Raw genomic sequence first — 72,089 nt, forward strand, 5'->3', positions numbered from 1 at the left:
GCAGTGTGGCTGGATTCAGGATTGTGCAACGCTGTAGGGTCACATTTTCTGGGAGAAGAAGAGAACATTGGAGTCTCATATGCCGCTGTGAAGAGAGATGCTTTTGTTGGCTTTGATCAAGGATGGCTTTGAGATAATGTGAAGCCAATATCGTAACTGAATGTCCTAGAAGAATGTCAGACGTTTTATCCAGCAATTCCTTTGGGGGCCAGCACAGCTTTAAGACATACAGGGGCCACTTGTGAGACAGAGTCCAGTTTACAAGAGTAATATCCAATGGGACGGTGTTTCCCTCCATGGTGTTGGGTTAACACTCCGGATGTAAGGCCGTGGTATTCTGACACGAAGAGGAAAAACGGTCGTTGATAGTCGGGGATGCCAAGGGCTGGCGCGGAGACAATCAGTTCTTTGATTCTTTGTACTGCATCCACGGCTTCCACAGGTAGATGTGGATTCCAGACTACATCCTTCAAGGCATCATACAGTGGTTGCATAAGGGCAGAAGCATTGGGAATCCACTGTCTACAGTAGGTGACCATACCCAGGAACGCTTGGAGTTGTTTCACTCCCCTTGGGAGGGGAATATCTCGAATAGCAAACTTCCGGTCTTCAGTAAGGTGTTTCACCCCCTGAGAAATGCAGTGTCCTAGGAAAACAACTTTGGTGGCACACCACTGGAGCTTCTGCAGAGAAACCTTACAATTAATTTTCGCAAGAAACTGGAGCAGGCGTAGGCATAAATTATGACTTGTCTGTTTGTCCGGACAACAAAGGAGTAGGACATCCACGTATTGGAGGAGTGTGGCTTCAGGGTGAGTTTGTATCCAAGGATCCAGGCACATGGAGGGGGCCTGAGAAAAGTGATTGTGTGAGTTCTGTGCTCCCTGTGGCATAACTGTCTAAGTATACTGAGCTCCCCTGTAGGTGAACGCAAAAAGATACTGACAATCAGGATGTAGAGGGACACTGAAGCATTGGCCAAATCAATAACCGTGAAGTATGTAGATTCGGGCGGAATGTTACTCAGCAGAGTATGCGGGTTGGGGACCACTGGAGTTTCTAGTACCGTGGCAGCGTTAACTGCTCTCAGATCGTGGACCATGCGAAATTTATCGGGCTCTCCTTTCGGGGTTTTCTTCTTCACAGGGAAGAGGGGGGTATTGGCTGGAGATATGCAGTGGATAAGGGCGCCAATCCATAGTAGTCCCTGAATCTGGGCGCCAAAGGAAGCTTCTTGTGTAGCCTTCAAATGATATTGGGGGAGCCGCGGTATGTGCACACTTTCTTTGAGGAACACTTCAACAGGTGGAACGGGTAATTTCCCTATATCTTCCGGGCCTGTGGACCACAAAGAATCGGGGATCTGATTGTAGAAATATTCCGGAATGGGGGTGGGAGGGGGTTGGTGTAGAGGCAAGGGGATAGCCCTGATCTGACAGGTCTCTTCCTGGGACAGAGGAGTGTCCAAATCAAGGTACATTCCAGAGTCTTCGTAGCGGATAATTGCGTGAAGTTTTTGTAACAAGTCCGCTCCCAACAGGTTGAGAGGACAGGTATTGGAAACCACAAATCTGGAGAGAATCTTTTGTTGGGCCCCAACAGGTATGGGGTAGGTGAGCCTAGAAGAGGATGGCTTGCCGTCTACACCAACGCAGGAGATATAATCTTCAGCTATGAAACCGTCAGCAGGTAGATCCTTAGTTCTTATGACTGACCTGGCTGCACCCGTGCCCACTAGAAAAGGCAAAGAGTGGCCTCCCACCAGGATCCTATCAGAAGAAATAGGTCCAGACTGTGCAGTAACAGAGGCCATGTTGGGCACGGGCTTGCCGGTTCCCAATGATCGGTAGGGGCGTTCCGGAGAGCGATTACGGTAATCGCCTTGAGGTCGTGGATCGGGTCGATTGTCCAAACGAGTCTTGCAGTTTCGCTTGAAGTGTCCTAGTTCCCCACATGTATAACAGACGAGGACTTCACTGGCCTGTCCGGGACCCTGGGTGTCAGGATATTCCCTTGTAAATCTTGCTTGTATGAATCTGGGCCCGTAAGATCGTTGAGGAGGACGGTAAGCCTGTTGCGGGTAGAGAGGGGGGCGTCGCTCTGCTGGTCCGGCATACATAATTGAATTGATATCCTGGCACACGGCTACCTTTATAGACTCCTGTGGGGTGGGGGCTGGTTGTTTTTCAATAGCTTTAGCTATGAGGAGGACCTTCCTGGGATCCATGTCAACATATTCCGGCCTTCCCTCCACCAACTTCTTCTTGATATGCTCCTTGAGACCATTAACAAAGGAGGTCACTAATAACACCTGTTGCATTTTGACTTTAACATCAAACCCCTGGTCTTGGAAAAGGGATTGTATCCGGGCATAGAATTTATCCACTGATTCCGTGGTGTCTTGGGTGCAGTCTGAAATACTCGTGGAAGATTCCGTTAACCTATCCCTGGCCCACCCTTGCATTTGGCGGCAAAACACATCTCCTGATTCATAAGTTACCTGATTTGGTACTTGTGTATCATCTAAGGCAGACTGGATTATGGGCCAGAAACTGTCCCCCGCCTTGATGCTAGTGATGAGTTGCAAATCCTTCCATGCCGCTGAGTATGTCTGTCGAATTTGTCTGAGTCTCCTGTAGAACAGCATAGGATTCTTGTCCGGGTCCGGGAGTTGGCTCACAATCTGGTTCACTTGCGTCGGATTAAAGGCCACATGTTTGTTGGGTGCGTCACCCTGGGACGTGGTCGTGGTCGTAGATGGGTCAGGGACTGGAGGAGAGCCAGGGATGGTGGAGGAAGCGGCTGTGGTAATCCCAATCTCCAGAGGTAAGGCTGTAGGAGGGGGTGGGTAGACCTGTGGGCGGGGTAGGCCAGGTAGCAGTTCATCCGGGTCTTGAGGGAACGTCTCCTTAAGTAAAGGTGAGGGGATAACTTGCTTGGACATGTTCTGCACTGCCTGCTTCAGTGCTTGGACAGTAACATCATCATTGCTAATTAGTCTGATTTCCTCCAGAGACGGCACTACTGGGTGATGCCGTATGACCTGAACAATTGCCTGTGCGCATGCTTGAGGTGGGAAACCGAAAATGCCTGCACTAATAGCTGGGAGTGCTATGGTTGTGAGGCGTTTATGATTGGCGAAATCCAGAATCCTGTGGAAAGTTGTCTGAAGCTGCTGAACACAGTGCTCGTGATTCTTGGCCTCATACACAGGGCCTACTGCATGTACTATCAGGGTGCAGGGGATATTTCCTGGGCCTGTGGTTGCCAGATCTGTCACTCTAAGTGGGCCCTGTTCCTGAACTATGAGATCGCTGTCACGTTGGATTCCGACACCTCCGGCGTGTACTATTGCTCCGGCCACCGCTCGCATATGGCGGAGCTTACTATTAGCTGGGTTGACAATTGCATCCACTCGCTGGGTGACAATATCGCCCATTCCTGCTATCAACAAATTGTCAGTAGGCCACACCAGTCTTTTCGCTAACCGTTGCCAGTACTGCGGGTGTCCCGCATCAGAGAAAGTATCCCTCTCCTCTACTCGTGGGGACTCCGGTATGTTAAATGTGACACGGCCCGGGATCTGACTGACCGGGAGGGGGAGCGTACGTTCCTCTTTCACAGCATGTAACTCATGCTGGGATTCAGTGTCTTCATCCGGTTCAAGCTGACTCCTTCTCTTTTCCATTTCGCGTTGAAAGGCCGGGCTATTAAGAAAGTCATCTATGGACGGGAAGCGCCCAGTCTTGGCTGGGACAATAGGGAAAAGGGGCACAAAATCTTTTGGGACATAATGGGCACCTTCTGGTGTAAGAACTGCATATAGTGGTAATGGTGGCTCTATGGTAGTTTCCTGTGGAGTAGTAAGATGGCCGCCGGGGGTGGTGACATCCTGTGATGTAATGATGTCAGTTCCGGGTGTACTGGGCGTGTCCGTGGGTGCGGAAGGGGTTGGGCTTGGGGATGGGCTTGGGAAGGCTGATTTGGTTGAGCCGGACGTGACCTCATCAGGGGGTGAGGGGCGGCCTCTCCCACAGGAAACACATTGTTCAATTGTAAGGGGGTTTTGCTGGCCACAATAAGGACACACCCAACATGAGGGACTGCCGCCATTATAAGGCAGCGGCTGGTCCTGTGGTGTATAATACATATAACATAATATAATACCTTTCTTATTCCTAACTTGCTCTTCTGCAAATCCTTCTTTGCTGACAGCTATGGCTGTTCGCTGCCATGCTAAAGCACTTTCCATCAACTTACTATCTTCCAACTTCCCTTTGTTCTCCCGAATACCTTTCGCCCAGTCTCCGGATTGCAGCCGCCCTCCCCTATGCATTCCGCACACTTCCATCAATTTCTTCATTTTACGCACATACTGTTTCCCTTCCCTTCGCTTCACCAAATCATACGAATAGGATTGTCCGGGTACGGGTGATCCTGATGATTTAAATATGGACCGTAAACCATCCATTCTAACCTTCGATATCCTTCACGTAATTTATATAACAATTTTCGGTCTACAACTCTCTAGGTCTCGCTGGAATATTACAAACTCTCAGTCTGCAATTTATTAAATCTCGCTGGAATATAACAATCTCTCAGTCTGCAATTTATTAAATCTCGCTGGAATATTACAATTTCTATCTAGTAACAATTTTCGGACTGCAACTCTCTTGGTCTGGCCGATATATTACCCACAACTTTTCACACATCTTATCGTGCCCCTGTATAAAATAGGTTATATTTTCTATCTAGTCCCTAGTTACCCAGAGAATGGTTAGTCGGGCGTGACTAATTTCTTACGGGTACGTGACCACACAGCGGGGATGTCGCTCCTGTCGCCTGAGAGCTAATCCAGGCAACCGACCAGGGTTCTATAGACCACCACAAGACCGTCCACTAACACAGATAAGACGAAGATTTATAAAATCAACTGACTTACCGTGTTATTGTGGAGGTGATCAGGCTCCTTCGGTGGGCAGTCCTGGGTTGTCTGTTTCACCCTGTGATTGTCGGCTGTCCGGATTTCGAGATCCCCTTGAGTGCAGCCCAACACTGGGTGGCAAATTGTCAGGGTAGCTTCCTTCTTCCTGTTATTTCACACCGAATAACCACCTCCGTAAATTGGAATCTGAGTGCATGCGTGGAGAAAATATACCAGGAGACAAGTTGGTACAGATCCTCCCTCAGTGAAATAGGATGTAAGAACTGAACTTTTTATTAAACAAAGAAACACAAAAGTTTTCCTCCCTATAGATGTGGGACGTGCTTAAGCCCCATTGGCTCTATTCAGCTGTAAGTTCTTCTGTACACTCCTCTTGCATTCCAGGGGCGGTGTCTTCCATAGGCGTGTCCCTCATGCAGGCTCCTTTGTGTTCCATAGATCCAATCTCTTTGTGAAATATACTGATATATATATATGTAAGGATAATATTTTTGCAAACAATATACATGGTAATGATTCCTGACACAAGGACCCTGTACGATGTCACACGGAATGGCTAGGGGTTCATCCTAATGGAATCCATGAGGAAAAACATTTGCAAAATCAGCTGATATAGTATAGGCGCCATATTCAAGATCTTTGAAATATAGATCTCAAATATGGCCATGTGCGTTAAGGCCTTGGGTTTACTCTTAGGTGAGTAGGCCCTAGTGGATAGACTACCTGGATCCTGGAGTGACTAGATATGTGTGGTAGTAGACCTTGGTGGGGTCTGTAGACTGACCGGTAGAAGTGCCTAAAAGGTGTAGAATGTAAGACAGTGGATGTTTGTGTCCTGTGACAATTGCTCTAAAAGGGTGGTGGTGAGGCTACTAAGTGTAGGTCTGTACGAAAAGGGACAGGAGGTGCAGAGAGGCGCTCAGAGAGCACAGACAGGAAGAGATAGGTGCTTGACAAAAAGTGTGGAAAGCTAGGAGAAAGAAGAGAGCTGTGTGGAGTAAGACTATCAGCATATTGCGGAACTATAAATGCGTATTAAACCGGTGAAAGTACCAGCTAACAACTAATAACCGACCTAAAATATAAATAAATATGCAGAAACAGTGTTTGAAGGGACACTGGGGTCGGCCAAAGCTTTTATGAACCAATTTAAAATCGTTAATAAACTTTATTTACTGTTTTGACTTTTTGACTGTTTTGACTTATTAACCAATTTATAATCGTTATAAACTCCTGCACTATAATAGTTTATTATAAATAATGTCAGATTAATTTACAGGTACACTTAAGCTACTTTACCACTTGAGGTGTTGTAACCATAAAGCTTGCCGTGCCTCTTAAAGAGAAAGTAACTGTCTACGTATGTGCACCTATAATATCAGTTGTGTATTCAGTAAATATATTGTTTAACGTTGATTTTGTCTATGATTGTATTTGTTTTAAAGGGGGCACACTTGAGTAAGCCCCACATTACACACTGCTTCTTCATTCTGAGGATTGTGGGGGTATTGGATATTAGATCCTTATTATTTAATCATTGAGATACATTTATCTGGGTATCTTTTGGGTAAGCTTTCAAAATCAATGGCTGCAATAAGATTGCTTTAACTTTGAGGTGTGATTGTAATTGGGATTAAAAGGGTAGGTAGTGGATGAAAGGTAGAAAACTGGTGCTGGTGTACTGTACTTTATGTATAGACCATTTGTCTAGATCAATTGTAGCTATAAAGACAAATTTGGCAATAGTGGGGAAAGTATCTCAAAATTGAGACCAAATGAAAACAAATAGATAACTCCAAGGGCCTGTTCAAATCACAATTCGTTTCCGCTGAGGGGTTCCATCGGAGGTTTCCGCTGAGAGGTTCCGTGGGAAGGTAAGTCAATGGTGAGGGAAATGGAAGCTGTGGTTTCCATTTGACTTTCCGCTGAGGGGTTAACCCGACGGAAACCTCCGACGGAACCCCTCAGTGGAAACGAATGGTGATGTGAACAGGCCCTTGAAGTTATCTTTTTGTTTTTATTTGGTCTCCAAACATCTGCCCATTGATTGCAATGGGAAAAACTTGCTTTCTGTTCCAATGGGACGTTTTTTTTACGCGGACGTTTTGAAGAGAGCAGGACACTTCTTGGGACGTTTTTGGAGCCATTTTTCATTGACTCTATTGAAAACAGCTCCAAAAACGTCCGTGGAGAAAAACGCAGCGAAAATCGTGAGTGGCTTAAAAAAACGTCTTAAAATCAGGAGCTGTTTTCCCTTGAAAACAGCTCCGTATTTTCAGAAGTTTTTAGTCTAGCGTGTGAACATACCCTAAGAGTATGATCACACGAGGCAGATACACTGTGGATCTTCTATCCGGAGATGCGGGCTGAAAATCTGGAACGTATTTCAATAGCAGCAAGGTGGAGTAAATTTAACAAATCTCATCCAGATGCTGCAGAAAACAATCTATGCTTAATTTGACCTGCGGTGCAGATTTTAACTACGCAGCATGTAAATTTAAGCTACAGAATTGACGCAGATTTGTTGAGAATTTTCCCCAAGTCCAAATCTTGTTGTGTATTTGCTGCCATGTCAAAGAGGCTTATTACTCTTTTCACAAGCAGGCCTCAGGGAAGCAGTTCAAGGACTACCTAACTTCATTTGTTAGAGACTGGTTCGGAATGCACTAGATCAGAGAAGGTGCACGAATAGGGTCCCAACCCAATCGTATTTACAAGAAAGTATTCGGCACACTGAGTCGTGAGTTTCAATGTCTTAGAATTTATTATATTAGATGCCAAGGGTTTGGTGCGTGCAACGTTTCGGTCAAAGGACCTTCGTCAGGCACTACAAGTGTACAAAACATTACACGTAAGTATATTTGCATCATATACATATATAAACCATAAAATTAACATAATACATGACATAAGTAGGAAGATGATAGGAGAAAATAAAATTGATAAGAAAAAATAAAATTAAAAATGAAATGTGCTATAAAGTAACACACAAAAAGTTCATCAATAATAATGTTACAACAAGAACTGGATCGGTAAACGGATGCCATCCCAATTCCAGGCACAACAGCAGGATACAGTCAGATATATGGTATATAGTGGAATGTATCCCAGCGGTCTAGATGATACACAGTACAATTTAGTAAATGACGATACCCAACGATCTTACTATTCCATATTAACCCAATCCCTGATCTAGGAAGAATGTATGTTGTTAGATGGTTTTGGGAACCTTAGTCCAAGAGAAATATCTATACTTCAGCATTTAAGGAAATAAGGTACAGCAAGGTAGGCATCCTATATTTGTTATTCTGTAGTTATAATTACTTATATAATGTATCTACGTTATATGGTCAGGTGGGCAAATACCACAAGGTGACATAATTAGCATATAAGGTCTGTGGAGGTCAGGCGACCCATGTACTTGTTTACTGCAAGCTGCTAATGTGTTACCAGCTTACCATGTCTCCCCTTCAAGCTGACAACTCATGGAATCCAAGTTAGGCATATTGCTTACTAACGTCTCACAAGTGCAGGGAAGGACTATAGTGAGTGCAGTGCTGATAGAGGCTTACCTCGTTCCCCAAGGTTCCTGGTATATCCAGATGTACGGCGCTTTCTTCAGAATCTCGGGTTTCCGCTTTTTTGGCGCTAGTTTGAAAGTGCCACTCGTGGTTTAAATATCCCTGATAGGGCGGGCGGTGGGCGTTCCTCAGCGCGCGTCTAGCTATCGACGTCACGCTGAGGGCGTTCTACTAGTCAGGGGACGCTCATGGTATCCCGTGTGAAGTCCCTGCCTTGCCGGCACCTGATTGGCCGGCGCCGTCTCCTGTCACGCCTACAATCTCGGGCGTGTGACTGCTATGGGGAATCCCTTTTGTAGGTTCCTGGTTGGTCTCACGACGAGATTCAACTTATGCCGTGCCGGGGGCGTGTCCTGCTGAAGGGAAACATCAGCAGCGCTGATGCAGTAAGTTTTTTAAGCCTATGTTGCTAGGAGGATAAAATAGAAATAAAAATAGTGGTAGCCTGGATTACAATAGATCTAGGCACAAATGGTGTCATCCACTATATGACAGGTTCGGGTAGATATTATGAAATGTTGTCTGGGTGCCTAGTAGTATCACATTTTTTTGGGGCATCAAATGACATGCAACTATTAGGCTGGGTTCACACGTGGCGGAATTTCACTTGAATTCCGCTGCGGACACTCCGCAGCGTTAATCCGCAGCGGAGCCGTTTCTCCATTGACTTCCACTTAAATTTAGAAGTGTTCGTTTAGACGATGCGTAAAATTCCGCTGCGGAGCATAGGCTGCGGAGCGGAATTTGGTGTCCGCAGCATGCTCTGTCTGTTGCGGAGCAGTGGCGGACTGGTTGCGGACTCATGGCGGAATTTCTCCATTGACTTCAATGGAGATTCTAAATTCCGCAATGAAGTCTGCAGCTGTCATGCACATGTTATGTGTACTGCGGATGCGTCTTGCTTTTTTAACATGACATTTCTTCATTCTGGCTGGACCTATGTATTTCTAGGTCTACAGCCAGACTGAGGAAGTCAATGGGGCTCCCGGAATTACAGGAGCGTTGCTAGGAGACGTCAGTAAATAGTCACTGTCCAGGGTGCTGAAAGAGTTAAGCGATCGGCAGTAACTGTTTCTGCACCCTGGATAGTGACTACCGATCCCAATATTCAGCAACCTGTAAAAAAATAGAAGTTCATACTTACCGAGAACTCCCTGCTTCTGTCTCCAGTCCAGCTTCCCAGGATGACGTTTCAGTCTAAGTGACAGCTGCAGCCAATCACAGGCTGCAGCGGTCACATGGACTGCCACGTCATCCAGGGAGGTAGGGCTGGATGCCGAAAGAGGGACGCGTCACCAAGACAACGGCCGGTAAGTATGAAATTCGTTTACTTTCACTAGGGAAAGTGCTGTCCCTTCTCTCTATCCTGCACTGATAGAGAGAAGGGAAGCACTTTTCCCGAAGTCCGCAGCAGCTAGTCCGCATCAATTTACTGCACATTTTGGGCAGATCCGCAGCCGTAATCCGCAACCCGGATAAAGGTGCGGCATTGATGCGGACAGTTGCGGAGGAAATCCGCCACGTGGGGGCATGCCCTTATCGTTAGATTTGTGTAAACGGTGACAAGTAGTTCTATGTAATCATAAAGCGAAAGGGAGAGGGAAAGACAGTTATAACGAAACATAGGAAGCTCTCCTCTGTGTACGGGGGCACGTCAGCGTGAGAGTACGCATGTTTATTACCATAGCCTAGTATCTTTATTTTTATGTTACTACATCACCTTCTGTGCAAGACGACCAGTATTCTAAAGGATACCATGTTCAGCATATATCGGATGATGGTAGGTTATATGCCTTATGCTAGGTCAGCGTGTCTGAAAAAAGAGGCATTAGTCATATTTTGCATCAGTAATGGTTACTATTATTGCGTATTTACAAAAAACTGCTCACTTCGTATTCCCTATTCAGGCCTCTGGGTTCCAATGTTTGCAATCTGTGGATCCAATATGCCTCCCTGCGTTTAAGTGTCTTAATCCTATCCCCTCCTCACCTTGGGACTGGTATGTGCTCTATCACCTGGAATCGCAACTGTGAAATGTTGTGTGTTCTGGATAGAAAATGTGCTGCGATTGGTAGTAGGGTTTTGTTGCATCGAATATTGCTCTTATGCTGTCCTATTCTATCCCGTATGCGCTGCGTTGTTTCTCCAACATACGCTAGCCCACATGGGCACTTTATCACATATATGACATAGTTGGTATTGCACGTGAAATATTCTTTTATTGGTATGCACTCACCAGTTTGGGGATGTTGTAGTGTATCACCCTTTATTATGTGGGAGCATTGTAGACAAGATCGACACGGGAAGGTCCCTCTTTTTGGGGTATTAAGGAAAGTTTGTCTTGGTGGTCTCTTTGCTGATCCTACATCTGCTCTTATTAACCTATCTCTGAGGTTACGGGGTCTTTTAGAGCATGGGAGAAATGGAGTCTGGAATTCTGTGACTTTTGGGTATGCTTCTTTGAGAAGTGACCAATGCTTTCTGATAATATGGTGTATCTTATATGCACAGGGGTGGTAAGTATGCACGAAAGGTATACATTTGGGTTTGGCCCTGGTTCTGCTGGTAGCTGTCGTCAGTTGTGCTTCTCTTAATGTTTGGTGTGGATAGCCTCTGTCCCTAAATTTTTGAGTCATGTCGGTCATGCGCTTACTCCTATTGTTGGTATCGTCTACTATCCTAGTTATACGTGTGTACTGGGACCTTGGAGGGGATCTCTTAGTCGCTATTGGGTGACAGCTGTTGTAGTGTAAGAGGCCATTCCTGTCTGTTTCTTTCGTAAACAAATCAGTACTGAGGTGGCCACTGTCATCCTTGATGACCATGGTGTCCAGGAAACTAATCCTGGATTTGTCAAAATTCAGTGTAAACTGCAGCTCCGGCCAAATGTTATTGAGGTACTCCATGAATTTTAATAGTGACTCCTGCCATAGGCAGAATATGTCATCTATATATCTGGTCCATAGATATCTGGTCCATAGATGACATACTGTCATTTGTTAGGCCGGGTTCCCCCGGGTCATATACTCTGCGTAAAAACTACATCTGACCTGGAACCCGCAGCACCTTCCGTCACGCACTGTGGTGCGGCTTTTCTAACAGGATTTCCGCTGCTGAAAGAAGCGCTGTAAAAAAACAAAAAAGCAGTTCATACCGAAAGTCTATTGAGCCCATACACCGCTACATTGATTTCCGGAAAAAGCCGATGAGAAACTAAGCGGCTGAGCGCTTACTTGAGCACTTCTGCCGCTTCATTTTTAGTGATTGGTGGTGGTCTGAGTGCTCGGACCCCCACCAATCAGGACTTCTGACAAGTCACTGCGACATGTCAGAAGTTTGTTGAACGTTTAGTTACCCTTTAAGCCAAAAACAGAATTAGGTTCAGGAGAGCAGACCTATAAGGCCTTTAATTTATGTATTTCTTCAATTTAAGTTCGATTCCTGGTTTTGGCTTATAAATTACATGCAAAATCTGCAGCAAATCTGCACTGTGTGAACTAGGCCTTAGGGTTGTCCACACGTAACGGAATTGCTGCGTATTTTCCGTCTGGAATTGTGGATAAGAAAATGTGCAGCAGAATACAATTGCAGCAAAGTGGGTGAGGGTAACAAATCTTATCCACATGCTGCGTAAAATTTATGAGCAGAAATTCATCTGCGGTGCATATTTTACGTATGTTTACGAAAGTGGACTGAATTGCTGAATTGATGAGCATGCTCCATCTGTGTGTTACAGTCAACACTTCAGGGTAACGAGCGGGATGCCGCTCGAGTGCAATCAAGCTCGTTTAACCTGTTAAATGCCATGGTCAATAGCGACCTCTGCATTTAAATGACTAGAAACAAGGGGGTGGCCCCCTGTAATGTTGCAATGTGATCGCGGGGTGCCGTTGTTTGGCATGGCAGCCTGGGGGCCTGATGAAGGCCACCTGGTTTGCCATCTTTATATTCCTATGAAGCCCTGCCTCAGGAAAGGCTTCAAAGGAGAGTGTCAGTATCACGATATACTGCAATAAATTAGTATTGCAGTATATCATGCAAGCGATTGAACAATCGCTGGTTCAAGTCCCCTAGGAGAAAAAACCCTTAAAAAAAAAACCTTTTCCCATTTTCCCTCAAGCACAATGTAAAGAAATTAAAAATTAGCACAACTGGTATTGATGCGTCCGTAAAAGTCTGAACTATTACAATATATCATTATTTAGTCCGCACGGTGAACGCCGTAAAAAAGAAAAAATGTAAAACGCCAGAATCACAGTTTTTTGCTCACTTAATCTCCCACAAAAAAATTTAATAAAAAGTGATCAAAAAGTCTCATGCACCCCAATGGTACCAATAGAAACTATAGCCAGCCCCGCAATAAATAAGCCCTCATACCGCTCAATTGATGGAAAAATAAAAAGTTATGCATCTCAGAATGTGGCGACAAAACACAAATTTTATTTTTAACAATCAGGTTTTTCCTTGTAAAAGTAGTAAAATATAAAAAAACTATATAAATTTCATTAACATTCAATTTTTACAGCACGGTGGAAGCCATAAAAACAAAACCCCCCAAAACATTGAGGAATCACAGTTTTTTCCCTATTCCACTCCACAAATATTATTTTCCCAGTTTCCCACTACATTATATGGTACAATAAATAGTGCCATGAAAATCTACAACTCGTCCCGCAAAAAACAAGCCCTCATACGGCAATATTGATGGAAAAATAAAAAAGTTATGACTTTTGGAAGGATGGGAGGAACATGGAAATCCAAAAAATGGCTGCGGCGGTAAAGGTTTAATTAGCCTGTTAATGACCATGCATTGTTGCTGGTAAAACGGCACTTTACCTGTCAAATTCTGCGGCCATTAATTAACACACACTTTATACAGTGGAGGAAATAAGTATTTGATCCCTTGCTGATTTTGTAAGTTTGCCCACTGTCAAAGACATGAACAGTCTAGAATTTTTAGGCTAGGTTAATTTTACCAGTGAGAGATAGATTATATTAAAAAAAAAACAACAGAAAATCACATTGTCAAAATTATATATATTTATTTGCATTTTGCACAGGGAAATAAGTATTTGATCCCCTACCAACCATTAAGAGTTCAGCCTCCTCCAGACCAGTTACACGCTCCAAATCAACTTGGTGCCTGCATTAAAGACAGCTGTCTTAAATGGTCACCTGTATAAAAGACTCCTGTCCACAGACTCAATTAATCAGTCTGACTCTAACCTCTACAACATGGGCAAGACCAAAGAGCTTTCTAAGGATGTCAGGGACAAGATCATAGACCTGCACAAGGCTGGAATGGGCTACAAAACCATAAGTAAGACGCTGGGTGAGAAGGAGACAACTGTTGGTGCAATAGTAAGAAAATGGAAGACATACAAAATGACTGTCAATCGACATCGATCTGGGGCTCCATGCAAAATCTCACCTCGTGTGGTATCCTTGATCCTGAGGAAGGTGAGAGCTCAGCCGAATACTACATGGGGGAACTTGTTAATGATCTCAAGGCAGCTGGGACCACAGTCACCAAGAAAACCATTGGTAACACATTACGCCGTAATGGATTAAAATCCTGCAGTGCCCGCAAGGTCCCCCTGCTCAAGAAGGCACATGTACAGGCCCGTCTGAAGTTTGTAAATGAACATCTGGATGATTCTGAGAGTGATTGGGAGTGATTGGGAGAAGGTGCTGTGGTCAGATGGCATTAACTCAACTCGCCGTGTTTGGAGGAAGAGAAATGCTGCCTATGACCCAAAGAACACCGTCCCCACTGTCAAGCATGGAGGTGGAAACATTATGTTTTGGGGGTGTTTCTCTGCTGAGGGCACAGGACTACTTCACCGCATAAATGGGAGAATGGATGGAGCCATGTACCATCAAATCCTGAGTGACAACCTCCTTCCCTCCACCAGGACATTAAAAATGGCTCGTGGCTGGGTCTTCCAGCACGACAATGACCCGAAACATACAGCCGAGGCAACAAAGGAGTGGCTCAAAAAGAAGCACATTAAGGTCATGGAGTGGCCTAGCCAGTCTCCAGACCTTAATCCCATCGAAAACTTATGGAGGGAGCTGAAGATCCGAGTTGCCAAGCGACAGCCTCGAAATCTTAATGATTTACAGATGATCTGCAAAGAGGAGTGGGCCAAAATTCCATCTAACATGTGTGCAAACCTCATCATCAACTACAAAAAACGTCTGACTGCTCTGCTTGCCAACAAGGGTTTAGCCACCAAGTATTAAGTCTTGTTTGCCAAAGGGATCAAATACTTATTTCTCTGTGCACAATGCAAATATATATATATAATTTTGACAATGTGATTTTCTGTTTTTTTTTAAAATATAATCTATCTCTCACTGGTAAAATTAACCTAGCCTAAAAATTCTAGACTGTTCATGTCTTTGACAGTGGGCAAACTTACAAAATCAGCAAGGGATCAAATACTTATTTCCTCCACTGTAGGTAGAGGGCCGTTTTACCCGCAACAACGCCATTAACAGTTGTTGGCTGCATCGCGGCCGAGTCAGTGCCACTCTGTGTGGCTTTACCCTTGGTCACCAAGTAAGTAGTACTAATTAATAAATAATAATGAGAACAAACTACTCAGTCAAATAACGTGAATCCAAAAATCTTGATCCATGAAAAGTGTAGGACAGTGTTAGAACATGTGCCGTGTTAGTACATGGCAATTGGTAACTTGCAAACTTATGATATTAGATAGCCATGAGTCTGAATTATATGAATACTGTAGTATAAAAAAAAAATCCAACTTTTTGATGGAATGGATGTAACCAAATACAGTATCATCTTAATCCACTATGGCATGTTCAGACAAGGCAGAAATTTTCCGCTGCAAATTTTGCAGAAATGAATTTGACAGTTCTTCCAGGCGTGGAGGATTTAGCAGCGGATTTAGCAGCGGATTTGCCGCAGATTTCAGACTTTGCATTGTAAAGGCTGAAATGCACAATGAAAATCCGCTGCTTCTCTGCAGCAGACTGCATGCTGCGGAATGTGAATTCTGCACCGCCAGCTAGTTTCCGCACTGTTATTTTTCTCAAAATCTGCACTAAGTTACCTAAAAAGCTATAGAAAACAACGGAAAAAAAATGTCTGTTGCGGATTTACACTGCGGCCTGTCCGCAGTGGAATTCAGCAGTATATCCACCAAGTCTGGACATGCCCTTATGTGGTTTTGAATTCAGATCTTTCTGGGAACATGTCCTTGAATTTAAATGTTATTTTTCTATTTTATTATGCCAGTGGCTATGTGCAACGTTTCGATCTGGAACAGACCTTCACCGGGCACTAAAAATATATTTACAAAGAGGATAAATATTATAGCTCCAGATATATATCATATATTAATCGCTTGAATGTCATAAAGGTAACATGAGATACAAAATATATAAACAATTCAGTAGTAGAGTTACAACATATAAGGTGTTTATAGGTAGAAAAATGTTTAATATTCTTCTTTCTGATTCACTAAATAATCAATATGTTTCCGTCAATATTCTTGATGGGTATTTAATAGGAGGAATACGAAACTTATACATAAATGGTTAGTTTATTTGGATATAGTAATAAAAATAATACTATAGCAGAGATACGTACATAGACAGATACATATTGTAATATAGCTTAGGCCTCATGCACACGACCGTATTTTTTCCCACCCGTAAATACTGGCGTAAATACGGGTCCGGTGTCACACGTATTCCACCCGTTTTGCACCAGTATTTACGAACCCGTGCTCGTAAATATGGGTCCGGTGTCACACGTATTCCACCCGTATTTACGAGCACGTTTTTGGCGGCAAAATAGCACTGCACTAATCGGCAGCCCCTTCTCTCTATCAGTGCAGGATAGAGAGAAGGGACAGCCCTTTCTGTAATAAAAGTTTAAGAAATTCATACTTACCCGGCCGTTGTCTTGGTGACGCGTCCCTCTCTTCACATCCAGCCCGACATCCCTGGATGACGCGGCAGTCCATGTGACCGCTGCAGCCTGTGATTGACCTGTGATTGGCTGCAGCGATCACATGGCCTGAAACGTCATCCAGGACGTCGGGCCGGATGTCGAGAGGGACGCGTCACCAAGGCAACGGGCGGGAGACCGGACTGGAGGAAGCAGGAAGTTGCCGGTAAGTATGAACGTCTTTTATTTTTATTTTTTACAGGTTTATACTGATCGGTAGTCACTGTCCAGGGTGCTGAAAGAGTTACTGCCGATCAGTTAACTCTTTCAGCTCCCTGGACAGTGACTATTTACTGACGTCGCTTAGCAACGCTGCCGTAATGACGGGTGCACACATGTAGCCACCCGTTATTACGAGAGCTCCATAGACTTCTATGGACAGTCCGTGCCGTTATTACGGCCAGAAATAGGACATGTTCTATCTTTTTTAACGGAACGGGCACCTTCCCGTGAGAAAACGGGAAGGCACCCGTCGCCAATAGAAGTCTATGAGCCCGTTATTACGGGTCGTGATTACGACCCGTAATAACGGGAGTTTTTACGGTCGTGTGCATGAGGCCTTAGATTGTAATACAGAATAAAGATATCATTTTACATAGTCATTGTATGGGATCTTGTCGTCTCCATCTTGCTTAGCTTGGGTGTGTGTCTTCATCGTCGGTATCAGTGTATGTCCTTGGGCATTTCCCTGGATGACCCCCTTCTGGATGACCACCCCTAGATGACCACCCTCATGTCTATCTCTGTCTGTCATAAATATCCCAGAGTATAGGCCTTTCTTAATGTTTAGGTGACATTTGTGCCTACAATTGGATGACTTACAACTGTCATTACTCATGCATTCCCGGTACTGAAATAGCTGATATAGTTTTCCTTAACTGTCATCATCAGCATAATGTATCTTTAGTTCTATCGAATACCTATATATGAGTGAGAGATCGGTACCGCAAGTCACACGGTGTTGGACAGGAAGAAAATCATATATGTTGTTCAATATCAAATGCATAAATGGATGGTAAAGTCGGTAGATTAAACCTGTAAAAGTAAGTATAGCAACATTTATACAGGCAATTATACCATAAGCACATCCTATATAGTATACTTTAGAAGTCAGACCAGGAGAGCGGGTTCAGTGTGATCATGGAACTTGGAAGAAACTGAGGATATCAAAGTTCCAACACAATAAACACCTTATATGTTGTAATTGTACTACTGAATTGTTTATATCTTTTGTATCCCATGTTACCTATATGACATTCAAGCAAATATATGTCACATATCTGGAGCTATAATATATATCCTCTTTGTAAATATATTTTTAGCACCTGATGATGGTCTGTTCCAGACCGAAACGTCGCACATAGCCACTGGCATAATAAAATAACATTTATAACATTTCACTCCAATTGGTGTGCCGAGTAATCTTCTTTTTGATCTACTATAGGGTTGGGCCCCTACTCAAGCACACACCTAACCTAGTGCTGTCTGAACCACTACAAAATGTCCTTGAATTACTTCTTTATGAAACAATTACAACAAAACTGAGATAAAAGTTTTATTTAAAGAGGCTCTGTCACCAGTTTAATACTTCACTATCTCCTACCTAATCTAATAAACGCTTTGATGATGTTTACTACTGTGTTGTTGTTTTTTAAAATAAATATTTATGATTGACAAAGTTCTGATAATTTTTAAATTTATGCAAATTTTTTCTAAATGCCCAACTGGGTGGTTTTTTTCGTTTAACAAAGTGGGCGTTGTAAAGAAAAGTGTATAACGCTGACCAATCAGCGTCATACACTTCTCTTCATTTATGCCCAGCTTTATTTACAGCAGAGCGTGATCTCGCGAGATCACGCTGTGACGTCACATACTCCCGCAGTTCCTTTACCGGAGCGACGGGAGAATGACTAGACATCGCCTTCAGCCATGCCAGGACGATCATCCTCCTCAGCAGCATCCTGTGTGAACGTAGCCAAACTGTAGCAAAACTGTGTGTGTGATCCTGGCCTAAAGATATTATTTTTTTGTAAAAAGTAATGCTTTACTTTGTGTATTTTTTTTCAAAACGCCGTCGAAAAAGTAAGTGTGTCGGAGTGAATTGCACATGCCTCTTAATAAATTTTGTGCACCTTGGACTGTCCTTTTATCAGAAAATTAAATCTACTCCTGTTATGAGCCAAAACTTGAGCCATTTCTAACTTTAGTATTGATAAATCTGCCGATAAGGTGGAGACCATGCCTACTCCTAGTAAACCTTGCCCATTTGTTTCGCCACTTTTCAAAACTGACAAGTTCAAAGAAAATTCTCAAATATGGTGGGCGCCCAAAAAACAGATGCACAGTTTTGATAAACTCCCCCAACGACCCAAAAGATGCCAGTGTAAATGAGCCCTGGATTAGAGAAATATATATTGAAATTCATATAGTTTAACCCCTTCCCTCTGCAGCCATTTTCCGGTTTTTCATTTTTGCTTTTTCCTCCCCACCTTCCAAAAGCCATAACTTTTTTTCTTTTTTTTGTCGATATAGCCATATGAGGGCTTTTTTTTTGCGGGACTAGTTTTAGTTTTTCACAGCACTATTTATTGTACCATATAATGTAATGCGAAAATGGTGAACAAATCTTTGTGTGGTGGAACAGAAAAAACAGTAATTCTTCCATTGTTTTTTGGGTTTTATTTGTACGGCATTCAGCGTGCCGTAAATTTGACATGTTAACGTTTATTCTTGCTGGTCAATACGGTTACGGTGATACCAAAATTATATAGTTTATAGAAAAGGCAAGAAGGTTCCAGCATCAATATATTGAACAAAATGTGGCTTTTATTGAGGTTCCATAAAATCAGGGACAACGCATAGTACAGAAGTTGACCGGTTTCAGGCCCAAGTGGCCCTTAGTCTCATATATCTATCTATCTATCTATCTATCTATCTATCTATCTATCTATCTATCTATCTATCTATCTATCTATCTATCTATCTATCTATCTATCTATCTATCTATCTATCTATCTATCTATCTATCTATCCATATATATATATATATATATATATATATATATATATATATACATACATGTGTGTGTGTGTGTGTGTGTGTTCTTTTTATTACTGCCAAGTAAACATGAGATCAATCTCTACTGTAAACAGAAACTCGGCATCTTGTAGTTTGGAAGGCAGCCATAGTTCTGCACTTTCTTGGGAAGAAACTGTCAAAGAAATAAAAGCAAAGGCAAACATGCCATACAAGCTTGCTACTGATAGGCATCTCCTTTGTTTCTTTTTAAGAAGCTATAAGTACACAAAATAAGGTCTAAGCAACTTTAGCTGTTTGCACTGACTGTATAACTTGCTCTTTAAAACCACTATTACAAAAGTCTAAAGAACCTTGAGTTGTTGCACTACATACAAGGTGGGTGGGGGGGATATATGGGGGGCGCTATACTAATACAAAGGGTATAATGACACAGTACTGATATATATGTGCTACAATCTCATAGCTGAGAATGTGAGTGACAAACTGACTGAAGGCATTGCTTACACTAAATGTATGTTATTTTCAACATGACGAGGTCTTTATGACTCTGGGAGGTTGACTTGAACAGTTATTATTGTTCCAGTAATGGACTTCTCAATAGCAGCTAGGATGTCCAATAGTACCTATTGCTGGTAAATTTCACATGTTCTATGTAATTTCAGTATAAAACTGATACTATTCCTACACTACCAGCAAAAGTATGTTGGAATGTACTGTAAGTGGTATTACAGCACTCTTCTAACCAGGTCTGTAATTGTTTTGAAAATGAAAGACCCTGTTGACAGAACATTTGTATAACTAATGTCAAAAGATGTTTTAAGGGCCTGTTCACATCACCGTTCATTTCCGTTCCGGGGTTCCGTCAGAGGGTTCCGCCGGGTTAACCCCGCAACGTAAAGTGAAACTGATGGCACAGCTTCCGTTTCAGTCACCATTGATCTCAATGGTGACGGAAACATCGCTAATGCTTTCTGTTTGTCACCATTACGGCTGGTTTCGGGTTTTCCGACGGAACCCCGGAACGGAAATGAACGGTGATGTGAACAGGCCCTGATTTATTTTTAGTAATAGAATGAATTAAAGGGGTTGTCCAGCCACATAATTTTTTTAAAAAATAACTTACAATGCTATAAAATAACAAAATAAATAATACTCACCCTACCAATCCACTGCTGCTCCTGTGAGGACGCTTCCCCCACCAGTCAATGTTCTTCCTGCTCCAGTGATGATGTGTCGACACCATTAAGTTCATCACTCCGGGCAGCGCTTGGCTACAGCGGTCACATGTTGTGTTAACACATCATCCATGGAGCAGGAAGAAGAGCATTGTAAGCTGTAAAAATGTATATGTTAAAGAGGCTCTGTCACCACATTATAAGTGCCCTATCTCCTATATAAGGAGATCGGCGCTATAATGTAGGTGACAGCAGTGCTTTTTATTTAGAAAAACGATCTATTTTCACCACATTAGGAGCGATTTTAGCTTTATGTTAATTTGTTTCTTAATGCCCAAGTGGGCGTGTTTTTACTTTAGACCAAGTGGGCGTTGTACAGAGGAGTGTATGACGCTGACCAATCAGCGTCATGCACTTCTCCCCATTCATTTAGTCAGCGCATAGTGACACTGCGTTGTTCACTATGTGCTGTCTTATACTGACATATTAACGTTACTGAAGTGTTTAGACCATGACTAGACATTCCTTCCAGCCAGGACGGGATGTCTATTCACAATCCCTGCACTTCGTTAACGTTTCTGTGGTACTTATAGCAGAGCAAGCATATTCTCGCGATATCTCGCTGTAAATTACGTTACAGCAAGATTACGCTTTGCACAACCCAGTGTCACTATGCGCTGTCTAAATGAATGGAGAGAAGCGCATGATGCTGATTCGTCAGCGTCATACACTCCTCTGTACAACGCCCACTTGGTCTAAAGTAAAAACACGCCCACTTGGGCATTAAGAAGCTAATTAGCATAAAGCTAAAATCGCTCCTAATGTGGTGAAAATAGATCATTTTTCTAAATAAAGAGCACTGCAGTCACCTACATTACAGCGCCCATCTCCTTATGTAGGAGATAGGGCACTTATAATGTGGTGACAGAGCCTCTTTAAAGCGGATTTAAGGTGGAAATTAGGCAATGTATCAGGTCTTGCTGAGGATGGTCCAACACCACCTTCTCCTTCTGCCCCATGCAGTAATTGTACTTTAATTTCCACACTACTTATAGCTTTTGACACCGATCTAGTCAACAAGCAATGATGTCACCAAACCCAGCGATCCCTAAGGCAGAGGCGTAGCTGTATTTTCCAGCACCCGGGGCAAACATTCAGTTTGGCGCCACCCCCCCCCCAAACCACTTTCCTGACTTCTTCCCCCTCGCCATATTTGCTTCCCCTACCAATCAATGAAATGTAATTTGTTTTTCCACTTTTTTTCGAGCACTTGCACATTTACAAGCAACATAGTTATATAAAGTAGTTAACATAACAATTAATTGTGGGGCGTGGCTTGGAGCGCAACGGGAGCAGTCGCATGACTTGAGAGCTCCGCTGTGGTTCCGTGCTATATTGATCCTGTGAATATCCTGATCTTTCCTTACCTTCATCATTACGTCCCGGAGATCCAGGCAGCAGTCGGGTGGTAAGAGTGGAGTTATGGGCCCCACTAGAGGTCAAACGGCCACGGAAAAGCTACAGAGCTATGCCCGGGAAGATATCAAAGATGGCGGCCGTGCTTCCCTGCAGCAGCGCTCAAAGGGCAGTGAAACGCCTGGCGGGACGACATCTTCCTCAGCGGTGGTGGAGGAGACAGAGCCGGAACCTACCTCGACAGAGGTGATGAACAAACTCCTGGCAGCCATATCAGCATGCAAGACCTCGCTGACCGGTAAGATGGAGGAGGTGAAAATTGATATAGGCCTCATCAGGCAGCATATGCAGGCCTTGAGAGAACGAGTGACACATGTGGAGGATAGAGTGTCTGGGGTGGAAGACAGGATGGCGGCCATGCCACGTGCGATTACGGATCTGGAATCCATGACGGAGTTATTAAAACAAAAAAATGATGATCTGGAAAATAGGCTGCGCCGGAATAATATCCGGATAATAGGAATGCCTGAGAAATCGGAGGGCCAAGATCCGGGCGAATTCATATCTAAGTGGTTGAAAGAGATACTGCCAGATGCACCTTATTCACAGGCCTTTGCAGTAGAAAGGGCGCACAGGGTGCCGGCAAGACCACCTCCACCTGGGGCCCCTCCGAGGCCGATGCTGGCCCGGTTGCTTAATTGTAACGACAGGGACATGATCCTACGTCAAGCCCGCCGACTGCAAGGAATTAAGTATAATGGCATTGCTATATCCATATTCCCGGATTTCTCAGCTGATCTACAAAAGCGCAGAGCTACGTTTATGGCGGTGAAAAGACGGCTGAGGAATCTCAATATCCCATATTCTATGGCGTATCCTGCAAGGCTGCGGGTAGTGGATAACGACCGATCTATCTTTTTTAACTCTCCGCTGGAGGCCGACGATTGGGTGAGAGGGAGGAGATCGCCCCGCCGCGCGTGATCCCTTTGGAGGGTGAGGATGGAAAGTGCTGGAATTTAAAGATGATGCTGGAGTTTCTCATGCGCCTGATGCAGGCTAAAAGGTTTCTTTTTGCCGGTTGATCTCCTGTGTTTAAGGAGGGATTCCAATGTTATGGTACACCCAATTTGAAGTCTTACCCGGCGGGTGGATAGATCCAGAGGCCCTGAAAAGGGTCATTCTTATCCTCCCCATTTCATTTGAATGGACTGTCGGGACTATCAATCTGTTACCATTCTGTTCATGGAGCTTGGCCTATAGTGGGAAGGAGTGATCCGGCCGAAGTGAAGAAGGGGTCCCAGTTGAGAGACTGCAGGAGAGATCCGGGTATATGCGCAGGAAGCATATTACGGTTAAATATTACTGATATATTGTTTACACTGCTGATTGATTTATAGTCCTCCTGTACGAATTTATGGAAAGGGCTTAAGATGTAATATGGTGTTTGAAGATGTAGATAGGGAAGGATACGTTAACACTGCCTAATAGCACGGGGCCTTCCCCGTTACTCTTTGGTGCCACGAGGAGGGCATGATTCGGCAATGGCCTATGTGTCATCTCGCATTGCCGATACAATTTACTGTTTATATGTTAGTTCTGTCGTTTATGTTTTTAACGCCGTATTTAGGCGAAATTATACTCATTTATGAATGCAAATGTCTAAAAAGTCATACAGTGCAAAGAAGGTGGGGAAAGGTCACTAGGGAAAGTATATTGATATTATGCAGGAGTCGGGAGCCATCTTCCCTCCGAGGCAGACATAGTTTTCGGTCCCACTAATGGCGTCTATACCGATCGTGTCTTGGAATGTACGGGGGCTGGGTACCCCGAGGAAAAGGGCAGCCATTTTTGCATGTATCCGTAAATTTAATCCCTCTATAATATGTCTGCAAGAGATGCATTTAATCCCAGACAAAGCGAGATTTTTGCGTAGACCTTGGATCCAATGGTCTTCACACTCTTTCCATACGTCCTACTCCCGGGGGGTATCGGTATTAATCCACAAATCTCTGAGGTGGGAAGCGGTCAAACTTAAAGTGGATAAGGAAGGTAGATATGTGTTTATACATGCTTACATCGACACTATACCATTTGTATTACTGGGCCTATATGTTCCTCCTCCGGCGAATATACAGATTTTACATGAGGCTGCCGCATTTGCTGCCGCTTACCCACAAGCTACGGTACTGGGCATGGGGGACCTTAACATGGTCATGGATCCCAAATGTGATAGATTTAGAGGGGAAGTGGATTGTGGGGTTGCATCGGTGGCTCCAACAGAGTTGAATTTGCTATTTCAAGAAATGGGTTGGATAGATATATTTAGGTGCAAACATCCGAATGTAAAGGTATACTCATGTCATTCTATCGGTAGGAATTCCCTGTCCCGTATAGATTATATCTTTGGGAACGCTCTAATGGTTCCGATGGTAACGGATGTTTCTTATGAAGTAAGGGGAGTGTCAGACCACTCTCCGATGGTAGCGCGTTTCAATCACCCAGGGCCTGTGAGGATTGGTAGCTGGAAAATTCATCCATTCTGGCTCACCCTGATAGGGCCGCAAGATCGCATACCAGATCAACTGGAGGTTTTTCAAGATACCAATAACTCGTGTGATAATCTTAATATTTTATGGGATACCCTGAAGGCCTACCTTAGAGGCTGCTTGCGATCTACAATCTCCTACATAAAAAGGGAAGCGGCAAAGGAAGAGGGTCAGTTGGCACAGCAATGTAAAACATTGGAGGGCGAGTATATAGAAAACCCATCTGAAGCAAATAAACATGCATGGCTGACGATGGGCCGTAAATACTTATTATTACTACAAGAAAAAGCTGATAGGAAACTGTTTTTTGCTCGGCAAACCTATTTTGAATTGGGAAACCAATCAAGTAAATTGCTGGCTCATTTAATTCACCACAGTTCTCAGAGCTCAGCAATACTAAAGATTAAGGACAGTCAGGGCCGTGAGTTGACTGATACCCCTAGTATAGCGGCCCGATTCACCCAATTCTATAGGGACTTATACTCCTCCCATTCTACGTATGATTGGTCCGAGTGTGTATCATACTTGGAGGACTTGAAATTTCCACAGTTAGATGTGGCAGGCAGGGATATGTTAGAACTCGATATCACGGAAGACAAGGTTACGCAGGCATTGAGGGATATGTCGAAGGGTAAGGCATCGGGCCCAGACGGGGTTCCATTGGAGGTATATCTTCGTTACTCTGACCAGCTCATTCCCCCATTATGCTCTATGTATTCTTATGCCCGGGGGGAGGGGAAACTACCGGACAGTTTCTATGATGCCACAATTGTAGTGTTACTAAAACCTGACAAAGACCCTAGGGACTGTAGTTCTTACCGCCCTATTTCATTACTGAATCTAGACTACAAGATACTTGCAAAGGTACTGGCAAATAGACTGAATAAGGTGATATTACAACTCATTCATCCGGATCAGGCAGGCTTTATGCCGGGGAGGTCCACATCTGACAATATACGCAAGGTTCAAATTTTGGCTCAAATAGGAGAGGCACTGAAGGAGGACTGGGCAATGGCATCTCTTGATGCGGCCAAGGCCTTCGATTCCGTTGAGTGGGCATATTTGTTTGAAGCATTACAGAGGTTTGGTTTTGGCCCGATTTTCATTAAATGGATAAAAATCTTGTATAAGGATCCGAGGGCACAAATTTTGATTAATGGTATAATGTCCCCTTATTTTCAACTCCGTAGGGGTACCAGGCAGGGGTGCCCTCTCTCCCCGCTATTGTTTGCAATAGCTATTGAGCCTTTGGCGATACGTGTAAGAACGCACCCAGAATATAGGGGAATAGTAGTGGGAGGACGAGAGGAGAGGATTAGTTTGTACGCCGATGATGTGATATTGTATATGTCATACCCGAAAGACAACTTGGGGCTAGCTATTGAAATCCTGAACCAATTCGGTAGATTTTCTGGCCTACATGTTAATTGGAACAAATCATTTTTCATGCCTTTGAAGGAAGTGGGGTGGGCGGAAGCTGAGCACGGCCTGCAGGTAGTGTCGTCCTTTAAATATCTGGGTATTATCATAAACAGAGACCATAGGCAGGATCAAATCACCAATATACTGCCTCTGTTAGACTATATCAAGCTCAAATTCAAGGTGTGGGGGGCACTCCCACTGGCAGTGACGGGTCGTGTAAATTTAATTAAAATGGTTATTCTGCCAAAATGTCTGTATGTTCTGGAGCACGCAGCCATACCAGTATATAAGGCCTTTTTTAAATCCCTACATGCATTATTCCTGGCTTTTATATGGGGATCCAACAGATCCAAACTTAGCTTGGCTACTCTGCAGAGACCTAAACAGGAGGGGGGAATGGCACTACCGGATTTGTTTATGTACTATCTAGCTGGGCAGTTGAGATATCTACAGCTATGGACAGGATCGGACCAATGAGGGAACAGCACCTCGCTACATATTTGCATCTAACGCACCTTTGGCCAGTGCTAGAAAGCTCCCCGGGAACTTATAAAAGAATGCTCCAAATCCACAAGGTGGCAGTGCAGGCATGGACGGCGGGCAAACAAATTTATGCATATGCAGATATACAGGTGGACATGCCACTATGGGATAATCCCCTTCTTTCACATCTAATGGAGGGGCAGGCCCCCTCTTTCTGGGATGGATTTGAGGTACGTAGAGTCGGGGATGTGTATACGGATAATGCCATTAAATCCTTTGCGCAAATGCAAGAGGACTTCCAAATTCCTAGGAAAAGCTTTTATAGATATCTGCAGCTGCGACATGCTCTCGCAAGTCAATACCCTAGGTCAGACCACGAATTCTCACGATTCCCTTTGATTGGAGTTTTTAAATCACAGGGCCCCCGGGGGCTGATCTCGGCTGTCTACACGGCCCTTATACATGCTAAATTGGCCAATGTCAAATTATAAAATAATTGATAAATGGGAGAGCCTGATACCAGATCTGACAGGGGAGGAATGGGAGGATGTACTTTCATCTCCTATGTCTGTATCACCGGCGGCAAATAACAAAATGATTCAATTAGCTATAGTTCATCAGAGTTACCTCACGCCGGTGAGACTGCATAGAATGGGCAGATATCCTAGCACTGAATGCCACAGGTGCCGTTTTCCCAGATCTGATTTCTGGCATATGATCTGGGATTGTCCAGTGGTGGCCTCCTTTTGGGGGGAGGTGTTGAAAGTGGTTGAAGAAGTGGTGAAGCAGCCGATCCCCTTTTCACCCAAGATTTGTCTATTTGGGGTGCTGCTTGAAGATCAGTGGCCATTCAACATACGTATTTTATTGCAAGAAGTATTGTTCATGGCAAGGAAAACCATCGCACTTCGGTGGATGGATCGGAGACCTCCTAGGGTGACGAAATGGAAATCGTTGATCAATTCCATTATTCCATATGAGCGAGTATTATATAAGAAAAGAGGGTGTATTGGTAAATTTTATAAAATATGGCAGATTTGGTGTGATTCATCGTGTACCCTGTATACTCCGCATAGATTCACAGACTTGAGGGACCAGTTGCTGCAACCTTGAGGAGGACGGATGTTGCATGATTGGTTACTTATAGGATTTCTATATTTTGTATGGAATAACTCAAATTGGCCTGGGAAAGTATTTTGCCCGCTGGGATGTTATTATGTTATTACTGAGGGTTAACTATGTGATCTATTAGGTTATGACATGTTAAATACCACCATAGCCACTATGCATCTGTGTTCAAAATTTGTATGACTACATAAATGTGTTTATTTTCTGTTATGTACTATGGACATTTGTATTGTACAATTCTTTCAATAAAACGAGTTTAAAAAAAACCAAAAACATAACAATTAATTAAAAGAAAAGAAATAAAGAGGTCAGCGCCGGACTAAACAGATTGTATATCTGAGGCTAATGAGACTATATGGTGACATAATGAACAGCCCCCTGTAGATAGTGCCACACACCTCCCCTTGTAGATAGTGCCACACAACCCCCCTTCAGAAAGTGCCACACCTCCCCTTGTAGATAGTGTCACACACCCTCCTGTAGATAGCACTACACCCCCCCTCCATGTACATAGCTCCATTGAGACTTCCTAGAGGTGCTCCTGATGTCACTGTCCATATATGGATAGTGAACTCAGGGGCTTCTCCAGCAGTGGAATTCGCGGGAAAAGCATCGGCAAAGCTTTGGCCGGGGATTCAACTATACCTCATAACTTTCAAGTATCACAAAGAGGGAGAACCGATGAGGCGAGCATAGCAACACAGTATAATGCCCTCTAGCTGCCGCCACACAGTATAATGCCCCCATAAAGTATAAAGCCCCATAGCTGTCACCATACTGCATAATGCCCCCATAGATGCACCCATACAGTATAATGCCCACACAAATTCTCCCATGCAGTATAATTCCCACACATATGCCCCTATACAGTACAATACCCAAACAGTTGCCCCCATGAAGTCTAATGCCAAATCAAATTCCTCCATTCTGCATAATGCCCCTATAGCTGCTCCCATAAAGCATAATGCCCCCATACAGTATAATGCCCCATACAGCTTAATGCTCCGAAGGCTGCCCCCATACAGTATAATGCCCTATAGCTGCCCCATACAGTATAATGCCTCCTATAGCTGTCCCATATAGTATAATGCCCCTATAGCTTCCCCATACAGTATAATGCTGCCATAGCTGCCCAATACAGTATAATGCTGCCTTAGATGCCCCCATGCCGTACAATGCCCCCTTAGATGCTTCTAGTGTCAGTGCCCATGTAGATAGTGCCACAGTGCCCACGTAGATAGTGTCCAGACAGTACCCATGTAGCTAGCGCCAGTGTCCTCTGTAGATAGTGCCCCTATATAGTGCCATTGTGCCCATGTAGTTAGTGCCACACCCCCTGTAGATAGCGCTACCCCCTCCCCCTGTAGATTACGCCATTGAGACTCCTTCCAATGACGGTCTGTGTGTCTGTGACTGAGGTCACCCCAGTCAGAGACAGTTGGCAACCCTGCTCCCCGGACACAACGCTACTTTAAGCGCTGTGTTCGGGGAAGCCATTGACAGTACTGTCCATATATAGTCAGTGGCCAACTCTGGCCGGGGATTCCGCTCATAAATGGACAGTACCGTCAAGGGCTTCCCCGAGCACAGCGCTTAAAGTAGCACTGTGCCCGGGGAGCCCTCGGCGAGCGGAGGAGCTCCCTCTGCTCCTCCGCTATGAACTAATTCTGAAGCAGGTAGCTGATGGTTCCGTTTCAGAATTAGTTTGATTGCGGGACATACCCCCGGCCGCCAGGGACAGCGGGACACCGCCCGGAATCCGGGACTGTCCCGCTGAATCCGGGACTGTTGGGAGGTATGTAGTTGCGCCTGGGGCACATGCCCCGCCTGCCCCCCTAGCTACGCCCCTGCCTAAGGGATACAATATGGTAGATATATTAATATGAAAAAATATATTTTTTCATTGATTCTGCAAGCCTGATTATCTTCAAACTATGAACCTTGTGATTAATTTCTACCATCCAAGGGACAGGTATATCATCTGAGGAGTAAGTAATATATAGATTTATATATAGTAAGCTCCCCATAGTGATTTTGCACATCAGTCAGATTTGTATCACGTCATGAACATGTTTAGGGAAGTAGGGGATTTGGAGCTCTATATCAGACAAATTAATTATCTGAACCTTACAGTATAAAGATATATTATTAAAGTAAGCAGCACAGATATTTTGCCTTACTAGATAAAAAAAAAATGGATATCATGTTTAAAGGTTCACTTACATTTTGTTGCTAAAAAGCATTAGTTAGGCCCCATATACACGACTATAAAAATCATCCGTAATTGCGTTATTTACAGGAAGGTGGCCAGGCTGTAGAAGTGCACCGCAAAAGATAGGGCATGTCCTATCTTTTGCTTTATACGTTTCGTGCTCCCATAGTTTGGGTGAATGCAGGCGGCTGTCCGTGGCCGGCGGCGGCGGCCAACCGTGCCTACAATCGTGGCCCGTGATTACCGGCACGGCCGTGTGCATGGGGCCTTAAAGGGTGGATTGTTTTTATGTGTTTGGACATTTTAGCATTTTACTTTTATTGTTACTTATAGCACTGATTTTTTATCTTTGACCAAAACAATAACTCAACCTTCTAGATAATCTTCATTAAAAGTATCTTACCATGTTGCTGCTGTAGAGTCTGTATGACTCCTGTACATAGCTAGTTGTATTGCTGTCTTTGAAATATATCCGACAGCACACTGTTCTTGGCTCCATTGGCTCTCTCTGGAGGTTGCACACGGCAGATCAGAATGTCTAAAGGGGTAAAGCATCCAAGACTTCAGGCAGGGCAGATCATACAAGCTGTTAGTATAAGACCCTGTTTACATCACAATTTCAGCTTCCTTTTGAAGTATGCTCCCAACCTATATATTCGAACAGAATGTGGCAACGTAGCCCGCCATTTTTTGCCATATACCAGGCCAACAGAGGCCAAAAGGATACTCTATTGGCCTTCAATGTAAGTAATTGAAAACTGTGACAGCATCAAACAGCAAAAAAGTATTAATTGTTTATTAACACAACCCCATAAAACAAGCTAGAATGTTTCGACCCATGCAGGGGCCTTTGTCAAGCATGTGTGTCATAGGTAAAGTACACATATTTATAGGACTATCAATAACATTAAAACCAATCAACAGTATTGAATCATCATATTCTCTTCCATTATGTGATATAATTATTTAACAGCAGTGCGATCCCTATTGGACATAATATATCAAATGTGTCCATACAAAAAATATTATACACAGCTTTAATACTTACATTTTTGGCAATACAACAGTAGACTTTACTTGGAAGCCATTCTTCAATGGTAGGACGGCACTACGAACATTCCTTCCTAATGCGCATGTTGCTAGTGCGCATGTGAAAATTTGAATACTCTGCGCGTGCATAAAACCAAACTGCTTGGTAAGTAACCGCATAGTATATGTCTCCATGGCGATCTAACTTGTTCCTTTGACTTAGCGATCATATATTAAGAAATTTAGAATAATATAAGCTTATTATATAGCCCCACCTGAAAAAACTCGGACCACTGTATAATCACAGAAGTGACCATATTGAAGCAATTCGGCAAACCTAGGACCACTATGTGATTGCAGAAAAAACTGTATTGAAGCAGAGGGGCATATATAGCAATAGTAATACCATTTGAAAAAAAATAATACAATATAATTTGGGGATAATAACTTACCTTATTCTCATGGACCAGGGGTTATGATATTTATGTTCACAGAATATCTGTGCAATTACATCATCTGGTTTTACAAAAAAAGCCTTCAAAGGTGTGAAATCACAGGGATGTCCCACTGACCCACATGTAACATACAGTCGTTATATAAACGACCTGGTGTCACAACATACCTTCAGCACCCTATGCAAAAATACCACTATTTGAAGTGGCCATTTTAAATTGTACTCGGAACAAACATAACTTGGTCACTACAAACGCATGTAAAACAGCCTCTACGCAAAGAAAAGTGAATGCATATAATATTCATGTATTAATGTCTTCACAATTGTGGAATAAATCCCAAGGCCTATACAACCAAAAGGACCAGTTAGCTATTCCACATGTGACATGGTGTATCAATTTATCTCTTGTAATTACATTATCCCACAAAGTTATTCAATCAGATGCCTCGGCTTTATATTATAAACGTATTCCTATTTTTTATTGCTCTCTAGATATATACTTCACAGATCACACAATTTAAGCAAGGCATAAGGTAAGGGTACATATACAAGAAAGTCGGTTCCAAGTTATAAAAAAAAATGGATTTGTCAAATGTCTAGATGATACTGTATTTGGTCCTGTCGAGAGCGAAAGAGAGCAAGCTTCAGTGTGCATCCACCAAATTGCCATCTGTTATGGAATTGCAATCTAAGCAATTCCCCAAAGGCTGCTGGAGAGTGCCGGGAGAGAGCGTCCACATAAAACCGCAACCTCGAATCCATCACAACTCTGATTGACATTTTCTTAGGCAACCATAAGGTGTTCGCCGGAACCGACTGCAAGGTGGGATGGACTTTGCTGCTTCGGAACCAGGTTGTCTTTGAACAGTTCAGCGTTGGAAAGGAGGTGCAATGCAGACTAACCTGAGCAGGAAACCAGACAGCCAGGGCTTAAACAGAAAGGCCAAATCAGAAGGCAAGTGGATATCAGGAATAGAAAAGGTCAAAACCGGGCGGGAGAAAATAATCCAAAATCAGCAAACAAGGGGTTAACGATAGACAAGCTGAGCTCAGTTTTCAAAAGGTCCAGAATTCAGGAGTGCAGGGAATGTAGGAAGCTTGATCAGACACCAGAAGACAGGAAAATTCACAAGCACTGACAGGTGGAGGAAGCTGGGTATAACTAGTAATTCTACACCTTATGGCAGAAAGACAGACAAAAGAGATAGGCTCAAGGTAAAACAGACACGCCCAGAAGCCAGAACCATAGTCATGGTAATCTGTTAAAGCAAATGAGAGAAAAACATTAACCACAATATACAAATAGATCTGGGTCAATGTGCTGAAGACAATAGTTGCCCAATAACTAAATTCAAGCCTCTTCGATAAGACATTAACGTGGTTGTCCAGACATATTTTATGGATGGCCTAACCTTAGGATAGGTCATCAATATCATTTCGGTGAGGGTCTGACTCCCGGCACCATTGCAGATCAGCTGGTTGATAGAGCCGTGGCGTTCGTCGCCGTGGCCTTTTGACAGTTTACAGGCACAGCATCGTCCACATCCGAAGCAACTGTGCCTGGAATTGCAGTTCTGGTCCAATTCAACTGAATGGGACTGAGCTGCAATCCCAGGCACAGACACTACCAATGAGTAGAACGCTGTTCCTGGTAAACACTAAAAGCCGCGACCCCTTCAGTCAGCTGATCGATGGTTGAACCCCCGCCGATCTGATATTGACAACCTATCCTGAGGATAGGCAATTAATAAAAAAATGTCTAGACAACCCCTTTATTGGTGGATTCGGAGACCCCATGGATGTCCCCTGGCACTGCAGTAAATCATTATCCCCGAATACAAAAAACTTGTTTCGGAGTATGAATTCCAGCGGTGCCAGGACTAGTAGATTTTGATTCGACTGTAGTAAATCCAAAGTTACCATGTGGTCTCCTATTAATTCCATGGATTCTTTTGATGCACTATGCCTACTAAGGATCACACTTGTTAATTAATGAAGGTGATACCCATGACACACATACTTGACAAAGATCCCCTGCGCGGTCCAAACCGTGGCACCTTGTTTTATGGGAATGCGTTTAAACCACTGAATACTATTTCACTATTTATTGCTATCACTATTGCATTACTATTGTGATTACTTGCATTGGAGGCCTGAATTGGGGATTTTTCTTGACATGGTGAATTTTGCATCCTAAGTCCGTTGTTGAATAATCGGTGAGTGCTGCTAGCAACCACTGCTTTTCTACTTTTTTAGCCTCTGTCGGGTTAATGGAGCTCTGTGTATATGCTTAGCATTTATGCCAGGAGGTTTTTGTAAACAGAGCATTAAAATGAAGATAGATAGGAAAGCACACACAATGCAATTTGCAGGGAAACCGGGGGGGGATCACATAGTCTGTGTATCAAAGTAGAGAGAAAGGAGAGCGTCCTCTCAGGGAGGCGTGAAGCACACACTTCTAAGCATCAGTGCCTGTCACAACACGGGAGAAGAGATATGTGGGGTGTTGAAGGGGAACTCAGAACAAGGGTAAGCTGTGCTGATACATGAGAGCTAGTGAATGCAGCAGCATCCTGGACTTACAGACCTTACGTCCAGCATGTATTACTGGGAGAGAGGCCCACATGAGTAATGTCTGAAACTAGTAGCAGGTTGCAAACTGCATATCAGGGGGTCTTAAAATGTATAAAGGAATGAAGAGTGCAGCCTGAAACTTAGTGCAACTATTTTAACTGAAGGTTAACAACTAACAACTAAGATATATATAGTTATGGGAAATGGTATTAAAATGTTTGGGGCTTTGGAAACCTCTCATTGTTATTATGAAAGAGAGAGTTGTAATTACCATTATCCAAGTTGTAACTCAAAAGAATTGTCATATTAGGACGACCCCTGCCCATATGCTCTATTAGGGTACATGGATATCAAAACACTTGTTGTTCATGCCTCAAAGGGTTTCTTCTGATCAAGAGACAGCACTCAAAATTCTTATGCTTGTTTGTATTCTTTTCATTATTATTTTCAGCCGTATATGCAGAACAGTCATTTTTTACTGTGTAACGTTTTGGGCTATAACAGCAGAAGCCCTTTATCAAGCTGAACCTGTACATAGTAATTTGAAACAAAATTTTCCTTTTTAGTGGTAAACGCAACAATTGTAGCATTTACTTCTATCATTCCAATATATCTCAACTAATATAGAAAACCCATTATACGGGTTTGCTAGCTAAAGGAATGATATTTTATAATTGTGCACTTTGAGAACGACGTTGTTCATTACAAGCTACAAGCTTGTCTTACTTCAGGCTTTTGCCTTCTTAACGCCTTGTTTTGGGAATTGGTTTCTCCTTGTTCCTGGCGTTCCTCTGCACTCATAGTTGCTCTTCTTATTCTCTGAGCCAAATATATATATGATGAGAATCAGCATTGTCCCTTTTATAAGTGAGAGTGATCACACGTAGCAGCTAAGGGACCATCCTTATAATCAATATGTATTATTGGATAGCTATGCCTGCAATTCTCTTATGTAAAATAATTGTGTCTTGGTATTTTTTTGAGATAAGGGAATTGCATGCACAGTAATTCCTTAATTACTCCAAAAAATAAGAAAATCATGAATCAAAACAAAAATTGTCCATAGGGTTGACAAAAATCTGAGTACAGATACAGTAGTAGATGTTACATGCAGTCCTATGTAACACCACAGATCACACAGTGATAACTTTCTGAGTACAGATAATGTAGTATTGTTACCTGCAGTCCTATGTAACACCACAGATAACACAGTGCTAACTCTCTGAGTACAGATAATGTAGATGTTACCTGCAGCCCCATGTAACACCACAGATAACACACAGTGATAACTCTGAGTACAGATAATGTAGTAGATGCACACACAGAAATATATACACATACAGATACAGGGGTGTAGCTAAAGTTTCAGGGGCCCTGGTGCAAGAATTCAGCTTGGGCCCCCCTACCCCTTCCCAACATCACCAGACCCCTGTGCACACCTATGCTCAGTTGCCTTGCCCAACAGAGCCCATGAATGCCTCAACAGTATAATGCTCCCCATAGCTGACCCCACAGTATAATGCCCCATAGCTGCCCCCACAAAGCATAATGCCCCCAATAGCTGCCCCCACACAGAATAATGCCCCCCATAGCTGCCCACAAACCGTATAATGCCCCCCATAGCTGCCCACACAGTAAAATGCCCCCATAAATGCCCCCACACAGTATAATGCCCCCCCATAGCTGCCCCCACAGTATAATGCCCCCATAGCTGCCCCCACAGTATATTGCCACCCATAGCTGCCCATACAGTATAATGCCCCCATACAGTATAATGCACCCCATACAACATAATGTCACATACATAATAATGCCCCCATAGCTGCCACATACAATATAATGCCCCCATAGCTGAGCCATACACTATAATGTCCCATACAGTATAATGCCCGCATAGCTGCCCCATACAGTATAATGCCCCATAGCTGTCCCATACAGTATAATGCTCCCATACAGCATAATGCCCCCATAGCTGTCCCATACAGTATAATGCCCCCATACAGTATAATACCCTCCATAGCTGCCACATACAGTATAATGCCCCCAAACAGTATAATGCCACCTATAGCTGACCCATACAGTATAATGCCCCCATACCTGTCCCATACAGTATAATGCCCCCAAACAGTATAATGCCCCCCTTAGCTGTCCTATACAGTATAATGCCCCCATATAGTATAATGCCCCCTCAGCAGCTACCATATGAGCCTCCCTCCCATACCCAGTATAATGCCCCCATATGTACGTACCTAATAGAAAAATAATAACATAATTACTTATCTATGCCCGTTCCCACAACGGGTGGAGAATCCTTCTCCTCCGGTCTGTGCTGTGAGTGACTCGGAGCAGACAGGCGTGATGACGTCACTACATCGCGCTCGCGACACAGTGAATTCATTGCACTGAACTGTATTTTCGCCCTGAGGATGCAAATACAGTTGGAAGCGCCGTCATCGCCGTGTGGCAACGGGTGCCTCTCAGGCTTTGGGGCCCGGTCACAACTGCGATCGTTGCGACCCCTATAGCTACGCCACTGTACAGATACATATATAGGCACTTAGACACAAATACACACACAAAGACACACAAACACATACTGGAACTTATACACACACAAACACAGAGACACAGACAAATAGAGGCACAAACAACAGACAGACTGAGAACTCATATCTCCTTCCTCACAGGCTTCTTGCAGGTCAGGCTGTGGGCGGAGCTAACTGTGCCTCGGACACCACGTCCTTGCAAAATATATATATATTATGTGGGAGATATCACAATATCACCCACAATATGAATGATTTCCCATGGGAAAAAAATCATACATATAATGGAGATTATCCTTTTTCTTAAACCCCTCTCCCAATGAGAGTTTCCTCGTCATATTTTGAGAAAATTTTCACATATATGTCTAGCTTTAGTCTGACTTTGGTCTTAAAGAGGCTCTGTCACCAGATTTTGCAGCCCCTATCTGCTATTGCAGCAGATCGGCGCTGCAATGTAGATTACAGTAACGTTTTTATTTTTAAAAAACGAGCATTTTTGGCCAAGTTATGACCATTTTCGTATTTATGCAAATGAGGCTTGCAAAAGTACAACTGGGCGTGTTGAAAAGTAAAAGTACAACTGGGCGTGTATTATGGGCGTACATCGGGGCGTGTTTACTAGTTTTACTAGCTGGGCTTTCTGATGAGAAGTATCATCCACTTCTCTTCAGAACGCCCAGCTTCTGGCAGTGCAGATCTGTGACGTCACTCACAGGTCCTGCATCGTGTCGGCACCAGAGGCTACAGTTGATTCTGCAGCAGCATCAGCATTTGCAGGTAAGTAGCTACATCGACTTACCTGCAAACGCCGATGCTGCTGCAGAATCATCTGTAGCCTCTGGTGCCGACACGATGCAGGACCTGTGAGTGACGTCACAGCGTGATCTCTGGAGAACATGGCTGTTTCTGCACTGCCAGAAGCTGGGCGTTGTGAAGAGAAGTGGATGATACTTCTATACACAACGCCCAGCTAGTAAAAGTAGTAAACACGCCCCGATGTACGCACATGATACACGCCCAGTTGTACTTTTACTTTTCAACACGCCCAGTTGTACTTTTGCAAGCCTCATTTGCATAAATACGAAAATGGTCATAACTTGGCCAAAAATGCTCGTTTTTTAAAAATAAAAACGTTACTGTAATCTACATTGCAGCGCCTATCTGCTGCAATAGCAGATAGGGCTTGCAAAATCTGGTGACAGAACCTCTTTAAATAAAACCTTTCCCACACTGTCCATGACTGCTTCATTTCAGCTCACTAAAGTACTCACATCTTCGTCCTGCACTTAATCCAGTATGGTAATCTGACAGCACTCCAATCTGAGAGGTCACTGATTTTTTGACGGTGATAGAAATTACAGTGTTTTTAGTCTATGGTTGAGCTAATTGCAGGGGCGCCAAAGATATCCCAACAACCAAAATAACATTAAAGTAATAACCAAATGCGTGGGGAAATTTATCCAACTTTTATGCATCTAATTAAGTGCCTTTCTTTTCTGCTTTGGACATTAAGCTACTGTTAAGGAATTTATTAAGAATACTCAATGCCATTGATTTTTCATTAGACATATTGGACAATTACTTGCGAATCTTGAATTTAGTAAATTAATTCTTGTATTCTAAATTGTTGAGGAGCTTAAAAATGTATTGTTTTTTCAAGTTGTGAATTTATTCTATTTGATGTGAATCTCAAATCTGTACATGGAATCCATCATTTCCAAGGTTGTCGAATGGCTTATGCTGATATTTGGCTTTAAAAACATCTACATAATTGGGAAAAAACAGTAGTCTCAGGAGTTTATTTTAATTTTCTGTCTACAAAGTATTCTATAGTTCTGTGAATAGAAAATGCATGACAAGATTAATGTTCATCACATTCATATTAGGCTACTGTTATAAGGAGGTTACTATATTTAGTCGGCTTCTGTGGGAACTATAACAGTGAAGGCAAGCAGAGATTTTGTATATGATTATAAATCAACCACTGCTGAAACTACCACATATCCTTAGAAGAGTTATTAAAAGAATGTGTATATATAAAACATAGTCCATGAAAATACAGAATCAAGGTATCTGTGTAATTCCAATGACCCATGTTGAATTAAAATAGTTCAAAATATGTTGTTTCTTGGTCAATGGTAGACTTATTGGGTTAAATATGACCTTCTCCAACAAAAGGATGAAAATCACTTTTTGCTTCATATATGAAAACTAGGGCAGACCAAAACTGGAGATGTTGCCAATAGCAACCAATCTGATATCATTATCAGACCTACTTTGAAATAATAAAAGCTGAATTCTGATTGGTGGCTACGGGTAATACCTTCATATCTTGTCTGAAGTAGTTTTCATACGAGGCCCATTATTCCATCCCTGTACAGAAATCTTGAAATTAAAGGTCACACTGTACAGTATAATGCCAAATATCTGCCCCCCACACAGTATAATGCCCCCATAGCTGTCCCCATACACTATAATGCCCCATAGATGCCCCCATACAATATGAAGCCAACACAGATGCCCCATACAGTATAATGCCTACACAGATGCCCCATACAGTATAATGCCCACACAAATTCACATATATAGTTAGTGAAACCATGGCTCCTCCAGGAGTGAAAACCCCAGGCAGAGCGTCGGCAACGCTCTGGCCGGGGATTTCGCCCCTGGAGGGAGCACCTGCTGTTATTATCTATATGTGGACAGTGACATCAGGGGCTCCTCCAGGAGCGTAATCCCTGGTCAGAGCGTTGGCGACACTTTGGCCAGGAATTCCTCTCCTAGAGGAGCCGCTGACGTCACTGTCCATATACGGACAGTGATGTCACGGGCTTTCAGAAGCCGGAATTCTCGGCCAGAGCGTCGGCAACGCTCTGGTTGGGGATTCCACTCCTGGAGGAGCCACTGACGTCACTGTCCATTTATGAACAGTGACGTCAAGTGCTCTCTCAACACAGGAGACTCCGGCCATAGAACTTGCATTGCTCTGGCCGGGGACTCCACAGTACACGTCTGTTTTGTATTAACAAATATAAAATAGGAGGAATACTTACAGTACATTTTTATACTTTAGAATTGAGAATATATTATATATAATGTATAATAAGTATAACAATGTGAGTTGTACACATTTTTGGTTTAAAGGTACTAATTTTATGTTCTACACCAGCTTTATCATAGGGTTTCTTAAAAAACAAAAATAAATAAATGAGGAGCTTCCGATTGTTGTCAGATGCGGTGAAGGAGATGCAAACTGGATTTACATGACCTGGGGGTTTATTGGTCGGCAGTGATCAATTACATATGTAAAGATTAGATTATGTCTGTCTTCCAGATTATGTCTTCCAAAATTATTATGATTTTATTCCAAAGGGACAACTGTCTTCTAGGCTCTATATAGAGACATGAAAGTGCTAGACTGATTTTCATGGAATTTCTGTAGAATAAAGAAATATTAAAACAAAAAATGTCTTCACCTGTGGAATACTGGGAGGGGATCATTTAAATTTTATTTTTGTTATATGAATATAATCAATTTGTTATAGGATGTACTGTATGTGTAATATATGTTGTTGGTCTTTTTTTTATTGTTTATGTTTTTATTGATGATGGATTAATAAAAATAAAGAAGATAACAAAATAATTAAAAAAATAAAAAGAATTGCAAAACTTTTTTTTTTTTTTTTACAAAACCTTTAGCTTTGGTAAGGGATTTTAGGAAATTAGACTGTCACTAGGTGTTTAGAGAAGTAAAATAAAAGTGCATGGTAGAGAGTAAAAATTCTATATTCTTTCCTGACTTTTTAATTTATTTAACAAAAATGTGTTTCTTTCTGCAAGACTAAATCTAAAATCTTTTCTGATAAAACGGGGCAATGAGTTTATGTCACTACCCCTTCACTATAACATAATCCTGGAAAAGATCACTTTAAAGAGGCTCTGTCACCAGATTTTGCAACTCCTATTGCAGCAGATCGGCGCTGCAATGGAGATAAGAGTAAAGTTTTTTGTTTTTTTTAAAACGAGCATTTTTGGCCAAGTTATGACCATTTTTATATTTATGTAAATGAGGCTTTCTAAAGTACAACTGGGCGTGTTTAAAGTAAAAGTACAACTGGGCGTGTATTGTGTGTTACATCTGGGCGTTTTTACTTCTTTTACTAGCTGGGCGTTGTGTATAGAAGTATCATCCACTTCTCTTCACAACGCCCAGCTTCTGGCAATGCAGACACACAGCGTGTTCTCGAGAGATCACGCTGTGACGTCACGCAGTTCCTGCCCCAGGTCCTGCATCGTGTCGGACGAGCGAGGACACATCGGCACCAGAGGCTACATTTGATTCTGCAGCAGCATCGGCGTTTGCAGGTAAGTCGATGTAGCTACTTACCTGCAAACGCTGATGCTGCTGCAGAATCAACTGTAGCCTCTGGTGCTGATGTGTCCTCGCTCGTCCGACACGATGCAGGACCTGGGGCAGGAAGTGAGTGACATCACAGCGTGATCTCTCGAGAACACGCTGTGTCTTTGCACTGCCAGAAGCTGGGCGTTGTGAAGAGAAGTGGATGATACTTCTATACACAACGCCCAGCTAGTAAAAGAAGTAAAAACGCCCAGATGTAACGAACACAATACACGCCCAGTTGGACTTTTACTTTAAACACGCCCAGTTGTACTTTAGAAAGCCTCATTTACATAAATATAAAAATGGTCATAACTTGGCCAAAAATGCTCGTTTTAAAAAAAACAAACAAACGTTACTCTTATCTCCATTGCAGCGCCGATCTGCTGCAATAGGAGATAGGGGTTGCAAAATCTGGTGACAGAGCCTCTTTAAGTATAGTTAGATTGTTTTTGGAGTTTCTTGTTTTCTTTACATATTACACTTTACTTTAGCACCTATTCACACTAATGTATTAAAATACACATAAAACATCGGGTTAAACATGGATGCAAAATACAAATCATCTTGTGTTTATTTAGACTCTGTTTGGATTGCCAATATTGGTTTCCGTCAGGGTTTCTGAGGTTTTTGACAGCAAGAATAACGTAGTCTGCAGCACTTTTCTTACCAATGGAAACCTGATGGACCCTTATTAAAGTCAATGGGGTATGTCAGAATTTATTGCTATCCTTTTAGAAAAATTGATCCAGGATAGCTGTTATGGCTCCTATAAAGCCATAGCGCTAGTGTGAACAGAGCTTTAGTTCTATATTTATATTAGTATTTTATTGTTGTTAGGTCACTTATAGGTTATGATTAGGGTGTGCTGCAGTTCGCTGCACAGCGGGTGACTAGAAGCGCAGCTGTGCAGGGAAAAATAGTGAAGGAGATGCAGCGCTAAGCCAGTCTCTTCATTCTCAGGATGAGCATGTTATCAGTTTATGAGATGGAAAACTTCTTCAAGCGCCTTGAGGTTTGAACATTTTTTCACCTGTATTTTATTTGTATTTTCTACAATTTTGCAGATTGAAATATGAATGCCATACAGATGCAAAAAATAATGAACAGTACAGATCTCTATTTTCAGGCTGTATTGGCTTCTATGGGGAGACACCATGTGCATATTTCCATTTACTAACATTGGCTCCATGTTCTGGATTTTTTTTTAATACAAAACTTATAAAAAATCGCAATTACTGTCATAAATAAGGCATTAAGCAGTAAAGTAAAAAACAAAAAACAAAAACAAACTATGATAATAAACTTTGAAACTAACTACAAAAAAAAAAAAATATAAAGATACCCTAAAAAACTGTCTTTCAAAATAAAATAAAAAGTACATTGAATATGGGAATAGAGAAAAATAAAGACAGAGATATCAAGGATAGAAGTAAAAAAAAGCCAATGAATGAGACTGAGGTTTATTTCATTACAAAAGCTCAATATATAATTCTTTCCTAGTTGCATAGTGCAAGCATTGAATCACATTCTATCACATAATATCCTATGAATGCCGGATTAGGACGTAATTACACAGCCCTACATATTTCTGCTTTAGTACACTAATCACTTGTACAAGCACAAGAATGTTACTGCTCCAGCTCTTATAAGAAGCTGCTGATAGGATAACCCCATAGAAAATGCTGAAAGCCTGCTTTCCTTGGTGGCCTCTAGGTTGCTTGTACCATGTCAGCAGCCTTTTTTCAATAGGCTTAGACCGATTAAGCTTCAGTCACTTCCCATACCTCTTTTACCCCTACCTATACACTGGTAGCAATGTACAGGCAGCTCCACCCAGGCAGTTGTGACAACACGGAGCTCGCTTTCTGACACAACCTTGGTAGGTCTGCCAATGTTTCCATACAAAAGTCTACTGGTAACATAGGAGCAGTCTTGCTGCTCCATTAATTCTGACTCTATAGCTCAGGGGTTATGGGTAACTACCTCGATTGTGTGACCCATGGTTCTCATCAGTCTGTACAATTGATACTCCAAGTGTATCAATTATAGTGTCAATACATGTGATGTCATTGTCTGATTACTAAAATTATGAATATATTTTCCTCCAGTAGAATCCTGGAGGTCGTGTGCCGATAAAGTTGACAAACTTCCAATTCTAATGATCAATCTTTTAAAAATAAGCTTTTTTTCCCCCCCAAGTTTCTTGGAAAACCAGATCCTATGTTTATTTGATATAATCTGTGTCACGGTTTGTGGGTATGTGGACCTACTAGGCCGCACCGCCGTAGCGAGGAGGCAGCTGGCCAAACAACAGGGAACCCCAGCAATACAAAGTCCCGCACAAGGGTACATGGATAGTCCAGACAGTGGCCGCAGCTCTGGCACGGATGGAGGTGGGTGCAGGAGGTAACGCCAGACGTGGCGAATGACAGCAGGTGCTGCAGGTTACGCCAGACATGGCGAATCCCTCTGGACGTGGCAGATGACACAGGACGTGGCGGATGACACAGGACGTGGCAAACAACAGCAGGTGCAGTAGACACGACTGCAACTAGTAGGCACAGGAACAAGAACACAGCACGGGATACAGTAATAGGTAACCGGGCACGGGTAACAACTGGAACGGGAAACACTAAGGGACCATTTCCAAGACAGACTAGCGATAACTAACAACGCGCAGGCAAGGATCAGATGGGCTGCGGCACTCTTATAGTCCAAGAAATCATGTGTGCTGATGATGATTTCTTACATGTGCGCGCACTGGCCCTTTAAAAGTGGGCAGGAGTACCCTACGGGACTCAGCGGATCGGAGCGGAAGTGAGCGCTGGGGTCTCCTAGGAAGGAGATGGGGACCAGCGCTCACAGATCCATGGCTGCGGGCGTCAGGAGGTGAGTAGACATGACGGCCCGCGGCCATGGACGCTACAGTATCCCCCCTCTTGCGCCCCCTCTTTTTGAGACCAGAGCGAGAGAGGAACTTCTTAACGGGAGCAAGGGCATCGAGGTTCTCCTCCAGCTTCCAGGACCTCTCATCAGGACCAAACCCTCTCAAGTCCACCAAATAGAAAGTCCTTCCTCTTACCCTCTTGCAGTCCAGGATCTCCCTCACCTCGAACATATCAGAAGAACCGCTGGGAGCAGTTGTGGAACAGGAAGTCTTGCTGTAGCGGTTCAGGACCACTGGTTTCAGGAGGGACACATGAAAGGAGTTGGGGATTCTGAGGGTAGGAGGCAGCCGCAGTTTATAGGAGACAGGGTTAATCTGTTGCAGAATCTCAAAAGCACCGAGGAACCTGGGAGCAAACTTGTATGGAGGAACCTTCAAACGAATGTTCCGTGAGGACAGCCAGGCTTTGGTACCTGGAGGATACTGAGGCGGTTCTCTTCTTTTTGTATCCGCTTTTCGCTTCATGCGATTGACAGCCAGCAAAATAGAGGACCAGGTCTGCTGCCAGATTTTCAGAAAGTCCCCAAATGCAGAGTCAGCAGCGGGTGCCTGAGAAGTAGTAGAAACTGGAAGAGGGACTCTAGGATGTTGACTGTACACAATATAAAACGGAGTGGAAGTGGTGGACTCGCTTGTGTGGTTGTTGTACGAGAACTCAGCCCATGGAAGAAGCTGTACCCAGTTGTCATGCTGTAAAGAGATGCAGTGGCAGAGATAATTCTCCATGATCTGGTTGATCCTCTTGACTTGCCCATTGGACTGGGGGTGATAGGCTGAGGAAAAGTCCAATCTCAAATCCAGGGGTTTACAGAGGGCTCTGCAGAACTTTGAGGTAAACTGAACTGCCCGGTCGGACACAATGTGAAGAGGCAAGCTATGCAAGCAAAAGATGTGTTGAATGAAGAGACTCGCCAGTCGGGGAGCAGAATGTAGGCCGGTCAGCGGGATAAAATGTACCATCTTTGAGAACCAGTCCACCACCACCCAGACAGTGTTGCATCCTGCTGAGGGGGGAAGGTCTGTGACAAAGTCCATCGCAATGTGCTGACAGGGGGCATTGGGTACAGGCAGAGATTGAAGCAGGCCGGCAGGCTTGGAGTGAGTAACTTTGTTAGAAGCACACACCGTGCAAGAAGAGACAAAGTCCAGAACATCTTTAGGTAGCATGGACCACCAGAAGTGATGAGCAATCAGGTCTCGGATTTTATGGACACCAGCATGCCCAGCCAGTTTAGAACTGTGTCCCCAGCGGAGAATTCTTCTCCTGTCTGCCAACCGAACAAAAGTCCTCCCCAGAGGGATGTCTCTAACCTGCAAAGGATTAGCAGTGACACTGCAGGACGGGTCAATGATAGTTTGAAGGGACTCCACCGTGTCATCCGTCTCAAATGACCTGGACAGGGCATCGGCCCTCATGTTCTTGTCAGCAGGACGGTAGTGGAGCACAAATTCGAAACGGGTGAAGAACAGCGACCACCTTGTTTGACGGGGATTAAGTCGTTGAGCGGACTGAAGATAGGTAAGGTTCTTGTGGTCGGTGTAGACCAAGATGGGGTGAGCTGCGCCCTCTAGAAGATGTCTCCACTCCTCCAGAGCTAATTTGATGGCCAGTAGCTCCCGATTTCCAATAGAGTAATTGCGCTCTGCAGAAGAAAAAATTCTTGAGTAGTAGCCACTGCCTTTCCTTTAGAGCTCCTCTGGAACAGAAGTGCACCTGCACCAACAGAGGAAGCATCCACCTCCAATGAGAACTGCCGAGATACGCCAGGATTATAGAGGATTGAGGCTGAAGTGAAGGCTTTCTTGAGGCTAATAAATGCGGAACTCTGCCTCTGGAGTCCACACCTTGGCATTCACACCCTTCTTGATAAAGGTGGAAATAGGAGATGTCAGTGATGAAAAGTTTGGGATAAACTGCCGGTAGAAATTGGCGAATCCCAGAAAACGCTGTATGGACCTCAGGCCTTGAGGATGTGGCCACTCCATGACAACTCTCACTTTTTCAGGGTCCATCTTGAGACCTTGATCCGAGATAATGTAGCCCAGGAAGGGCAGAGAACTTTTCTCAAAAACGCACTTCTCCAGCTTGGCGTATAAATGATTCTCCCTTAATCGTAATAGAACTTGACGGACATGCCTCCGATGAATCGTTGGATCTTGGGAGAAAATCAAAATATCATCGAGATAAACAACAACACAGATATAGAGGAGATCTCGGAAGATATCATTCACAAATTCCTGGAAGACCGCGGGAGCATTACATAGTCCAAGTGGCATCGCCAGGTATTCATAGTGCTTGTCTCGAGTGTTGAACGCCGTCTTCCACTCGTCCCCTTGACGGATTCGGATCAAATTATAAGACCCACGCAAGTCTAGTTTAGAAAAAATTCTAGCTCCTCGTATGCGGTCAAACAGTTCAGATATAAGTGGCAACGGGTTTGTTCTTGACCGTGATCTGGTTGAGACCACGGTAGTCAATGCAGTGTTGAAGGGATCCGTCTTTCTTATTAATGAAGAAGAACCCAGCCCTGGCCGGGGAGGAATACTTTCGTATGAAACCCCTCTTCAAAATCTCCTTGATATAGGCCGAAATGGATAGACACTCTGGCAAGGAGAGAGAATATACTCGGCCACGGGGGAGTCATAAGTCCGATGTGGAGGCAGCGTCTCAGCCTCTCTTTTGCTGAAGACATCTGCAAACTGAGCAAACTGGGGGGGCAGTCCCGCCAATGACTGAGGCAGAGGAGGCAGGACAGAATGAATCTGCAACAGACAACGACCAAGGCACTTGGAGCCCCATTGGAGAACCTCTGCGGAATTCCAGTTCAGGACTGGGGCATGCAGTCGAAGGCAAGGCAGGCCCATCAGAACAGGATTGATGACCTTGGGCAAAACAAGGAAAGAAATTAGTTCAGAATGAAGGACTCCAACCTGGAGCTTCAACGGCTTGGTTTTAGAAATGATGGGATCGGGCAGAGGCAGTCCATTCACTGAGGCAACAGCCAAAGATGTCTCCAGGGGGACTGTGGGCAACTGAAGATGATCCACTAGCTCCTTTTGGATGAAGTTTGCCACAGACCCAGAGTCAAGATAGTCAGAAACTTGATGCATCCTCTCGCCGGATACTAGGATCACAGGAATAGTTAGCTTGGAACAGAATGCTTTATTAGGTACCGTTCCACCTAGGGTTGTCTCTCCAACCAATCCTAGGCAATGGTGTCTCTCTGGTCTCTGGGGACGCACAATATGGCCTCCGGGCCGCAATACAGACAAAGTCCAGAAGTGCGTCTGCGTTGTTTCTCCTGGATAGACAATTTGACATGGTTCATCATAGGATCCTCTGGTGTGACGACTGAGGAGGATAGTAAGGATTGCTGGAAAGTAGAATTCAGCCTGGGAAGTTCTCTCTCCTGGAGAATCACTTGGGAACGATCCCGTATCCTCATGTCAACCCGGGAGACAAGTAGGATAAGATTGTCCAGGGTAGATGGCAGATCGCGAGCGGCCAGCTCGTCCTTAATCCCCGAAGACAGTTCCTGCCAGAATGTGGCCACCAAAGCCTGGTTGTTCCAGGTTAACTCAGCAACCAGGATACGGAACTGAATGGCATACTCACCCATGGAGAGGTCTCCCTGGTGTAGGATCAGCAGAGATGCAGCAGCCGAAGAAACTCTCCCAGGTTCTTCAAAGATCGAGCGGAAGGTCTGTAAGAAGCACTGCAAGTCACGGGTCTCTGGTCCCTGATGTTCCCACAGAGGATTTGCCCATGCCAGGGCTTTGCCAGTAAGAAGAGAGATGATGAATGCGATCCTGACGTCATCCGAAGAGAAGGACCTGGCATGTAGTCTGAAGTGGATCAGGCACTGATTCAAAAATCCCCTGCAGGTCCTCAGGTCTCCGTCATAGCGTGGAGGTAGCGGCAAGAAGTACAGGGGGTTGGCACTGGTACAGACAGGAAGTGTAGCAGGAGGCACAGCAGGAATGGGTGTAGTGACGACTGTGGTTGGAGCAAGCAGCCGATGGGCAATGGCATTGACAGACAGGAGGAGTTGGTCTTGCCATGACTGGAGGTCTTGCATCTCGGCCAGCACGGCTTGTGTTGTCAAGGTCTCAGGTTGACTAGCGGGGTCCATGGCCTGAGCGTAATGTCACGGTTTGTGGGTATGTGGAGCCATTAGGCCGCACCGCCGTAGCGGGGAGGCAGCTGGCCAAACAACAGGGAACCCCAGCAATACAAAGTCCCGCACAAGGGTACCTGGATAGTCCAGACAGTGGCCGCAGCTCTGACACGGATGGGGGTGGGCGCAGCAGGTAACGCCAGACTTGGCGAATCCCTCTGGATATGGCAGATGACACAGGACGTGGCGGATGACACAGGACGTGGCAAACAACAGCAGGTGCAGTAGACACGACTCCAATTAGTAGGCACAGGAACAAGAACACAGCACGGGATACAGGAACAGGTAACAGGGCACGGGTAACAACTGGAACGGAAAACACTAATTGACCATTTGCAAGACATACTAGGGATAACTAACAACGCATAGGCAAGCATCAGATGGGCTGGGGCCCTCTTATAGTCCAGGAAATCATGTGTGTTGATGATGATGATTTCTTACATGTGCACGTGCTGGCCCTTTAAGAGTGGGCACGAGCGTGCGTGCGCACCCTACGGGACACAGCGGACCGGAGCGGAAGTGAGCACAGGCGTCTCCTAGGAAGGAGATGGGGACCAGCGCTCACAGATCCATGGCTGCGGACATCAGGAGGTGAGTGTACCCGACGGCCCGCGGCCATCAGAGCTATAATCTGCCAACTGCAAAATGTCTCATATAAAGATGAAATTCCTTTGTTTTCATAGATTTTAATGGAGCACACGTTCCCTTCGTCATGAACATCTCGTCATGAGGGTTCTCTTATTATTTAAAGTATAGAGTATATACGGTATATATACAGCATGTGTTACTTTAAAATTGTGCTTGCCTTTTGCCCTTTATGTTCAAAAAGGTCTAACCCAGGCAATGTTATTGTCCTCAAATCAACTCCCTTATTTGTTTTAGGTAACTGGGATTCTTGCATATATGGTACATGTAAAATATATGTAATAAAATCAGTGAGAGTAAAACATTTATACACATATTTTCATGCAATTTGCTTGCTTCATTTGCACTACTACAGGAGTACTATGACAATCTCATCTATTTCAAATACTATGTTACTGATACAATGTGGGGGATTTTAGTGGGGACCCTTATAAAGACTAAACCTTCCTAAATGTTTAAGTAGGAAAAAAGATGAACACGACCTTTACGACTAGAGACAAGTTTTTAAATGGACTTTCATCTAAATGCATAAATCACATCAAAACTGAAGGAAAGTGAACGTTTAATTAGGGATGAAAGACGACTAGGCCTGAGGAAGCAGAAGGTGGGCCAGGGCGTCCCTGATTAAGGTGGTTTGGTGTAGCAGGGGTTTTTAAAATGGTGCTGACCGCATGGCCAACGGGACCAGCGTAACTGGGGGAGGAGGGTGAACTATTTGTTCACCTCGGGATAGGTGTAAGAAAGGGAAGTGATGGTGGGAAGAGCTAGGTGAGCGCATCAGTAATGAGCGATAAGGGAGGGGGATCGGTGTAAGGGTTTATAAGGGCAGAGCAGAGAGAGGAAAGACAGTACTAATCACAAGAAGGAAAGAAGACCATGGAACCGTCTCAGGAGAAGTCGTTTGGCGAGGTCGCTGGAATGGAGCTGGTGTCTACTGCTAGAGCGAGGTGGAAGATCATGGTCCCCAGGCGTATTTGGGATTCCATTAGGCCATACTGTAAGGGGTCTCCTCTTTCCCCCTGCCCCACGACAATCCCGGGGGTCACATTAATTATCACCCCCCCAGGGGGCCGCAATTCTTCCCCCTTCCCTGTTCCACTGTCATCCTCGCCTGACTGTCCTGAGCTGCCCAGCATAACTCTTCCCGTTCCAAGCAGCAAACGTTCTCATGCCGCAGGTCCACGCTCTTCCGGAGCGTCCGAACCACACGACAGGAAGTCCAGAGCAGAGACACTTCCGGCAGGGCCGGAAGTTAGCAGTCTGGCCAGAAACGTGATGCCCGCAGCCTCCAGCGGTGGCCCTGCCCAGGGCTACCCCCCAAACTGACATTTCACATCCGCTGCCACCTCCGGTCCCCCCGCTTGCCCTCCTTCAGGCACTTCTAGGATGGTGGGGATGTCTGCTCCGGACTGTTCTCTAAACCCCGTCCCATACCCTAAGTGGGCCTCCTCAGCCCACTTTTTCCCAAACCACCCCTCCTCCCAACATGTACCCAAGCCAACCCCCCCACATAGTTTCCCTGCCACCCCCAGCAGGGTTTTTATGCTTTTAATGGACCTCAAATACAAAGGGGGGATCATTTTCAGGGTGGCCCTATGGGCATGTTAACCCCCCACCAATTTAAATACCCACCCATCCCCCCTCATGGACCCCGTCCAACACTTGGTGGGGCAAAACCCCAACCCTTGGTATAGTACCCAACAACAGTGGCAGCCCGGGTCTAATGTGGGCACATGTGGTGATAGAACTGTATCAGGTGGCATATACTCGTGCAGTGTTTGTCATTGCAGAAAGCAGAGCAGCGACCGACCACAACAAGTAGCTGATGGAGGGCGGACGGAGACACCGGGCAACAGTAACGCAGAAGGTGGTAACGGTGAGACTGAAGTCTTTGAGGCCCAGCAGCTTGATGAGTCTGATTCTGATTCATCAGAAAGAGACTTGTGGTCAGAGGACAGGATGCTTAAAGTTAAAAAAATGTCTGAAGGCTGTAAAAGGTAAAGCGAAGGCAGGAGCAGATAGGGTGGGGGGGGGGGGTGAGGCTAAGAACAGCTCCTTAGGCCTCATGCACACGGCCGTGCCTGTAATCGCAGCCCACGATTGCTTGCACGGCCGGCCGCCGATACAAAGTATGGGAGCACGGCCTGTAAAAAACGACAAGTAGGACATGCTCCATAATTCCCGTCACGGTTCCACGGCATGGACACCTAGCCGTAGCGGTACGGAAAGTTGTCCGCGGGCAATAGAACTGGGTGGGTCCGTAATTGCGGGCCGTATTGCGGTCCGCAATTACTGAGATTTTTTACAGTCGTATGCATGGGGCCTAAGTGGAAAAAGTGTTAGCGGTGGGCGGGCAGGCTAATTATGCATGGTAATTGTTCCCGACATACGCACAGAAGGTTTTGAAACGTATTAGGGAGGGGTAGTACATAGCCATTTTTGTGTTATCAAGGGAAGTGGTAGCGGCAAAGGAGGAGGGGATCGGTCAGTCAGACAGGAAACAGTGGACGACTATTGTGGAGTGGATCAAGGGGTTCCTAGTTTACGCCAGTGTATGCGTGGAATCCAGACCGGAACAATACACCAACATCTTAAAGTACATGGATTTGGTGGTTGATGCGCATGCTTTCTATGGGGGCTGGGCTGGTTGGAGTACGACAGGGCCTTTAGAAAAAAGATGGTAGGAAGTAAGAATTTTTGTTTTGGCCAGAAGGATTTGGATTTATGGTCCAGATTGATGGGGAGAGAAAGGGCACAGGTGGGAATAGGGGCCAAGGGGGCCAAACGAGTCAGCAGGGGGCAGAATGGTTTGTTTGGCACATAACAAAAGGAATTGTAATCGGGGGGTTGCATGTCTATTTAGACATGTGCGGCATCCCCAGGTGAAGGTAAGCCCAGTAATTCGCAGTTACCAGTGAATACAAACAGGCTACTTGAGTGGCTATGGGGTTATCCTGATAGGGAAAAAGCTGTTTTTTTGGAGGAGGGGTTTAAGTTTGGTTTTAAATTACCTTTTGAGTGAGATGTGCAAGGTTCCAAAAAATTGAGAAACTTGAAATTGGCTGATCTGTTACCAGGAGTGTATATCTCCGTTGGGGGTGGCCCCAAGAAAGAGGAGGGTAGGTACAGGATGATTCAGAACCTGTCTTACCCAAAAGGGTCAATGATGCAATAGGGTAGGAAGTGAGTGAGGTACATTATCAGTCATTTGAGTCAGTGGTAGAATGAGTAAGAGGATGTGAAAAGGGTGCATTGATGTCCAAGGTCGATATTGAATCCGCTTTTAGATTGTTACCATTGCATCCGGAGAGTTTTAAATACACAGGATGTCGTTTCAAGGTAACTCTTTTGACTAAATGTTTACCTATGGGCTGCGTCATTTCATGCGCATATTTTGAAGCATTCAGTTCATTTTTGCATTGGTGTTTGCAGAGGGTGTCCGGGAGGGAGACAATTGCCCACTACCTTGATGATTTTTTGCTAGTAGGGCCAGCAGGGTCAGAAATTTGCCAGGAATTGTTGCAAAAGTTTATAGAGCTACTGCAAGATTTGGGTGTCCCCATAGCACAAGAAAAGACAGTGGAGCCAGTAACAAAGTTGTCATATCTAGGCATCTAAATAGACTCATTAGAAGGCCAATGTACAGATGTAGCCATCTTTATCTTGACTTTTAACGCATTAAATACACAGAGGCAAGACTTTTCAATGGCTTTTGTTGTGTAATATCACGCTGCAGCACGTTATCAGAGTCGTTAAAGATGGCTACATCCGTAGGTTACCTGCCGAAAAGTGAAGGCATTGTTGGAGGAGGTAAGGGAGGTAAAAGCCAGCGGGAAGGTGACATTAAGAAAATGCAGTCACTGTTGGGTTCCCTTAATTTTGCTTGTAGGGTGATTCCGATGAGAAAAGTATTTTCCAGGCGTTTACAGTTGAGTACGGCAGGAGTGAAGGCAGGACAACATAAAATTAGACTAACAAGCGCATTAAGAGAGGATCTGCAGGTGTGGGAAAGTTTCCTGGTGAACTTTAATGCAGTGCGGGTTTGTCTACGGGAACCATGCTCCAATCAGAAGTTGAGATTGTTCTCAGAAGCTTCAGGGTCAGTTGGCTTTGGATCTTTTTTTGACGGGAAGTGGTGTGCAGGGTTATGGCCAGACAGTTGAGCAGAAAAGGGGTGGTTGAGGTATATGACATTGCTTGAACTATTCCCAATCGCGGTAGCAGTGGAATTATGGAAGAAACAGTTGAGCGACAGGCGGGTAATTATTTGGACAGACAATATGCATTTGGTGTTGGCGGTGAACAATCTGTCCAGTAGCTGCCCCCCCCCCCGATGTTGGCACTATTAAGATATTTGGTAGGGAAGTGCATGGAGTGGAATATCAACTTTAGGGTTGAACATGTTCCAGGAGTCAATAACTCTATTGCAGATGCTTTGACAAGGGGGAAGTGAGAGGTATTTTTTCAATTGGTACCAAATGCATAGCGCCCAGGATCTGTGTGCCCTAACAATATTTGGCAGGTACTGACCCGAATCTAGAAAAACTGGTGGAAAAATAGTTGGCGCCAAGCACATGGAAGACCTACATGAAAGAATGGAAGAAGTGGTAGGATTTCCGGAGAAACTAGGGTGGGAGTCTGGTCCAGTGTTTGTGGAAGCTGCTAGGTAACATGTGGAGGGATGTGTCAGCAAAAGATAGGGCCGCCACCTTGGTGGTGGCTGTATCATTTATTACAAAAGTAAGAGGGGAGGAGGACCCTACAAAAGTTTTTCCAATAAGACGGGTGTTGATAGGTTGGTCAAGGTCACAGCCACAAGGAGGAGACAAGAGGGAGCCCCTAGATTCAGGCAGAGTAAAGAAGCTGGTGTCAGCCTTGGGGGCGATCTGTAGGGACAGGCACGAAGTGCTACTATTTAAGGCAGCATTCACGTTGGCTTTTGGGGGTGCATTCAGGTTAGGGGAGTTGGTGTCCACTTCAAAGAGGGGCATAGATGGGTTACAGATCAAAGATGTAAAATGGGATGGCACAATTGTGAAATGCCTTATCAGAAAGTCTAATACTGATTAAAATGGGAAAGGAACATGGCTCACAATGCTAAAAAAAGGGTGGCAATTTGTCTGGTTGGGCAGTCAGGGATTATCTGAGTTTATGAGGAGCAGGGTTAGTAGCCTTCTTTAAGCATAAAGATGGTAGTGCCCTGTCCAGGTTCCAGTTTTGTCAGATACTTATGAGGGCAGCAGTGGCAGTGGGGCTAGAAAAGGACAAAATTGGCTCACATTCTTTCAGAATTGGGGCAGCATCAGAAGAGGCAGGGGCGGGAACAGATGAGGAGAGCATTAAGCTTTTGGGGAGATGGAAATCCAATGCCTTCCTGTAAAGGATCTGCCAGACACAGCTTCTGTGTCGACGCCTGTGGGTAATCAGTCTCCACCTGCTCCTAAGTCTGAGAGAGTGACAAGATCTTCTACCAGTCAGGCTGGGAGGCTGAGGAGTGGGAGAGCCTATCACAGCCTGGCCAGACGGAGCTAGCTCCCGCCCTCTGTCTATTTATACCTGCATTTCCTGCTCCTCCTTTGCCTGTGATTCTGTTTCCTGGCTCTGCTGCTGCTGCTTCAACATTTTGTCCTCTGCTTCATTTTGACCCTGGCTTTACTACAATTCTCCTGCTCTGCGTTTGGTACCTCGTACACTCCTGGTTTGACTTGGCTCGTTCACTACTATATTGCTATGTTAGTGATTTTCTGTTGTCTCTCCCGCAGAAGCAAAACGTGTATGTGTGATGGGACACTCCTTCGTGTACTGGGCCACAGAGAGGGCAAAGAGGAGACCGTATGGATTACAACTGGGCATGCCAGGTGACGAGGTCAAGGTGAAGTGGTTCAGGAGATGTGGACTTCAATGCTTCCAGATGAGAAAGCTGGTGGAGGAAACAGCCAAAGGGGGGCACCCACAGATGATCGTGGTGCATACCGGAGGGAATGACTTGACTGGTACCAAAGATTGGATACTGGTCAACAAGATGAAGGTGGATGTTGCCGTATGAAAAGAAAGGTGGCTGGGAGTAACGTTTCTTTTGGTCAGAGATTATTCAAAGGCAAAGTTGAATGGGGGCAACATCAATAACGGCCATTGAAAACATGAGGAAGAAGGTCAACAAGGCCATGAAGGACTTTATGGTGAAGACAGAAGGAGTTTTTATTCAGCACAAGGACATTGATTTTGGGTGCCAAGGAATGTACAGAAAGGATGGCATACACTTATCAGATGTGGAACTGGACATATTTTACAACAATCTTCAGGAAAGACTGGAGGACTGGTGGAAAGAGCTTTTAATGGGTAAAAAAGATAAGATCGGCAGAGGAGGAGCCTACCTTTTTTGGTGGCGGATCATAGCACTTCACTCCTGCTAAGAGTAGTTTCGGTGGTGGAACACATGAGCTTACCACTAGTTATACGGCGGGGTAAAATCGCACATGGGGGGGACACTAGTTATACGGCAGGTCCCCAGGATGTTTTAGGCCTGGTCAGTCACAAAGGCCAGACGGCGGTCCGGCATCTGCCTGGGGGGACAGCCGTGGCAGGGGGCATGGCTGTCTTGGTTTACAGGATGCTAGCTGGCGGCAGGCGGGACTATAGCTCAGGGAGTGCCGTGTCGCGATTGAGGTTAGGGCCCTCCTGCACTGTATTGCCTATGGTGAATGTTTTTTAATAAAAGGTGGTGCTTGCCACAATTTACTTGCCAATTTAAGACTGATGTGTTTTTAATGTTGAAAGTATGTTACTAAGGGTTTAGCACATGCACACCTTATGGCACCTCTCCCCCATGAGAATATTTAGCATAAATAGCTCTGTAGGCAGTGCTGGAGAAGGTATGGAGAGGTCTGCACCCTTGTTAATTTTGAGGCATGAAATCTAACAGGTTCCCCGGTCTTCACTAGGGACCACTGCAAGTGGTGTATGGACATAGCTGTAAGGGACCTGAAGGTAGGGCCGGCCTTAGGGGTGTGCGACCTTTGCCATTGCGCGCATAACTCCAGCAGGTAGAAGGGGGCGCTGCACTGGCTCCCTTCCCCTGCTTGTTTCAGAAGTGCTCGGGCAGAAAGGCAGCTGCTGAGTCGCCGGGCCCGGGCGCTTCTTTTCTCAGTGGCGTCGCTACCATTTTAGCAGCCATAGCGGCTGCTAGCGACGATACCGGTCATGATGGCGCCCGTGGCCCCCCCCCCTATGGCCAGTGCAGTATCTGCGTCCTTAGGATACAGATAATATTGAACATTATAGCAGAGCAGGTTGGTATCTACTAGTGCCACTGTAGCTCCATGAAGGAGTAATTTTACAGTGAGTGGGGGGCTATGGTCATTTTTGTGAGAGTGGCGGGCTGATGGTCATTTTACTGTGAGTGGTGGGCTGATGGTAATTTTACTGTGAGTGGGGGGGCTAATGGTCATTTTACTGTAAGTGGGGGCGGAGGGTCGCTTTACTATGAGATGGGGGTCTGATGGTCTTCAAGTGGTTTCCACCTCTGACCTCCAATTAAAATCAATAGGAGGCAGAAAAAACCTGCAGCGCTCGTTTGCAGTGCTTTTTTGCCTGCGTCTTTTGCATTAGCTTCAACGGCTTAAAAAAAATGCAAAAAAAACCTTCAAGTAACGCTGTCAATTCAAAATCTGCCTGGGGAGGGTGGCATTATGCTGCATGGAGGCCACTAAGCGGACATTATACTGTGTAGGTTTACTACAGGGCGCAATATACTTCGTGTGCCACTTATGGGGCATAATACTGTGTGGGTGCAATTAGAGGACAAAATAATGCGTCCTTGAAGGGGTTATAATATATTATATTATTAAATATTATTATTATTATACTGTATGGGGGGCACTAAAGGGGCATTCTACTGTGTGTGGGCACTATATAGGGCATTATACCTTTTTGTAGGGCATTTTTTTATGATGATGTGGGGCGCCGAAAGATCATTTCGTATGGGGCACCGTCTATCCTAAGGTCGGCCCCGCCTGCAGGTCACGGCCCTCTAATGGCCGCTTGAACGTGGTTAGTTGGAAACAGAAAGATGACGGAATGAGAATGCCATGCCAAAAGTCAGGGTCACAGGCAATGGTTCAAAAACGGAGTCACAAGACAAGTGCAGGCACAAGAATAGACAATCACAGGTTCAAAAACAAAAGTGCTGGTCAGGTTGGGACCTAATATTCTGGCACCTGTTGGCAGTCATAAAGAGCTGTATTAGGGCAGTCCAATTGATCGTGTGACACCAGAGGTAAGTATTCTAATCTTAAAGTAGTTCTTTATACTGACCTCTAGAGGGAACTCTGGCATGTCGCAACACACATTGACCACTAGAGGGAGTTCCGACGAGTACTTCTGCACTTTGACCACTAGAGGGAGCTCCGGCATGTAGTACTGTACTTTGACCACTAGAGGCATGCTGATCACTGGGGTGGGGGTTCTGCTGCTTGAAAATACTGAAAGATGAGAGCAGGCACAGGAGTAGAGTCTGCTGGGAGCTGGGATTATCGGAAATGGTAAATAAGTCCTTGGCGCTGTTTTGTAACTGTAAGCTAGTATACAACAATGTTTTGAACAAAAGGTTTATGGAATTCATCCTCTGCAAATCAATAGTCACCCATACGATGCAAGTTAATAACTTACCAGTGGATGGGGCAGTCTTATTATTAAAAATTGCATTTGTGAAAATAAATTATAATAAAGAAACATCCACATACAATAATAAATTGTCTTAAATTAATTGTCATTGCAATAACTAAGAGTTGAAAACGTTTACAACATTGTAAAATGTTACTTAAAAATAGGAATTTCAAGGACATTTTAGTCATACAGTAAACACAGAGGAAACATTGTTATCATTCTGCTATAAATAATGTGATGTACAGAGTGAGATTCAGAGGTCAATATCAACATTACCATTTGATTATCTAAATCATGTTTTTCAGTTCTTCCACTACATTCCTAATAACATAAAGAAAACATGTACTGTGGGATATCAGCGACAAATTTGTAAGTTTTTGTATTATAGTTTTTTTTTTATCATAAATAAGCCTGCAGCTAAGGGTCCATCTGCACCAAAGGAAGCTTTCTTCTTTTATAGAAGCATACAATTTGAATGAAAAAAGCAACTGCTTAGGTCAAGGACTGTTTTGTTGCTTGAGAAGGTTACTTTATTCTTTTTTATTTTGTTGTTGTTATTTTTAATTTTCAATTTTTTTTTTATGCTGATAATATAATTCAATAGAATATCCTGACCATCAGTAAAAAACAAATGTGCTCAATATTATCCACATTGGACCAAGTATTTATTAATAGTCAGCTCTAAGGGTAATTCACACAGCGTTTTTTGGCGCTGATTTCAATGCGGAAACCACGTCAGTATCAGCACCAAGAAAAGGTCCAAATCATCACCCAGATTTTTTTCTGCCAGACAAAAACGCTGTGTGAACTACCCCTTACTGTACACACTGGGCAGGCAGTTTATCGTTTTCCCATTTCAGTCACAAAAAAGTGAGTTATAGTTGAGTCTACGCATTTCCTATTTTTATGCTACTAAAGCTGGCCATACACATTAGATAATGTTCAGCCAATAGTGAAGCAGAGTAGGCAGCAGCCTAGGGCACCATTGGGTCAGAGAAGATGCAATTGTCTTTAAATTTCTACACCTAACTGGACGCTGTGTCTGAGCGGCTGATAATCCCATATGACACAACCAATACATATATGAATATTATATACACATATATAGCATGCACGATCAGTAGAGCCAAAAGTGTATGTTACTTGGTGTATCTGGGCTGACATCTGTGACCTAAATGATTGTCCACCCAACAGCTATTATTCTAAACTTAGGGACCCGTGTGGAGAAGGGTGCATTCTGAAACCCCATGCCTTGGGCATCAACTGGGATGGCTATGGTGGACAGACAGTTATGCAATCTCCATAGACTAAGGTAGTAGTATGGGTCGTACTGAAGTGCTCTGTCACTTTGAATGTGACACTGTCAAGGGATTCCACCTTAGCCAGTCAGTTTGGGGAATTTCTTGATCTGCCCTAGTCCACTGTAAGTGCTATTATTGTGAAGTGGCAGCATCTAGGTGTAACAATAGCTCAGCCACGAAGCGCTAGACTATGCAAACTCACAGAGTGTGGCTGCCGAGTACTGTACATTGCAGTGCGTAAAAATCCCCTATCTGCTTTTACATCACTCAGCACAGAGTTCCAAACTGTGGCATCAGAACAAGAACTGTGCGTCGGGAGCATAATGGGTTTTCAAAGTCGGGCAGCTGCACATAAGCCTAAGTTCACTATGCACAATGCTGAGCATGGGCTAGAGTGGTGTAATGCTTGCCGCTACTGTACTCTGGATCAGTAAGGCATCATGAACACAACCATAGTTAATAAATTCCTGGATCCATGGCCGATTCTGCTACCTGAGGCGAAAATTGAAATGGTGCCCCCCCCCTTGATTGACACCCCCCTGTCTGTTTTACACCACTAGCAGCCTCCTGCCGTTGCCTTGTACTGGCATGCGTGGTGCAGCCGAGCATAGTACACCTCACTGCACAGTGCGTGCCCAAGTAGTACAAGGTAACGGTGCATCCAAGAAAGTTGGAGGAGACTGATAGTGCTGTATAACAGCCAGGGGGATGTCAACCAAGCATGGAAAGGTGGGTGTATAGGCAGGACTATGTGACACTTCAGGACAGCGGCACCGCCCCATGAACCTTTAATGAGTAATTAGCATATAGTGTGCGTCGTTTTAAAAGTTGATATTTAAGATTTTACTGAAAAAAACATACAAGGGAATGTTTGGAAATATTGTCAAGTCATGTATTACCGCACGGTGGCGGTTCAAAGGGTTAAAACTACCTGACAGGTTCCCATTAAATATACAGTGAATTGAGAACAATTTCATCTGCCCTGCTATTATAAATATATCCTATATAAACTACAGATCCAGAACCAAGCTCTGACATATATACAGCTCCAGAACCAACCTCATACATATATGCAGCACCAGAACAAAGATCAATACATATAAACCGTACCACAACCAAGCACAAATAGAGCTGTGTGGCACTATACACAGGGGGGAGCTGTGTGGCACTATTTACAAGGGGGAGGACTGTGGCTCTATCTACAGGGGGCTGAGTGTGGCACAATCTACAGGGGTCAGTGTGTGGCACTTTCTAAGAAGGGGGTCTGTGCTGCACTTTCTACTAAGGGGGGAGCTGTATAGTGCTATATACAGTGGGGGCTGTATGGCAATATCTACAGGGGGGCTGTATGGCACTATCTACAAGGGGGAGGTGGGGGCGCTATCTACAAATGGGGTGTGACACTGTCTATAGGCGGGGATATATGGCACATTCTACAGGGGGCACTATTTATAAGGGGGCTGCTTGTGGCACCCGGGGGGCCCCGGTCAAGAGTTTGCTATGGGGCCCAGTCTTTCCTAGTTATGCCCCTGCACACACACACACATACACACTCGCACATACACACAGTGCCCCATGTAGATAGTGCCACCATAGAGCCCCCTGTAGATAGTGCCCCCATAGAGCCTGTGATGGTGCATTATGTGTGGTTTTTTGTGAGCCCTCAGCAGAGAGGAATGACTCTGTAATCAGGTACCACAGGTCATGTCTCCAGCCTATGTACAATCAGATGAGTCAGAGGTGCAGTCCACAAGACTTAAAGTGTCCTCATTGTCCAGACCCCAAAGAGGGTCATCAGGAGGCATCACCATTACTCAGCTAGAGACCAGCAAACCAAGCAGATCCAATTATCTCCCCCCCCCCCTGCGTCCTCATCCCGTCTGTGGCAATACACATAATAGTACAAAGGACCACAACTCACTTACAGACAGTAGAACTACAAACTAAATTCATTATAATGATGGTGACTAGAAACTGCCAAGATGTTCCTCCCCCCCTGAGGGGTATATAAGGGCTTGTCCTGGGGAGGATGGGGGTTCTGGATTTAGACCTTCAGGAGAGCTGAAGCTGAGGCCGCTGCTCTACGGATGTTCCTGTGATTACCTTATTTTGTGGACTATGTGCTGTTCCTGCAGTGAAGGCGACCTGTTCTGTCAGCATTGGAAGCAATAAATCGTGTTGGAGTTACCCTGTCGTCACTGGCTCTGTTGATTGTGTATTAACTTAACGAACCCCATGACAGAGCCCAATGTAGCTAGTGCCCCCCCATAGACAGTACCCCCCATAGAGCCCGCTGTAGACAGTGCCCCACATAGGGCCCCCTGTAGACAGTGCTTCACATAGCTCCCCCTGTAGACAGTGACCCAAATAAAGCCCCCTATAACAGTTCCTCCTGTAGACAGTGCCCCACATAAATAGTACCCACTATAGAGCCTCCTGTACATACTGCCCCCCATGGAGCCACTAGAGACAGTGCCCTCCATACCCTGTAGATAGTAGCCCCTGAAGATAGTGCCCCACATACAGCCCCCCTGTAGATAGTGCCCCACATATAGCCCGCTGAAGATAGTGCCCCACATATAGCTCCCGCTGTAGATAGTGCCCATATATAGTCCCCCTGTAGATAGTGCCCCACATATAGCTCCACTGTAGATAGTGCCCCACATATATTTCCCCTGTAGATAGTAGCCCACATATAACCCCCTGTAGATAGTGCCCCACGTATAGCCCCCCTGAAGATAGTGACCCACATATACCTACCCCTGTATATAGTGCCCCACATATAGCCCACCTGTAGATAGTGCCCAACATATAGCCCAACTGTAGATAGTGCCCCACATATAGCCCACCTGTAGATAGTACCCTACATATTGCCCCTCACACTTTTAACAGAAAAATAAACTACATACTCTGATCCCACGCCATCCTCTTGCAATGCAGGCCTGCTCTCTTCTGAGCAGGTCTGCTGTGGCTGAACGACGCAAACGGCGCAATGACGTCATTGCACCACTTGCGTCATTAGAAGGCGCTGAATAGCAGGGCAAGGCATTATGCCCTGCTAATCAGTTCCTTCAAAAATTCAAGTGGCACGATGACGTCATCGCACCGCTTACGTCATTGAATGGCGCCAATCAGCCCTTACTCGTGTAATTGTATCTGTGTCCTATAGATGCAGGTACAATTATAGTGCAGGAGGGGGTGGCATCCGCTGGTTTCAGTGGCGCCTCCACCCCCCTCAGAGAGACAACAGTCCACCATCTGAGGAGAGATGCTCAACTCGCCTCATGGACGGTGCGGCCCTGCACTGATCTACGACCCATCTCCAGAAATCTAATACCCATAACTTGTAATATTATATTTATCAAAAAAGACATACAGGCTGCTCTTAAACTTGTTCAAATTGACAACCATCAGAACATCCTGTGGCAGAGCGTTCCATGGTCCCACTGGTCTTACTTTAAAGAAGCCCTGTCTATGATGATGTGAAACCTTCTTTCCCCTCGATGTAGAAATGCCCCCCTTGTCATGTTGACAGGCCTAGGTGTGAAAAGATCATTAGAAAGATCTCTGTACTGTCCATTCAGATATACTGTATGTTCATTGTAATTAGATTGCTCCCTCAGTTGTCTTTTTTCCAAACTGGATAACCCCAAGTTTGATAACCTTCGTTGAAACGTGTTCTCAGGAGTGATGGATCATGTTTCATTATCTGGCAGTCCAATAAACAAATCTGGGTATGGCGGATGTCAGAAGACCGCTACCTACTGGAATGTATAGTGCCTACTGTCAAATTTGGTGGGATAATGGTCGGGGGCTGTTTTTCATGATTTTGGCTGGGCACCTAATTCCAATGACAATAAGTTAATATTTCCTCCTACAAAGATATTTTAGACAATTGTATGCTAGCAACTTTGTGGCAACAGTTTAGGTAAGGACAGTTTGACGAAGGCTCTTTACTGTTCCAGCATGACTGTGCCTATGTGCCTAAAGTATGTAGCATAAAGACATGGTTTGGTGTGGAGGAACTCAAATGCACAGAGCCCTTATCTTAACCCCACCGAACACATTTGGGATGAATTAGCAATCCGATTACATACATTCTCCTCCATCAGTGTGTGACCCCACAAATGTTCCTTTGGCTAAATGGGCACAAATTTCTATACATATGCCTATATCTTGTGGAAATCCTTCCTAGAAGAGTGGAGGCTGTTATATAAGCAAAAGGGGACCCAATACCAGAATAACACCAATGTTTTTTGAATGGAATGTCAAACAAGATAAAAACACAATTGTAACAGCACTTTGCGAGCGCCAAGTTCACGAAATTCATAGATTATAAATTGCATTACTGCTATGTTTTCTCCTCAGGACACAGATACAGTTGATTACTATAGGTTGCAAGCAGGGCGGGACTGGGACTTAAAATCAGCCCTGGCAGGCCATACGCAGCCGACAGTTGGGCTGGAGTACATGGGACCACCTTTCAGCTATACAAGACATGGGGAGATTTATTAAAACAGGTGTAAATGAACGAGGAATAGTCCTGGTAGCTCCAACTCCAATGAATCCACTGCACTTCCACGAGAATAATGAACATGTTCATTATTCTAGAGGATTTTATTTTTTGCAGAGCAGAAAAAAATTCAAGTCGATTTTTTTCCGCTGCATGTGAATGGGGTATGAAATAGCCCATTCACTTGTAATGGATGCAGAATCCTAGTGGATTTGAAAGGGATTTAGGTGTGGAACCAGGGACTTAGTCCTAATCAAATCCTGATTGGGCGATCATGGCCTAATATTGACGTACAATGATTGCAAATGATACCATTTCACAATGCTAAAATATCACCATACTGTAACTAAATAGTATGATTTATATTTTATATTCAGCCATATACACACACACACTCACATGCTGAACACATGACGCACAGATGCAACCGAGAAGCTGGACGCATGCTACATTCGTGCCACTCGCACCTAGGACACATGCGCACGCACACCACTAACACCTAGGACACATGCACACGCACAACTTTTGAACCTAGAACACATCCCCCACTCATACCTAGGATATATGCCGCACATGCACCACTCATACCTAGGATATATCCTCCACTCTTGCCACTCACTCCTAAGACATATGCCGCACGTTGTCTACCCACACCAAGGACACATGATGAACATGCACTACTCACACCCGGCACAGATGCTGCACACACCACTCACATACTAGACGTGTACGAGACACTAGACACATACCGCACACACTACTTACACTGGAAACATACCGCACACACCACACAAATGCTAAACACATACTACCTCACATAACACTTACACACTAGACCTATACCACACATACCACTCACACTGAAAACAACAAGCACAAAAATGCCACTAATATATTAGAAGAATACACAAAACTCACACAAATGCATATTTGTGCTCAGTGGCCAGTAGAAAGAGCAAGCCCATCACTGATTGGCTGATGCTCAGCCAACAATCATTAGGTTTGATTTTTTACATGCAGACTGGGCAGTTACAAAATGTCCTTTTCCACTGCGCGCCAGAGATGTGCGCTAATTAGCGAAGCATCAGTGCAGAAAACAATTCTAGAGCTGATTAGCTTTGGCTCGGCCAACAAGCACTATACTTCATTTCTGCAGTGCTCCTTCCCATCATTGCAGATTACACAGCAATACATCTCGGAAAGATGTGGTTTTAAACACCAGGAGGCAGCAGTTATTGTAATGTTGGTGCATGTGTTCACCGCTGCCCGCAGGGGTGATTCTAGCTTTTCTGCTGTCTGAGGCGAAAATTGTAATGGCGCCCACCAGATTTTGATTGACATCCCCCTGGCTGTTTTACATCACGAGCAGCCTCCTCCAACTCTTGCGTATGCAGCAGGGCAGAGTACACCTCGCGGTACGGTGTGTGCCCGAGTAGTACAAGGCAATGGCACATCCAAGAAAGTTGGAGTAGAATGGTAGTGGTGATGTACACCGCGTTCCAAATTATTATGCAAATGTTATTTTTCGCTGATTTTCCTAAACAGTCGATGCAATTGACAGTCAGTATAATCAAGCCATCAACCGTTGGAGTATAATGCAAATTTTATTGACCAAATCTTCTAATGATAACAGGTTTTTTTTAGAAGTAAAAAAACCTCAAAATGCACTGTTTCAAATTATTATGCACAACAGAGATCAAAACATTTTAAAGGTTGTAAAGTGAACTAAAATGGTAATTTGTTGAATTTGCAGCGTCAGCAGGTCATATTTACAGAAATCAAAAGCTCTTTCAATCAAAAAAAACTTAACAGGCCAAGTTACATGTTAACATAGGACCCCTTCTTTGATATCACCTTCACAATTCTTGCATCCGTTGAATTTGTGAGTATTTGGACAGTTTCTGCTTAAATATCTTTGCAGGATGTCAGAATAGCCTCCCAGAGCTTCTGTTTTTATGTGAACTGCCTCCCACCCTCATATTTTGCTTGAGGATGCTCCAAAGGTTCTCAATAGGGTTGAGGTCAGGGGAACATGGGGGCCACACCATGAGTTTCTCTCCTTTTATGCCTATAGCAGTCAATGACACAGAGGTATTCTTTGCAGCATGAGATGGTGCATTGTCATGCATGAAGATAATTTTGCTACGGAAGGCACGGTTCTTCTTTTTGTACCACGGATGAAAGTGGTCAGTCATAAACTCTACGTACTTTGCAGAGGTCGTTTTCACACCGTCAGGGACCCTAAAGGGGCCTACCAGCTCTCTCTCCATGATTCCATCCCAAAACATGACTCCGCCACCTCCTTGCTGACGTCGCAGCCTTGTTGAGACATGGTGGCCATTCACCAACCATCCACTACTCCATCCATCTGGACCATCCAGGGTTGCACGGCACTCATCAGTAAACAACACGGTTTTAAAATTAGTCTTCATGTATTTCTGAGCCCACTGCAACCGTTTCTGCTTGTGAGCATTGTTTAGGGGTGGCCGAATAATAGCTTTATGCACACTTGCAAACCTCTGGAGGATCCTACACCTTGAGGTTCGCGGGACTCCAGAGGCACCAGTGGCTTCAAATGCCTGTTTGCTGCTTTGCAATGGCATTTTAGCAGCTGCTCTCCTAATCCTATTAATTTGTCTGGCAGAAACCTTCCTCATTATGCCTTTATCTGAACGAACCCGTCTGTGCTCTGAATCAGCCACAAATCTTTTCACAGTACGATGATCACGCTTAAGTTTTCTTGAAATATCCAATTTTTTCACCAAGGTATTGCACTATTTCACGCTATTCGGCAGCAGAGAGATCCTTTTTCTTTCCTATATTGCTTGAAACCTGTGGCCTGCTTAATAATGTGGAACGTCCTTCATAAGTAGTTTTCCTTTGATTGGGCACACCTGGCAAACTAATTATCACAGGTGTCTGAGATTGATTACAATGATCCAAAGAGCCCTAAGACACAATACCATCCATGGGTTTAATTGAAAAACTAATAATTAAATGTTTATGACACTTAAATCCAATATGCATAATAATTTGGAACACGGTGTATAACAGCCAGGGGGATGTCAATGAAGCATGGAAAGGTGGGTTTGGAGGCAGGACTCTGACTCTTCAGGATAGTGGCACCGCCCTATGACCCTTTAATGAGTAATTAGCATATAGCGTGCGCCGGTTTAAAAGTTGATTTTATAGATTTTTCTGGATCTGAAAACAACATACAGGGGACTGTTTGGAAATATTGTCAGGTCATGTATTACGGTATAGTGGTGGTTTAAGGGGTTAAAACTACCAGCCACGTTCCCATTAAATATACAATGAATTGAAAACAATTCTATCTGCCCTGTAATTTTGTTATTATAAATATATTCTATATAATTACAGCATCAGAACCAAGCTCTGACATATACGGCTCCAGAACCAAGCTCATACATATATGTAACACTAGAACAAAGCTCAGTACATATATGCAACAGCAGAACCAAGCTCAGTACATATATACAGCTCCAGAACCAAGCTCATTATATAAATACAGTACCAGAACAAAGCTCAGTGCATAAATGCAGCACCAGAACAGAGCTCAGTACATAAATACAGCATCAGAAACGAGCTCAGTACATATATACAACATCAGAACCAAACTGAGTACATATATACAACACCAGAACAAAGCTCAGTATATATATATATATATAGCTCTAGAACCAAGCTCAGTACATATATACAGCACCAGAACAAAGCTCAGCACATATATACAACACCAGAACAAAGCTCAGTACATCTATACAGACCCAGAACAAAGCTCAGTGCATAAATACAGCAGCAGAACAGAGCTCAGTGTATATATACACTACCGTTCAAAAGTTTAGGGTTACTTAGAAATTTCCTTATTTTTGCAAGAAAAGCACAGTTTTTTTCAATGAAGATAACATTAAATTAATCAGAAATACACTCTATACATTGTTAATGTGCTAAATGACTATTCTAGCTGCAAACGTCTGGTTTTTAATGCAATATCTACATAGGTGTATAGAGGGAGAGAGCTTTCATGTGAAACTCGACAGTCTATTCTTGTTCTTAGAAAAGAAGGCTATTCCATGCGAGAAATTCCCAAGAAACTGAAGATTTCCTACAACGGTGTGTACTACTCCCTTCAGAGGACAGCACAAACAGGCTCTAACTAGAGTAGAAAGAGAAGTGGGAGGCCCCGCTGCACAACTGAGCAGCAAGACAAGTACATTAGAGTCTCTAGTTTGAGAAATAGACGCCTCACAGGTCCTCAACTGGCAGCTTCATTAAATAGTACCCGCAAAACGCCAGTGTCAACGTCTACAGTGAAGAGGCGACTCCGGGATGCTGGCCTTCAGGGCAGCGTGGCAAAGAAAAAGCCATATCTGAGACTGGCTAATAAAAGGAAAAAATTAATATGGGCAAAAGCACACAGACATTGGACAGAGGAAGATTGGAAAAAAGTGTTATGGACAAACGAATCGAAGTTTGAGGTGTTTGGATCACACAGAAGAACATTTGTGAGACGCAGAACAACTGAAAAGATGCTGGAAGAGTGCCTGACGCCATCTGTCAAGCATGGTGGAGGTAATGTGATGGTCTGGGGTTGCTTTGGTGCTGGTAAAGTGGGAGATTTGTACAAAGTAAAAGGGATTTTGAATAAGGAAGGCTATCACTCAGTTTTGCAACGCCATGCCATACCACGTGGACAGCGCTTGATTGGAGCCAATTTCATCCTACAACAGGACAATGACCCAAAGCACACCTCCAAATTATGCAAGAACTATTTAGGGAAGAAGCAGGCAGCTGGTAATCTATCTGTAATGGAGAGGCCAGCGCAGTCACCAGATCTCAACCCCATAGAGCTGCTGTGGGAGCAGCTTGACCGTATGGTACGCAAGAAGTGCCCATCAAGCCAATCCAACTTGTGGGAGGGCCTTCTGGAAGCATGGGGTGAAATTTCTCCCGATTACCTCAGCAAATTAACAGCTAGAATGACAAAGGTCTGCAATGCTGTAATTGCTGCAAATGGAGCATTCTTTGACGAAAGCAAAGTTTGAAGGAGAAAATTATTATTTGAAATAAAAATCATTATTTCTAACCTTGCCAATGTCTTGACTATATTTTCTAGTCATTTTGCAACTCATTTGATTAATATAAGTGTGAGTTTTTATGGAAAACTCAGTACATAAATACAGCACCAGCACAAATACAGCTCAATTTAGTGCAACCCCTGGCATTTGGTTTGTAAAACTACAGCTACCAGCATTGACCGAACAATGGTAAAAATATGCTGGGAGTGTCACAAAAATCATACCACCCATCTTCTCACTGCAGATCATACAGTGACTACAGTGCTGATTAGAGACAGAATAAACATTAAAATTAAGTGACTCACTGGTGACATCTCAGATTTTAGTTGTTCTTTTTCTCTTTTCTTCTTCATCCGGACCAGACTTCTATGATGACTTCTCCCGGCCACGACCCATTTCTTCACTTTGCCACTCAGATGTCTTCAGCTTCTCACTATTCAAACATTTCTGCACCTATAAAGGAAGATAAAATTCTCATGGTGACACACACTGTAAATGTGATACACACCCTTAAATATAATAATGCCATACACTGCACCTCTAATTATAATAGTACCATACACTGTGTCCCCAATTATAATAGCACCATACACTGTGTCCCGATTATAATAGCACCATACACACACACTGCACCCCGTAGAAAGTGCCCCCATAGAGCCCCTTGTAGATAGTGCCCCACATATAGCAACCCTCTAGATAGTGGCCCACATATGGCCCCCTGTAGATGGTGCCCCACATATATTCCCCTGTATATAGTGCCCCACATATAGCCCCCAGTAGATAGTGTCCCACATATAGCCTCCCTTGTATATTGCATCCCACATATAGCCTCCCCTGTATATTGTGTCCCACATATAGCCTTCCCTAAAGATAGTGCCCAACATATAGCCCCCCTGTATATGGTGTCCCACATATAGCCCCCCTGTATATGGTTTTCCACATGTAGCCCCCCGGTATATGGTGTCCCCCCGGTATATGGTGTCCCACATATAGCCCCCCGTGTAGATAGTGACCCACATATAGCCTCCCCTATAGAATGTGTCCCACATATAGCTCCCCCTGTATATAGTGCCCCACATATAGCCCCTGCTTAGTGTCCCACATATAGCCTCCCCTGAGGACTGTGCCCCACATATAGCCTCCCCTGTAGATAGTGTCCCACATATAGCCTCCCCTGTTGTTTGTGCCACACATATAGCTACCCCTGTATATAGTGCCCCACATATAGCCCCCCCTTAGTGTCCCACATATAGCCGCCACTATATACAAGGGGAGGGGGAGCTGTGTGCCACTATATACAAGGGGATGGTGAGCTGTGTGGCACTATATAGAAGGGGATGGGGTAGCTGTGTGCCACTATATACAAGGGGAGGGGGAGCTGTGTGCCACTATATACAAGGGGAGGGGGAGCTGTGTGGCACTATATACAAGGGGAGGGAGTAAATGTGTGCCACTATATAAAAGGGAGCAGGGACTTTGTGTCACTTTATACAAGGGGAGGACTGTGGCGCTATCTACTGGGAGGTGTATGTGGCGCTACCTACAGGGGACTGTGTGTGGCACTATCTACAGGGGGCACGAAGGGGGCATTACTGCTGTGGAGGCAAAAATGGGGCACGGTTACTGAGGGGGAACTTTTATTGTGTAGAGCGCTGAGGGATCATTATTACTGTCTGGGACACTGTGGATTACAAGTTTGTTTAGAGGATGGGGTATAGGTGTGGAAGATGCCGGAAAATCTAGAAACCAACATATGTGTGTGTGTGTGTCAAATTCTGTAGAGACGAGTCATGGCTGGAATAAGTCGTCACAGTGGTCTGGGCCAGATGAAGAAAAAAAAGGGAAAGTGAACCACTCTAATCAGAGAAGATATCACCTGTGAGTCACTAGATATAAATGTTCTGTAATCACTTATATGGTCTGCAGAGCTTCTGTGTATAACTGGTATCTACCACTATATGGTCACTACATGGTGGTAATATTAGTCTTTGAATAGTGTTTTTTATTTTGTAACAGTATGGGTGTGTTATTAAGTCAGTAATGGGGTTTTGGTGTGGCGGATTTATTCAGTAACAGTATAAGTGTATTATTAAGTCACTATGTGGTTATGGTATAGCAGTATTATTCAGTAACAGTATGGGGGTATTATTCAGTCACTATGTGTTTATGGTGTGGCAGTATTATTCAGTAACAATATGGGGTATTATTGAGTCACGATGTTGTTATGGTAGATAGTTGTAGAAAAAGGGATCTATAACGGCGCTGCTGCGTGGTCCAAGTCAATGGAGAAACAGTAATCTCTGAAGAAACGAGTAGTCTCTTCTAATATTGAATGAGTATTTTATTGCAACGCGTTTCGACGCCGAACTGGCATCTTCATCAGGCATAAAATTTTATTTAAAACAAGCTGGTATATATATACAGCACTGGGTAATGATTGGCCCAGTTCAGATGGAACAGAAATGGAAAGAGAACCGCCAAAAACTGGCGGGTCAAAGTTCATAAAATTACCAGGTACCATAACAGCAATAATCGGTTTATAGTACGATTGGACATTGGAAAGAGGAACATGTAGTTAGGTAAAACATTAAAATATTAAAATACAAAACGGGGGATGTTTACGAGATGTTACATGTCAAAGGTTGCAGCAAATACGAGAGAGTAAACATTTCCTATGTATAGAAAGTTATTCTCATATTGTGGACGGCAAGAGTTTATTTTCCAGTCAGTAGTAATGTAGCACTCTTGTTTTTTGTTTATTCAATGTGTTAGTTAGTACAGTGAATGTGGATTTATTGGGGTAAACATGGGCCGTAGTCAAGGAGATCGTTTTGACTACGGAAGCCGAGGCGGGCCAACGCAAGGTGGTGAGACGCATGCGGTGGAACGCATGTTGGCACGCTTAGTGGCACGCAAACTGCGAGGGTTCGCGTGAGACGTCTATGAAGAGAGGGACGAGCAAAAACAGCTGCTGAGAATGTAAGTAGAAATATTTGGATGTGTGTATAGAAAAAAGTTTAATTAAAACCGTATGTATTTAAAAGGTTTGTCAACGACTAGGAAATAGGTTAGTATAAAGAGAATAGGGTGATCTCTTTAGGGTATCTTAAAAAGATTCATTTATATATATATAAACAAAAAATTAATTTATATATATATAAAAAAAAATATATATATATTTTGGGGGGTTTCTAAAACTGACGGTAAATGTTGGTATGTGTAAGGACCTAAGTACGAGATTTTGAGATGAAGAATTTCGGGAGGTTTTACACTGTTTTTTTTTTATAGGAATGTTGATTAGAAAGTCTCCAGGGTATCGGTGTCTATGGAGGACAACCTTTGTTGTGTATTTGCTCGGTAAATTTTAATAGGAAAGTCATGTAGTTCTCTTAGAGGTGTGTATGTGCGTCTTAGTGTGTTGGCTAGAAGGGCCATGGTGTAGCATAATTTAAGAGGATTCATCGATGTTAATAAGGCTAATCCAAAGACGACTCTGAGATGTCGTTCAGGCCTCTGGGATGTAGTGTGTTCATTTTGAATATCCAAAAATTTTCCCTTTGTTTCAACTTATTGAACCTGTTTGGGACGTCTGGATGAATATGTTCAATAGGAGTAATTCGGATTGCATTAAACTGACATTTGTGTATTTGAGCAAAGTGGCGGGATACACTGTGTTTTAGAAAACCAGTGTTAACATTGAAGCGGTGGTTGTTGACCCGGGTTCGTAGGCATTGGGTGGTCCTGCCTATATATTGCAGTCGACATGGGCATTCGATTAGGTAGACGACATACGAGCTGCCGCAAT

General features: G+C 44.1%; 1 long non-coding RNA gene across 1 annotated transcript; it reads right to left on the reverse strand.

The window, feature by feature from the left end:
- Positions 1–10,283: 10,283 nt before the first annotated feature.
- Positions 10,284–30,459, reverse strand: LOC142652812 (uncharacterized). The gene is made up of 3 exons (XR_012847937.1): positions 30,336–30,459; positions 11,577–11,651; positions 10,284–10,339 (listed from the first exon to the last, which is right to left on the reverse strand). It is a non-coding gene; the product is annotated as an uncharacterized LOC142652812 (long non-coding RNA).
- Between the last annotated feature and the right edge of the window lie 41,630 nt (positions 30,460–72,089).

Source organism: Rhinoderma darwinii, chromosome 5 (genome assembly GCF_050947455.1).
Source record: "Rhinoderma darwinii isolate aRhiDar2 chromosome 5, aRhiDar2.hap1, whole genome shotgun sequence".
Taxonomy (NCBI): domain Eukaryota; kingdom Metazoa; phylum Chordata; class Amphibia; order Anura; family Rhinodermatidae; genus Rhinoderma; species Rhinoderma darwinii.